Source organism: Quercus suber, unplaced genomic scaffold (assembly GCF_002906115.3).
Source record: "Quercus suber isolate HL8 unplaced genomic scaffold, Cork oak 2.0 scaffold_198, whole genome shotgun sequence".
In the NCBI taxonomy this organism is placed as follows: domain Eukaryota; kingdom Viridiplantae; phylum Streptophyta; class Magnoliopsida; order Fagales; family Fagaceae; genus Quercus; species Quercus suber.
The window spans coordinates 440,003-511,657 of NW_027069656.1; the positions used below are offsets into that span (position 1 = coordinate 440,003).

A 71,655-nucleotide genomic window follows, 5' to 3' on the forward strand; every position below is an offset into this window, starting at 1 on the left:
ATAGTGCTTCCTTAGCTACCACAACTCACAGAAAGACAGAAAGGGTGTCTAATGAGACGGACACTCGAGTAGTGGTTGGGACCATTGACAATTGGAGGGCCAAGATCACCAGGAAAGAGATATATAATGTGAGAGACCCCTGAAGGAAAGGGGATCGAAAAAATAGAGAAAGAACACTGTAGCGATCATAGTTGCATTTGTAATCAGTTCTATTGATTTATGCCAAGATTCACCTCCTTGGACAGAGAATTTATTCGGTCCTTTGTGCCTTGTTCTTGCTTGATCATTTTTTAAACCCATACTAGCCGTTGTTAAATTCATTAGAACCTAGTTCTTTAATCCACTCTCAAATTTATTGTACTAAACTCATTGGGCCAACATTCACACGTCTTGGGCTTGGGCCACAAATTGTGTCCTTACAGTATATATTTCTATACATTCACGTACACTATTTTTCAAGGAACATTCACAATTCTGAATATTCAACGTACATATTTTTTTTAAAATGTACACAATTCTATACATTTAACGAACACAATTTTTCATAAATGTACACAATCCTGTATTTTCAACATATACAATTTCAAATAATGTATACAATTGTGTACATTCGCCATATACATTTTTCAAAGAATATATAAAATTCAGTATATTCAATGTACACAATTCTATACATTCAACGTATATAATTTTTCTGATAATGTACACAATTCTATAATTCAAAATACATGTTTTTTAAAAAATTGCGCATAATTCTATATATTCAACTTGCACAAATTTTCAAAGAATGAATGCAATTTTGTACATTCAAAAAACCTATTTTTCAAACAATGTACAGAATTCCGAACATTGAATGTAAACATTATTTCAAATAATGTACATAATTTTCAATATTCAAGGTATCCATTTTTTAAAAAATGTACACAATTCTATACATTCAATGTATATATTTTTTTTTAAAATTGCATAGAATTGTGTATATTCAACATGCACATTTTCAAAGAATGTACATAATTTTATACATTCAACGCCAGACTATTACTATAAAAGTTAGCCCATTTTTTAGTGGTACTCTGGTTATGTAACATATTATAAGTCTGTTTAAAAAACTCTATATACTATTTTTGTGTTCATGTGTTTTAATAAGTATTACTGTTTCTTAAATAAAAAAAACGCATCACAATTAAATACATACACAATTTCACAAAATATACGTAATTCTGTATATTTAAAGCATGCATTTTTCAAATAATATGCACAATTTTATACATTCAATACACTGTAATTAAAGATATCATTTATGTATAATTTTAGTCTTTAAACTTTTTTAACAAGATTCTCCAAAAAAAAAAAAAAAACTTTTTTAACAAGTCATGGTTTATTTAACTGAACAACACATTCGTAAATATTTCCTAAAATGAATAAATTAAAAAATAGAAAAACCCTAGTTGCCGTGCATCGCAAGTGCCACGTCATTAGGCCCGCCGTTGCGTAAGTTGAAAGCTTCTTGGAGTTGAGGAAAGATGCGTGGGGCTGGCGAGAATCCAAAGCTTCTTTCTCGCTCACTCTATTCAGTTTCAACCTTCAACTTCAACTTTTTAGGTTTATTTAAGAAACCCTAAACCCCGTTTTCACTGTCATTTGAAAAACACAAGAGAGAGAGAGAGAGAAAAGAGATGTGGAACTGGTTCGGGAATTGGTTGAAGCAGCCACCACCGCCAATGGTGCTCGTCCCACCTCTCTTCGATTTCCCTCCTCTCGCTGCCCGTACCAGGTTCCTTTTCATATCAAACTGTTAACCCTAGGAATTTCAATTCTTCGAGAATTGGAATTGGCCCTTTTGATTTTTCATTATTTAATATAAAAAAAAAAAAAGCGATAAAACATAACTCTTGGTCCAAACTCTTGGTGTGTTTGGATATTGGATACTGCTTATTTTGTTAAAATTGAAAAATTATTGACGAAAATATCGGTAGATAGTAAAAGTTAGTTGAAATGAATAATGAAATAATTTTAATTTTTAATCTTTACCCAAACACTCAGTGTGAGTTTGGATGTTGCTGAAAACTGAACGTTTAGTGTGTTTGGCCTTTTTCTGTTGGTTTCGTGTACTATTCACTGTTCACGAAATTCAGCAGCACATTTGAAGTTAAAATTAAGTTTCACGTTTTCAGTAACAAGTGGTATCCAAATAGAGTCTTATACAATCTTAGAAAAAGATGTGACATAACTTTTTTTTTTTGAGTTGAAGATGTGACATAACTTTGATACCATTAATTTTTGTGGTTCGGCTTTTGAGGCTTACATCGTAGCATAAAGCTCTTGATGGCTACATTTTTATAATGAATGCATTAGTATTTAATTGTAATAGGTTAAATCTTGGAGTAATCATAATACTAATCGAGGTTTACAATGCTTACAATACAAGTAGGATTGAGATTTTATTGCTTGGACTACAAGTATGATTAGGTGTAATGGACTACAGACTTTGCTTTGACTAGGGTTTAACATTAATATTTGTGACCGTTTGGTTTTGAAGAGGTAACTCTTAACTTAAAAGTACTCTATTTGATACATACATGTTTGAGTGTGTGTACATATGTAATAATTGCATTTTGTCCTCCTTTAATAACAGGATGGAGGGCGAGATCATCAGTTCAAAACCCACTGAGTGTGTGCATCATAACTGAATGTATATGTCTATGACGTGATGCAGGATGTTGGAGTCATCGTACAGCTTGTTATTTGGGAAGCTTGCTTTGAAATGCCTTTTTGAGGACTATTTCGAAGAAGCAAGGCATTTCAGCTCAAGAATTATGCTAAAGCCAATTGATGACCCTCATGTGGATTTGGTAGCTACTGTATCCGTTAAAATCTTTCTTCTTTGTTTTTACTAATATATCTAGTTCTTGTATGAGATTGATTTTTTTTTTTGGGATACTTTTTGTTGAAAATATGAGCCTTGAGGAATAGAGGAAGTAGATTTTTTTCCCTTAGCCTAGTTAGGTTTCAGGTCCACTTGATAATCAGCCTGACAAGAACATTGTAGGAAATGCACTGTTTCGCTGGCAAAGGTATTGTAGAATTAGTTTATTGATTGTCATGTCTTCTTTTTTCGTAATACAGCATATGCTAATTGAGTTATTAAACACTGTTTTTATGATTCGTTTTTGTGAACAGTGATGTTGGTGATCCTAATACATTCGTTGACCTTTATGTATCGAGCTCTGACCCGTAAGAAACTTTTACTTCAAGTAAATAATTTCACTTTCTGACAAAAGGCCTCTCCTCCCTCTAGGCTTGTTTTCCCCTTCTCTAGCCATAATTCCTTGAATGTTACTATGTTTGTGCTGTTGCTTCAGGATTTTGCAAATGAGGTCATCTGCTTACTACCCTAAATATGGATTTGGAGCATTTGGTATTTTTCCTTTGTTACTGAAGAGAAGGTTAGTTTGAATCATTAATTCCGTCTTTGCAGCTTCTTTAGCTTGTTGGTACATTCAAAATTCAGAATTTCAGATGCACTTTGTTGATGTATTTACCTATTTCTGCAGAGTATCTTCTGAAGATTATGGTGTTTTTGGATTGAGATATGGCTCAGGAAATTTGTCACTTGGAGCCACGTTTATGCCTTTATCCTGTATGTGATCTGAGTTTTAGGACAAGTTCCCTCCCTGTGAACACATGATATATGAGGCACTGTTCACTAATTTTAGATCTGCTGTGATCACTATTTTCTGGCCTGTGAGAATTTTTCCTAAAGAGAGTACTATTATCAATTTCTTTTGTTTTTTTATCGCAATCAATTTCTATACTGTAACACCTGATATTATATTTCCCCCCTCTTTGTTTTGAATTTTTTTGTTCATTATTTTTAAGCTTAAACAATAGTAGCTAAAATATTGTTTCTGTAAAGTTTGCATGATTTTTTTTTTTTTTTTTTTTTTTTTGTCCCTAAACTTAAAAAGTTTGTTTTTCGGCCCTAAAATTTTTAAAGAACTTTTTTCAACATAAATAGGGATGAAAAAAATATTTTTCAAAGTTGAAGGACAGAATGCATAACATTTACAATAGTTTAAGGATGAAAAACAAACATTTTAAAGTTTATGACTGGAAAACCAAATTCATGCAAACTTTAAGGATGAAAAGAATATTTTAGTCAACTATACTTAAGAGTTGTTGGTTCTAAAGACTTAGGGGGAGGGTCAAGGAAATGGAGAAGACATAGCAAGCTGCTTACTACATCATTTTAGATGGCCCATCTTTTTTTGTAAGGGATGCCTTCTGAGGTGATACTCTTTTTTTTTTTTTGAGAAACAAACATACACACACACACAAGGAAGAGAGAAAGGGGTTTTAATACAAAGGCACACCACAACTCCACTCAAAAGCCACGCTAATTTTTAAGGGAGAGTGGAGCAAGTTATATTACACACAACATACTTTCTTAAGCAATGTGGGACAATTTCCAAGGTGATACTTGGCCACAGAAACTGTTCAAATTTATTGCAAGATCCTCACTGATAATATGTGCTAGAACCTTGTTCATCAAAAAAAAAAAAAAAGTGCTAGAACCTTGCTAAGAATATAATTTATCAGTTTGCTCCCCAACCCCCCACCCCTCTTTCCATCCCTTTCCCCAAATAAAAAGAAAATTATTGTTCAACCATTCTGAGACTGTAGATGAAAATTGAGATAGTAACTCTCTTCTTATCCCCATTTGATTTTTAGTTTTTCGTGTTGCAACCTTGGAAATATTACGTGTACACTCACAAAACTAACATATGCAATATGTGATGAAAACCTTTGAGTTATATACTCATCATACTTTCCAGGGAAAGATGAATTCGCAAAAAGTGTATGGTTGGTAAGCAAGGTGGGAAGGCTAACTGCTGGAGTGCAATATGAGCCACAGTGTAAGTTTTACTCGCCAAATTTCTTAGATTAAACATTTTATGCCAATTTGTTAAACAATTAGTTGAATTTGTGAATCGGCTCTCTGGCCTATGCTGAAATTGCTATTCTCACATGTTTCTGTTTACCCCTGGCTTTCTATTAATGTTTAATTCAGTGTCAAACTCAAGTTTTTTTCTTTAAAAGTCATGGAAAAAGATGCATTTTGTCTCTAAGAATGCTTTGCATGAATGTGTCATTTTGCTCAGTGGGTGTCATTGTTATTTTCCAATATTCTTTCAAGTAGGTCATGTTGCATGTGTGTAATATGAGCACTATATTATGTGACACTGGAATTTGAGCAAGATCTAAATTGACTTTAATTGTTTAACTTTTTGATGCTGCTTTTATTAGATGGAAGCAATGATCGTGTAAATTATAAAAATTTAAATGATTGGAGTTGTGCAATTGGCTATGGAGCAGGATCAGGCAGCCCCCTGAGTCCATCCTTCAATTTTGGTATTGAACTTGCTAAAAGTTCTGAGGTTTGTTCCAGATAGTTTCAATTATATACCCATTTGAATATGTGCCTGACAGTTTCTCTCTCTCTACCCCGAATGATTGCTTCATTTGTATCAGAATAGATTCAATATTATTGCTAGAAATTAGAATGTTAAAGCTGTAATATAAAACAGAGAAGAAGAAGAGATACTTGGGATTGTTTGATCACTGTGATTTTGCTTTAATCCCCCTTGAAATGAGAATAAAGAAAGAAGCTAATTTCTTGGTCTTTGTGAGCTACATATTTCATGCTATTTCACAACTTCTTATACTTGCAAATAGCAATAGATTTCCTCATTCTTGGACTCCTTCGCATTGTTTTCTGTGAGATGTTATTTTAATGTAATTATGCTGCAATTGTGCCTATGTTATCCTCATGCCTAACATTGAAAATTTTGACTTGGGAAAGAAAGGCAACATAGAATTAGCCTTTTGTTTCTTGCTTTTAATATGATTGTTTAATGAATCTTGTTTTCAAACTAATATTTGATGTGTGTTTGATAAATTTCTAATCAATTTGCACAGGTGGATGTACAATTCCACAAATCAGATTTTTTTTTTTTTCATCATAGATCCTTCTATATATTCTGAAGGCAAAGCTGTCCACACACTAGATGCATAGGCAAACATAACTCTTTGCCTGTATGGAGTCTTTTACAAAATGGCTCTGGAAAGAAACTGATGAAAATCTGGTAAAAGATTGGGGCAAGGTTTGGGAATTCAGCATGATCTAAATACTTGCGAAAAATTTCCATAAAAAAAATGCTTACAAACAATTATTTGTCATGTTTTCTCCACTAATCTATTTCATGTGATTTTATAAAAAAACAATAAATCACCCGTTAACTTTAATTGGAATGATGATATGGATCTCTCACCCTAATTCAAGCTACACATGAAAGGAACTTTATGCTTTTAACTGTTAAGCCAATTATATTCATACAACATTGTGACTTCTCAGAGAAGATATCTATCATGGTATGATCTTGGTGGCGAGAATAAGATTTTTAGTCTTGGGTTAATGTGTCAAATGATGGATCACCTTTAATATTTTCCACACTGAAATCAGTGTTGATCTTGGATCAACATGTTGCTAAGTAAATTTCTTCAAATTTTTGGGTAAAAAAAATCTCCAAATTTTGTTAATTTCTCCCACTCATTATCCCTAGCTTGCATGCTATGCATGACTCCATTTGCAATATGTAACTTAATTTTTTGACTTGTTTTGCTGAAATGTCTTTTGCTGATATAACCTGCAGCTCATTGCCTCATTCTATCAACATGTGGTTGTCCAAAGACGGGTATGTATCTTCTTCTTTTTCCTTCCTTGTCCTTGTCTCCTACATGGCCTTTTATTATTCAAATGCTTGTTGTTATTGATCCTCTGTTAGGCTTCTAACAGAGCACAGGACACTGACTATAAATATATTGTTTCTAGGTTGTGCAGCATTTTTTGAGCTATATTTTTTGTTGTGTACTTCTCTTCAGGATTAATGGATGGGTATCTACTTGCATGTTTTTAAATCACCATAGGACCCTGTTTTAGTCAGGCCAACAATGGTTATGGGTGGCTAATTGAGCCCCTTGCTTGGTTGGTTGATTTGGAATAAGATGTGTAGAATCTTGACTAAGTATGTACATTGTGCAAGTTATATATGGATGCATGTCATTTACTACAAAACCCAATTTCCAGTATTATGCCCCCTAAACATCCATCCAGAAATAACTGTAATTATCATTCTTTTTTCTTGTTATATGTTTTTGTGATGAAGTTTCTTTCTTTTATTAGTTCAAAATTTTTCTGATGAAGTCTTTGAACTGCCTCAACTAAACAGATCCAGAACCCCTTGAAGAAGATGAAGTAGTTGGAATTACAAATTATATTGACTTTGGCTTTGAGTTGCACTCAAGGTATTACAGATAAGTGAATAACAGAACTGATTATAACCGTTGTGGCGATATCTAATTTTGTTATGATTTTGTTTTAAAGGGTCGAAGATGCCAATGCATCAAACAAGATCCCTGAGTCCACTTTTCAAGTGGCTGCATCCTGGCAAGCCAATAAAAACTTCTTGCTGAAGGTAGTGCTTCTGGTGCAACCATGTGCTTTATAACTACTGATTGTATCAGGTTTGAAAAGTATCAATACCCATCTTTGCAGGGAAAAGTGGGGCCTCAGAGTTCATCTGCGTCCTTGGCATTCAAGTCATGGTGGAAACCTGCTTTCACTTTCAACATTTCAGGTGCCTGTAGTTGGTTGATTGTATCATGGTTGACCAAAATATTTTTATAGTTACAATTAGATTTAATACTTTCTACTTAATTAGACACTTAGGTATATATCTGGTTGCAATTTTTCTCATGAATCCTTTGTGTATTAGTTGGTGAGGCTGTGCCACTATGGTATGTGCCCGACATGGCGGACTGGAAGATGCACAAATGGTTCAGTGCATTTTATTAGAAGCCTATACTAATGTCTGAAGAGTATTCAGACCTATAATTGCAATGGAACTGTTCCATGTTGACATAGTGTGTGCTATATCAATGCAGTATTCAGGATGTAAATGCTAATAATAATAGGTTAATTACTTGTGAAGATGGTGCATTCTTTAGATAGTATATATAGCATTGTGGAATTATGTAGATTCCATTTGATGTCCCACTAACAATAGAACCTTAGTCTCAAAATTTTAGGATCAGCTATGGATCCTCAACATATATTAGTTAAGGTTGGCCACATGTATTATTTTTCCTTCACTCTATTCTATCTAAAGTCATATTCTCTATTAGTTCTTAATTGACATGTCATTTTTTATTACTATTACTAATCTGATTTTTAGTCTCCCTCTACTTTTTTTCGTTCGCTCAACTTGGATCAACACACTCTTTCTTAACGGTGCATTAGTTGTTCTCCTCTAAACAATTGATTTCTTGACAAACAATTATTTTGTCTGATATTGATGATGTTTGAAACATATCTAAACTTGTGCTCTTAGATCTGCTTTGAGTTGAACCTGAGCAGCAAAGAAATATAGAATTGTTTTTATCATCCATAGGGCTAGTTTTCCTACAATAGAAGATGCACCATTCAATTATTTATGGGTTTCTACTACCAACTCAGTAAATCCCACTATCTTGCAGCTACTAGAGATCGTGTTATTGGAAAGACAGCCTATGGATTTGGCATTCGTGTCGAGAATCTGAGAGAAGCCAGGTTTCTTTTTTTCTTTTTTTTTTTGCTTTTACTTTTTGCCCCTTTCTTCTTAAAATTATTGTTTCCAAATTATGTTTAGTTCTAATCATCATCAGCTTCTGCCCTGCAAGCTCAAATATTTTATGGATTTTCATATTAGTAAACAATAACTTTTACTCTATAAGTTATTGGATTTGACATGCTACACCAATTACATCTGTCAGTAATAGAGTTATCATCTTCCTATTTTGCAGTTATCAAAGAGCTGATCCAAATTATGTAATGCTTACACCAAACATGGAGCACCTAGCAGAGGGCATTGTTTGGGAAGGGAAGCGTCCTATGCTACAATCAGACGTCAATGCTGGAAATTTTGATGGCATACCAAGGGAATTGAGACCTTTTGATAAAATTTTGTAACTTTCTTTCTTTTCCGTAGGAGTGATTATTGTTGAGTAGTCATTCTACATCAATGAGTTAGAGCTCTTTTGTTTTAAATTAATTTATAAGAACTGTTGCAATATGGGATCTCTGATTCATCAATCTTTTGAAAATGATGCCTACGGTTCAGGGACCACCATTACCATACTGAGGTGAAGAAATCTCACTCGCTTAACTTTTTTCTTGATAGTGGGCTTCTTTTTTCAATGGATAGGATGTGAAAATGAAATTGTGAAGTGAAATGTGGTAAGCATAATAAGGTGAGAAGAAGGTACTCGTTAGATCACGTGTGTGCATTCGGCTATTGCCTAGATCTCTCTTTTCTAGTGTAGAACATTCCTACGTGACAGGATGACACTGGTAATAATGCAACGTAGGTCTTCGTGCTCATTCTATTTTGCAAGTAATTTGATTAAAGAAGGAAATTAATTTATCAAAGCTATTTTAAGATCATAAAAAGGCAAGTTTGTTTCCAACTTTACTTCCTACAATTTGCTATTTAACTTCATAAATTGGACACTTAACCACATGTAACTCATCTCAAGTATCAAAATTTTCTACTAACAATTATTTTAAACGATTAAGGCACTTTGAAATATCCGTAGAGGCTTGCAATTTGCATTGCAATTTTCTATTCCAAGTTCTCATGATTGATAAATAGCAAGAGAGAATACTTCGAGTGAGCTATAGGATGTTATGCATTTACTTATATATATATATATATATATAGACCATCCCACATTGGAGACCATTGCAATTTTTTTTTACAAGGCTACCATAAAATTTGAAATCTATTACACATGCTTAATAATTATTGCACTTTATTCTTGCATTGTCAAGAGCATTGTATCTTAATTTATTAGCACCCTGTTGTAACTATTGAATTATATATATATATATATATATGAATAATACTTATTGCACACAAATTATTTTACATAACTTAAAAAATAACTAAAATCGTGACTTAGTCACGATTTTCAACTTAAAAATTGCAATTTCAAGTCACAGTTTCAGTTATTTTTGGATTATGTAAAACTTTTTGTGTATAATAAACACCAAGTCAAAGTAAAAAAATAAAAAATAAAAAAAAGAATTGTGTGAAATTAAGCTAACCAAAACACATAACTACAGTCAAAAGTTTTATAACTCTTAACCAATTATCCATTCCTAATAATTTCAAAGAAGACATCAAATCCCCCCTTGCTACAAAATATAGAAAGAAGCAATGGAATTAGAGAAGTATGAAACGACGACGGTCGAGAAAGCACACATAGAAGCAAGTATTATAATATATATATACAGGTAGGTGATGATCTCATTCTCATACACGAGTCAATCCCTTAACAGCAGCTGTCCAGTCGGTCCAAAAAGAATGGCTACTTCTTCACTCCTCAACTCAACATTCTTCTACTCCTCTTCGCCGCCACCACCATCACCACACAACAGAAAACCCATTTCCTTTCCCTCCTCCTCTTCCAAATCCCTCTTTCCTCCTCGCTCCTCCGTTAATCCCCTTATCCTTTCCATCCACCAAAACTCTCTCACAACCCCAAACTGTAACCGTAGTAGTAACAACAATAACAACTACCTCTTCGCCAAACAAAACCGCTTCTTCTTCTTCTTCTCCTCAGCCGCCCTAGATTCTCTCCTCCTTCTCTGCGCTTCACTCGCCTTATCCATCTCTCTCTTCGTCGTCGATGTCGACTCCGCCTCCGCCTTCGTCACCACCACTCCCAGGAAATTGCAGACCGATGAGCTCGCCACCGTTCGCCTTTTCCAAGAGAACACTCCCTCCGTTGTTTACATCACCAATCTCGCTGTCAAGTACTACTCTCTACTTCACCATGTTCGGCTATTTGTGAATTCGTGTGCTTGCTTGGTTTTGATGCTCTCGATTTGTATTGTTTTTTTTTTTTAGGCAGGACGCGTTTACTCTGGACGTGTTAGAAGTACCGCAGGGTTCGGGTTCTGGGTTCGTGTGGGACAAACAGGGTCACGTTGTTACCAATTACCATGTCATTCGTGGCGCTTCTGATCTTAGGTTCGTTCGTTCGTTCGTTCATTTTGTTCTTTTCATTTACATGTTTATCAATCCTTTCTCCTTTTGGATGGTCTTCTGTAATAATGAAATGGATTTGTGTGATTGTGTTTTTTTTACTTCTATCTTGGGGCCATGCCATTTTGCCTTTTGGAATGGAGATGTACTTTTATGATAACCAATCAATTTAGATGACCAAAACTGTTGAGGGTGGGTTGGAGAATATTCGGTGTGAAGAAAATAGATTTTTCTGGAAGTTTTACTGATTTGTAACTTTATATGGAAACCAAAGATGAAAAACAGTACAATAATTGTTAGGCACATCCATAGTACATCATTCATACATGGGAAGTACACAGGTAGGTGAGTCAATAGTAAGCAAGGAAGAAAAATGGAAGAAAATTAATAAAAATGACAATTTATTTGATCTAAAAACTCCATTAGTCTAGGTGCCGAAGTCAAATCTTTTGCCTATCCCTACTCATATTGAGGCCGTAATAGTAGGATCTTCATCTTTGGTGTCTAGAGTGCCCGACCCTCAAATACATGTGCATTTCTTTCCTGCCAAATGATCCACGTCAAACATAATGGTTTTGCATACGGCTGCCACTGAATCAGGCGTAACCCATGTCACCCCAAACAAACAGGGAATAAGAGACCATAAATTGCAATCAGCGTCACAGTGAAAGAAGAGGTGATCCACTGACTCGCCATTGTGTTTGCACATACAATGCCAACTAGTGATTGTAATGGGTTTTAGCATGTTGTCCATTGTTAATATTTTAATTAAAGCTTCTGTCCTCCAAAAAAAGAAAAAAATGTTACTTGGGGAGGAACTTTAACACGCCATATATTGCGCCAAGGAAACCATCTGTCTGGAAGTTATGGACACTTATATACATCTTCAACTGTTAGGGAAGTTGTTACTGGCAATGAGCATGATTGTATACTCATACTGCTGCTTATAATGTGGCATCTCAGGAAACAGGGATTGTTAAGTTTTCACTTTTCAGTCCTTATCCATATTAGCTGCTGTGCCCGAACTACTTTTGTCAGCCTACGAAATTTTCTCACCTTTGTCTCTGGAGAGCATAGAGCTATTTGCATTAATGACTGACCAGTGTCTTCAATTGACGCTGGTTTTGATTATCATGAATTAATTCCTTCACTGAGTTCTTTGTTATCTATGACATTCGAGACCTTTGTAGTCAAACCTGTTGACTATAATATATGTTTCATGTAAGATTTTATTCTCAAAAAGTTTCAAAATGTCATATCAGGTTATCATTTTTAAATTTTAAGTTCCTTATTGTTCGCATTTAAATTGGTGCTAGTTCTGTACAGAGTCACTCTTGCTGATCAGACAACTTATGATGCAAAAGTTGTTGGATTCGACCAAGATAAGGATGTTGCTGTGTTGCGTGTTGATGCACCCAAAGACAAACTGAGACCCATACCTGTTGGAATCTCTGCGGACCTGCTTGTTGGTCAAAAAGTTTTTGCTATTGGGAACCCAGTGAGTATTAGTTTTAAATTGCTTGCAAAATATATGTCTTCATTGCACTATTGCTTGAAATGGTATTGTTTATCCATTATGTGAACATACTACTATTCTGAATTACGGAGAACAATCACTTTTGGCGGCCAAGGGAATAGTTCATTTCTTAATAATTTCAAAACGGCATAAATTTTTCTTTTAATATTTCTAATCAATATGCATAGTGCCCAGTTTGATATTAAGCGTGAGAAAATTCATTTGCTTTCATTTCATCTTCCCAAATAAGTGCCTGGAAAAACCTTTTTCCCCCTATATCAGGTTACGCCTAATATCAGAGAAAAGGCTTCCAAATGGTTTGTGGTTGGTGCATTTCATATTCATCAGAGCTGGTTACCTATGGTTGAATCCAACTCTGCATGTCGTCAATGATTGCCAAATCAAGACTTTGATCATCATATACCATTAATATTATTAATTCTTGATTCCAATCAATTAAACCTTTGTCTTAATTTCTTTTTTGCAGTTTGGACTTGACCATACTCTTACAACTGGTGTTATCAGGTACTAAACTCGTTAAAGTTTATTTGCTCAATGCTAGTATTTGTGATATATAATAGTGTTTTGACATTTTTATAAGTGTGCATGAACCTTGTTTAATATAGCCAAAGTTGCCAAAATGCTAGTGGCATTGGCTGTGATTTTTTTGTTGTTTCACATTTTGTGAAGGATAAAACTTAGCTACAAACTAGTTGTAGCCTAAGGCTACAAACTGTCCCAAGAAATTGACTAGTGTAAAAATGGCATGTGCACTGCACATGAATACTTAACTAAACTTAACCCAACAAACCCTAGTTAACCACACAACCTATTAAAAAAAAAAAAATACGAATTCAGATACTCTCTCTCTCTCTCTCTCTTTGACGTCTTTGTAACGCAGCTCCCACCGGTCACCCCAAACCCTCTTCTCCCTCCACTGGTCACCCCAAACTCTCCTCTATCTCCACCACCAGCCCACCCAGTCTCCGCCGCTCAAAGCCACCTCTTGTTCATCTATCTGCCACTCCACCGTTCAAGTTGCAATAATGCAAAGGATCTGAAATAGTTTCAAATTTGCTTTTGCAAATTCAGCAATAAGATATGAATCATAAATACATAGGAATCAATGATAAGAGTAAAGAACCTAGACTCAAACCAGCAGCATATGTTTTAACATAATAACAAGCAATGACACAACCAACTTCTTTTACTATTTTGACCAAAGATACATCATCGATTTCTTTACTTGTTGAGATAAATACAACCAAAATCCTATGGATTAGCTCTCCCTTTGTTTCAGGCAGATGAGTACTAATGGAGCTTGTATCATAAACATGGATTTCTTTTTGTTCTTCTGCTTCTTTTACTATTTCAACCAAAGAAACTTCCTCAATTTTTCCTTTCATTGTTGAGATAAATACAGCCTCTGCATATGAACACAAATCCATAAATTCTAGTAAATCAGAGAACAAATTGAAGGAATAAAAGTGAACAATGAATAAATAAACAAAAGGAAATTTAGTTTAATAAGGAAGACCAACCTCAAAAAATGCAGATCTTTTGTTTTTGTCTGCAAAAGGGTGGTAGTTTTGAGCAGCATAGCGGCAAACAAGAGGTGGCTTTGAGCGGCAAAGACTGGTTAGGTTGGTAGTGGAGACAGAGTAGAGTTTGGGGGTGACCGGTGGAGCTGGTTTACCGAGACGTCAGAGAGAGAGAGAGAGAGAGAGATAGAGAGAGATAGAGTATTCGTATTCATATATATATATATATATATTTTTTTTTTTTTAATTCGTGGTGGTTAACTACTTGGGTTTATGGGTTTTTTTTTTTTTTTTTTTTTTTTTTTTTTTTTTTTTTTTGAGGAAAGGGTTAAGTTTAGTTAAGTAATCACGTGCAGTGCACATGCCATTTTTATGCATGTCAATTTATTAGAGTTGTTTGTAGCCATAGGCTACAACTTTGTAACTAAACTTTGTCCTTTTGTGAATCCTTTTAGTATTTTGGAAACAACATACATTATATAATATTTCTATTTATTTACAGACTAATGGAGAAACAAAAATGTACATGAACAAGTTCAAATCTCTGTGTATGTACTTATCATTAAAAAAAAAAAAAAAAAAAAAAAAAACACTCTGTGTGTAATGTGTATATGTGTGTGTGTGTGTGTGTGTGTGTGAACTTTTCATATTTATCCTGTATTAATATCTCTTGCTGATTTTCTCAATATAAATGTGGCCTTTTCATGTTATTTATCAAGAAATAAGCATGCCTTGAGATTTATATGAAAATATGCGTTTACTAAAGTGATATTTCTATTCTTTTCTATAGTGGGCTTCGCAGAGAAATCAGTTCTGCAGCTACTGGCCGACCTATTCAGGATGTTATACAGACAGATGCTGCCATCAATCCTGGTAATAGTGGAGGGCCTCTATTAGATAGTTCTGGAAGTCTGATTGGGATAAACACGGCTATATATTCTCCATCTGGTGCATCCTCTGGTGTTGGATTTTCAATTCCTGTTGATACTGTGAGTTATTATGTAGAATTTTCCTTTTTATTTTGATAGGAGAACTTAGTTATAGGCATCATGTAGATCTAATTGAGATACAAAACTTCCTTATCTTTATGCTTTAGACTAAGTCGCTATCCTCTTTGTTTTTGGTGAGTGACTAAGTCACTATCCTAATTCTTACATATCCAGGTAGGTGGCATTGTTGATCAGTTGGTGAGATTTGGGAAGGTTACAAGACCAATTTTAGGAATTAAGTTTGCACCTGACCAGTCAGTGGAGCAGTTGGGTGTAAGTGGGGTGCTTGTCTTAGATGCTCCTGCAAGTGGGCCAGCTGGTAAAGCGGTATGTACGCTTTCTATCTTTGAGCTTTATCTTACATGGAAATGAAATTTCCTGCCAGGAAAGTGTTGTGCCCATTTTCCTTTAAGAGTTGTATATATTATTGAAATTAGTTTTGTGGTTATTAGGTGAGATGCTTTGTTTTTGATCTTCCTTCTTTTCTTGACATTAGCTTCTTTAGGTTTTATAGTTTTTTTCTTCCATTCAATGAGAGTTGATCAATCTCTATGCTGCAGGGCCTGCAATCAACCAAACGTGATGCCTATGGTAGACTCATTTTGGGTGACATAATAACATCTGTGAATGGTAAGAAGGTCACCAATGGCAGTGATTTGTACAGAATTCTTGACCAATGTAAAGTGGGTGAGAAGGTATCTCTCTCTCTCTCTCTCTCTCTCTCTCTCTCTCTCTCTGTGTGGGTGGGATGGTGTGAGGGGCAGAGATAGTTTTTTCAAAAAATGAGAAACTCTCTGATGACAATGTGCAATTGAATCAACGACTTCATATATTAATTTTTTTAGTGATGAAGTAAGATAAATATGGTTCAAGACTGCTTTCAATATTCAAACAAATAGTTATATTAATCCGTGATTACACTGGAATGTTTGGTAAAAATATTTATATATGATACACATGTATTTAATAAGTATTAATAAATAAAAAGTCGATTATAAATGTATAAAAGAACATACATAATTTAATTAGAATTCTGTTAGAGAAGATCAAACATACTTAAATGAAATTTGTTTCTTGATAATTGTTTTATCCAAAAAGAAGCCCAATACTAATACAAGTTACTTAGTATTGGGCTTCTTTATACTTACCAAAAAAAAGTATTGGGCTTCTTTATCCAAAGAGATGGACTAACATAGTTTAGAATTATTTTTAAATCTAAAAACCAAGTTAAAAAATATTTGTTTCTTATTAATTATTTTGGCATTCAGGTGACTGTGGAGGTGTTGCGTGGTGATCACAAGGAGAAGATTCCTGTAACCCTTGAACCGAAGGCTGATGAGTCATGATATGCCTAGCGGTCCTGCACGTATATTTTAGGTACATGTATATTTAAGCCCAGTACATATAGGATGAAATGTCATTATATTTGTGTATTAATTGTTTCTTGCTAAGGGGTCCTGATGTACGTATGTTTTGCAAATGCTGTAACAAAGTTTTCATATTCTTGAGGTAAAACTGTGCAACTGTAATCTCCTTTAATGGGTATCAATTGAAAGCAAAAAAGAATTAAAGAACTAAAGTTGGATGTAAGAGCCATAACTAGTGGCTCAATACACTTTACTGCACTGCCTAATCTTGTAGCATGCTTGCAAGCAGCCAACCGAGCTCCCTAATTATGCTAGCCAGTCATCATTATGGCTTCATTGTCAGTGTTAGAATTTCAGTGACTTTGGCCCTTTTAGTCTGCTGTAGTGAAGTCCTATTGATTCTAAAATTAAGAAATCGTCACATTTGTCATGGCATGGAGTCCAGACATTCAGGCATGTAGAGAACACAGTGTCTAGTAATGAAGGGAAAAGGATGGAGTCCATTTATTTGGTTGATTCTGTAAGTGATGATCAAGGCAGTGCATGTACCTTGCAAAGTAGCAATTCATGGTGAATGGTGTACAGGTGGTACAGTACCATTAACGGATGATAATTTTATCTGGAAATCTCAATACGAATGGTAGGTTTGTCTCTTTCACCTCAATGAATCTGATAGGGGATGAATTGGGCCATTCTACAAATACAGTAATAATCAACGTCTCTTTCTTTCTTTTTTTTGCGAGTGGCAAGTTGCAGGAGACTCCTGCCAATCACAATTTTTTCATATTCCTTTTTTATTTATTTATTTTTTTAATAAGTCTAAAATGAGGAAGGAAAAAACAATGCTACTGGAACATAAAGTGGAACTCTAAAAATGAGATAAATCGTTTTTATTCTTTGTTATCATGGTGCATGCCAGCTTCAAATAAGAATTTATATTTTGTGTAACGATGATATATAACATTCTTTTCAATATAAGCGTCAACTGCCAGCTTCAAATAAGAATTTATATTTTGTGTAACGATGATATATAACATTCTTTTCAATATAAGCGTCAACTCCACAAGTGTGACACCCATTTTCATGTGAAATGAATGTTACATGTAACGGTTAAACATAATACCACTTTGATAGACATGTTGAAGGAGGGAAAGGGAAATTCTTGGAACTCCCGCATTCTTTAAGGTCTAGGTCTTAATTCTTTCTGCAATTAGCTTGATAGTAGCTTGGTTATGTTAAATGCGTTCCAATGCTCAATTCTGGTTAAGAGTTACACATTCAAGAAAAGATCTGATGTGTGTTCTTTCACAGTCAGTCCACTCTGGCGAGAGAGGACAGACTACGTACTGAACAATAATTTTGTGCCGACTTAAATAATCAATAAATGCTTGAAACAGAGGAGGACGGTGCAAGGATTAATGATTCTCTTTATTAGTCCTACCGTATAGGACAAAGTGTCTAAATATGGATAGAATTGAATTGGCCATTGTCAAAAGCCTACTACTCCTTTTAAACATAGATCAAGTAGGCTTTCCCAAATTGGAAATAGTTTATTTGCATAATGTTGGTGCAATAATGAAGATGAACTTTTCACTTTTGACTATTGATTCTTGCTCCTAGTGAAATAAGAATAATTATTGTGCCATACCAATAGGTACAACATTGGCCACAACTTGCCCATATGGCAAGTTGTGGTTGGTGGAAGGGTGTCCCCACATGGACTCACCATCACCCTCTCTACCAACCACAACTCACCACATGGGCGAGTTGTGGCCAATGTTATGCTTTTTGGTGTGACACAATAATTTTTCAGTGAAATAAACAACCCTAAGGTGCTCTCAAAAAATAAAGGTATTCTGACATCAAGGTTTAATTGTTTTGAGAGCGACTGAGCGAGCTTGCATCGTGGAAAAGAATTGGAGAGTAACTCTCATGGCACATCAAGGAACAATCTAGATTGTCAAGAACCTTATTGTACACTGGTATTATTCAATCTCTAATAGAAGAGCACTTGGATTTCGGTTCAAATCCCCTTCCCCACTTGTTTGTAAGTGCCAAAAATTAAAATTTAAATTAAATAAAAAGGAATAGTGTAGATCTAATTGTTGGTCATGTATAATTATAAACCAGCAACTTAAGAAAAGTAAATGCAGTTGTGGGAATGCTAACACTAATTTTTTAGTGAGTCTATAAGGCTCTCTTTTGTTGTATTTATGTAACAAGATTTGTACATAAACTTGTAAATGAGCATTATCTCTTCTCTTAATAATCCTTTAATAATAAGATGGAGGGTAAGATCATAAGTTCTAAGGTTTAAATCCGGAGTGTGTTACTTAACAATTAAAGGAAAACAAAAAACAAAACACTTGTACATTGACTTACACACCAAAACATATTCTTCAATTGCGGATCTTGTATTGAAAATGAGATCATGCTTGAGGGGGAGCTCATCAATACAAATAGCCTTTTGCTTTTGCCAGTATCATAAAGTTTGACAACGAACCTAATTAATGCAGTGTCAAGATGTGTGCCACTCTGCATTGTAAATCATCCAAAGTCACCCTCTCTTGTTTGGAATTTTAATCCCTATAGTCCTAGCACAGTCAGATATTGTGTAAGTCTCCATCATTATCTCATTATAAAGTTCGGATAATAGTTACACTTACACACACACGAGGGGTCCCCCATTACAGCTCTTCACAACCACATCAACTAGTCAAGAAAGTAGGAAAATTATCCAGTATTTCTCTTCCTCCACTTTCTCAATTGGCAAGAATAAACAACAATGACAAAGAAAATGATGGAGGAAGGGAACACGTATAAGAAGGGTTTATGGACTAAGGAAGAAGACAAGATACTAACGGATTACATTAAGGTGCATGGAGAAGGAAAGTGGAATCTTGCTGCTAAGAAGACAGGTTGAAATGTTTCTTTATTGATTTACTTGTTTGTTGGTGGTATAAATATATACTTCTTTTGCATTGCTTTTTAATAGAGAAAAAGGATTCTAATTATCTATTTTCTAATGTGATGCAGATTTGAAGAGATGTGGGAAGAGTTGTAGGTTAAGGTGGATGAATTACCTTAGTCCTAATGTGAAGCAAGGCAGTTTTACTGAGGAAGAAGAAGACCTCATTATCAGACTTCATAATCTCCTTGGAAACAGGTAATTCCTTTTGGCAATATTACAATAATATTACCTATTACCTCTCCCAAACCAGTAAAAAGTGTAAGTTTTGTGCACTGGTTTTGACCTTTATATATATTTTTGCCTTAATTCTGTATTTCAGCTGCACTTGAATGCTTCTCATTTAGCCAGGCTGTGATTTTATTTTGTGTTTTTTAAGGCCTTGAAACTGCCTAAATTCTCTATAAAGATGATTATGGTCCCATAAAGAAGAAAATCCTATTTTTTGAGCTTGATTCCATGAAACTTGGGATTGGAGGAATTATTGAAAAGCAACCATGATAGTTTGTCCTTCTGAATACGCAGTTAGGAATGGACTCTAATTGCAATTACACGAACTATTATTTGCAGTAAATCGCAAAAGGATTTATACTAGGTAGATTGGTCAATGGTAATTAAATTGTTGTAGCAGTAGTGCTTACAACTTCTGAATATGCTACTTGCCCTGTTTTTTCTTTCTGAAATTAATAAAAGGTCATACAGAGTACACAAAATCTCTCAATATTGCGGGGTCTTTCTAAAACTAAATTCTTTTGTTTAGGTGGTCTTTGATTGCTAAACTGGTGCCTGGACGAACTGACAATCAAGTGAAAAACTACTGGAACTCTCATCTGAGCAAAAAGCTGGGCCTCAAGAAGCAAAATAGTCATCTTGGTGTTACTGGCCTCAATAACTCCAGGACAGTGATAGTCTCTGAGACTGCCAGAACTGTAAGTCCTTGCTGTAATACCAGCAAAGCTATTGAAGATGAGGCAAGTATAGGCACTCAGAATTTTGGGAAGGCCTTAGACTCGAAAGAATCAGAAATCAGCAAGAGTTATATTAACTCTTTTTGGGAGTACTCTGAGAGCGACTTAGATTTAAGCAACCCTGATGGACTTCTGGGATGGGACTTTTTTAATTTTGCTTGACATTGATTTTCATTCCTCTATGAGGACCAACAAAATTTCTGAACTAGTAAGTAGTGTAGACTGCTATTTAGAACTTCCTTTTCTTTGGTCACTAAGAGGTATGCTTCAGAAGTTCGTTTATTATAATAGAACACATTTGAAAAATATGCTACACATGCAAATTTCTTAGCAAATGCTAACTTATGAAGGAGAAAAATAATAAGTAAATAAAAAAAGAGGAAGATGAAGAACAAAGAAAGAAGGAAAGAAAGGTGCAGGCGAGATTAGTTTTTAAGATGGACCTAACTTCTATGTGTAACAAAGAGTATCCAAACCAGCCATGATGTTTTACAAGTCAACTAAGTGAACTAACTTTGTGAGACAACTAGCCAAGAAAGCTTCTATGACTCAAAAAATGAATGGAAAAGCTGGATGACTCGAACAACCTCTATGGGTTGGCTCAGTGTACTAGAGATCTTTCTAGCTTTTTTTGTGAGACCTGTTTTAATAATACAATTCGGACACTCTCTCACTATTGTTATGGAAAACAAGGAGGAAGGGTTAATACTGGGAGTAGTTGCATAAGATATGAAAATTATGGTTTTATCAGTGCTTAGAAATTGAAATATTCATGGGATTTAGGATCAAGTACTTACTACTCTAGAATTAAGTGTCTTATGAATGTGCTTACAGTTATCAGTTTGTGGGGGCCAATGTTGGACGTTTAGCGTGTTACTCTTTTGTTTGTGATGAATCATTTTGGCCATTACGATATATCATTAAAGAAATTTCTCTCTTTCCCCCCAATTTAATTGTTATATTGGAAGATTATGAATAATTCCCTAATTTGTTATAGGAACACATGATGAACTTAAACCATGGCTTTCCAAAGATTGAATCCTATTTTTTAGTGGTGATAAAGTATATTTTGGCTTTTCCTCGTAAATTAATCTTCTGTATATATGTTTCTACATCTTATAATATTTTCAATTACTTTGTAACACTTGAAATTATCAAGTATATAATTGGATGAGGCCGGATACTTAAGAAGTTAGGCATATGTCAAGGAAGTTGAGATGAGCAATGAAATTCAGTCTCAGGAGACTAAATAAAAGAGGCTTGTCTACATAAACCAGCTCAATTTATCATATACATATGAAGAAGAGCCTCATCTTTGCAGGAATGAATGGCCTCTAAGCGTGTCCTAGAGCTTCCAATGCAGTATCGTGGCCACGTCTTTTACCTAAAACAGAGACAAAGAAGAAAAAGATTGCAGTAGTGAAAAAGAAAAAAAAAACACTAGGACATGTTTCTTATTTATCAAAGAAAAGAACTTTATTTGCACACTCGTAATAAAAAGGAGCCACAGCCCACAGGTGATCTCCATTTCATATTATAAACTACTAACTCATCAAACCAACTGTAGAGTACATTGTACTTAGAAAAAGTAATTAGGGAACCAAGATTAGGTCACTGATAATGGTTGATGTTCATACGGAGAAAGAAGGATTCAGTCCAAACTCAAGCCCCCAAAGCTCAAAGGTTCCTTTAACAAAGTCATAATAACCACCCTTCAATCCTAGGGTCTTGTTCACCAAGCCTTCTCTTACAAATGGATAGGACAACAGGTTTCCCAGTGACACATTCACTGCCTCCTGTATCACAAATCAATCAAATTTGTTTAGAAACATAAACTGATAGAGATTAAAAAAAATGATATTGTAGTATTCAGATAATTCTTCCTAAGTATTATTAGTAACACCCTCTGAAGCTTTATGCATGATTGTTAACATGTTGGGCTTAAATTATTGTCACATGTTTAGCGTGTGTATAGGTTTAGCTGGGACAAGCTTTTTTGTTTTTTTGTCTCCCCTTTCTATTAGTTCTAATTAGCTAAGTACTAGCAATTTTAAAGGAAATAATCATGGCAAAGAATTTGAGGAAGCAAAGGCTTACCTTTTCACAATGTCCACATAGTTCTGGGACAGAAGCACCAGCGAATTCTGATTTCACCTTGTTCTTGGCAGGCAAAGCAATTTTGACCCAGTCTTCAATAAAGTCACTGCATATCCCAATCAATAGAGAAAGCCACAGTGTGTGAGTCAAGGTTTAGTCACTTCTTAATCCAATCAAAATGTTGTTAACTTCTTGATATTAAGGCGTTTAGGCATTTAATAAGCTTGACCAAGACACTATTGAGAGATAGAACTTTTCCTAAGCTTGAGAACTGTATTGGACTAAAATTACATGGAAGACCCATTTCCCTGATTCAAATTTCAAATTTGGATTGGGCCTAAAATTAGATGCAGGACTTTCGCAAATTCCTGTTCCACATATAATATATACTGCTCTGTGGCAATTGGATCTTTTAAGGAGGAAAATGATAGTAATATTCTGGCTTCCTTCTATTGGGTATTAGCAAATAAGCATGGTGACTAAAGCAAAGGGCCTTACGTAGTGCTGGTTCCATCGAAGGGAAAGGAAAGAAGCCCCTTAATTCCACCACAAGCACTGTGTCCAATCACCACAATGTATTCCACCTGTGAAATTTATTGAAAATAAAAAGAAACCAAAATAAACAAACACAACAATATACAATATTTTTCTCATTTCATAGATTCGTGTCTCTACAATCTACACGTTTAAAAATTTTCTAGAATTGTTAGGAACTTAGGCTAACTCAACTATGAAGTTCCTAAATTCTATTTATTTATTTTGAAACATGTGTATCAGATTTTGTCACGTCATTAATATTTAAACAAATAGAGGTTAAAAACCTACTATAATTGTAAATGTTTTCACCAAAAGTAGCAAGTTATAGATTCAAGTCAAAGATCGGTATCAATTTAAATTATTGATGACATGGTAAAAATCTAATCCATTTTTTTTTAAAAATTGAATGGATAAGATTTTAAAAACTCCATAATCCTACTAAAGTTATCATAAGAACTCTATTGAATCTTAATAAGTTTTACACATAATTTCGTTCTCAAAATAGTCCTTACCTTGAGATGCAAAACTGCGTATTCAACTGCAGAACCAACTCCAGCATATTTAGTCTGTTGAGCAAAGAAAAGACCAAAAATAATTGCTTATAGCAAGATACTTTTTAATTTTTAAATTTTTTTTTTTTTTTTTTTTTGAGAAACATCTTTATTGCTTATTATAGCAAGACAAGGAAATATAGATAAGAAAAGACTTGTAATGGGGACCTTATCATATGGTGGAACCAAATTAGCAACATTTCGGACCACAAAAGCCTCTCCTGGTTGGAAATCAAGCACATGTGATGGACAAACTCGGGAGTCCGAGCATGCAAACACCATAAACTACAACATTATATAAAATTCATATTAATTATATTTATCAATGTTCCAAATACAATAGAATAAAACACCCACCATATATAGGAACCAAAAATATGCAAGAAAAAAAAAATTGCCACTACCCACAAGTTGATTACAAAATGGAAACAAGTTAATTGCATGGCATTTATTGAAAAATATGTAAGAAAGAAAGAAGATCATGTACCTTGGGGCTTTGGCCTTTGGCCAGTTCACCATACAAAGCAGGGTTCTTGCTGCAATTGAATTAAAAAAAATGTAAAGTAAATAGAAAGATTAATTAAGATAGTCTATTAATGGTAACAATTTACAAGCAAATATACGTGAGCTTCTTTAGTAACTATATATATATATATATAATATGGCAAATAATATGAAAAAATAGGTTAGATTACTGACTCGTATTTCTCTTTCTTGAAGTGAACGAAACCAGTTTTGATCCTCTCAACTGGGTTAAACGTGCCATCAGAACTTGGTGTTTGTAACTCTGCTGTTATCTGCTCCACTTTTGCAGCTGCAGCAGCTTTCAACTCTCCTTTCTCACTGCAACCAAGTCAAACATATATATACATGTACTAATCTCATTTCTCTATTCCATTAGAGTACCAAAATATATAATTGTATAGAATTGAACAAAAAAGACTTGGTGATAGAGTTACACCTGAGAAGTTTCTTGAGACCATCAATAGCTTCCTCGTACGAGTCCTTCCCCATGTCTTCTCTCTGCAAATTAAGGAAAAGAATACCATGTAAATTGTAAATTATTAAAAAAAAAAAAAAAAAAAAAGGTGTACTATATAAATAGTAACCTCATAATAAAAGTTTACCTCCAATATGTTGTAGTGGCAAATTAATACTATTAGGCTACTATAGCTTAAACACAATCACTAAAAAAAAAAAGGTTTTGACAACATATATGCATGCAAGATATGCTAATTTAGAGTTCCTATTTTTCAGCTCTTATTATCAAACTCTTCAAGTTTGAGAAAAATCGAATTAGAAATGTTTAGATGAACTTAGAGAAAGCATGTAGATATATATATAATGGGTTTTGTGTGTACTCAAACGAGGAAACGAAATTAAAGGGAAACTGAGGGAATAGTCGCAATGAAACGGAGAGGAATGATAACCAAGTTTTTGTTTTTGGTGCGGTATTATTGCACTTGAATGGACCTTTTCTTTAAGAATCTATGCTTCAAATTATATCTTCGGCTTAGAATTCGCCAACAATGTTTTCTTTCAACTCCCACATTTATTTCATATTTTCTCAAAATCCGAAAAAAATGAAGCCCTTTATGGCTTTATCTAATCTGAATTCTCAGTACCATACATTTGTCAAAGTGACAAAATATGTGTATGAAAACCAAGGCAAGCCCATGTGAAGTGGGCAACATTGAGACCGTGTCCTTCTCAGCGTTCCCTACGCTTCATAAATACGGTAATGTTTTTGAATAATTCATCTTTGTGGCATTCATATGTATGGACCCTCGATCTACACCTAATCAATTAGTAATTAATTTAAGCTCTATCGTATTTAGTCGATAGCGACATATAACTTCCTAAAACACTACGTATATATATACATGGCTCGAGTGTATGTAATATTGCCACGTACAAAAAAAGAAGAAGAAGCATGCATGGATATATAGTGAGCCAATGAGTAGCCACCACACTGGCAAAGGATGATAAAAAGGTAGTCAATTGTGAAAGAGTAGAATCTTTATAGTAAAATGTAGTATATACTATATAAACATAGTATGTATATATCCACCCATTATTCACATCCACTTATAATTAATGTTCACCAATATGGATAGCTCCCCCATGAAACGTAGTTGGTCTCATGGTCCACATTATTTAAGTTCAAAAAATGTATGATCTTAATAGTTATCTTTTTATAAGCATTAAACTTGCACATGAATTGTTTTACAAACTCTCCCATGGTAGCTTAATTTAATACAAACAGTTTGTATGTAATAAACACTAATTTATTTTAATAAAATACACGCTCCCTAGTGAAAACACATGCATAATTAATGGTAAAAAACACACACAGAGTTAAGATTGAGAGAGAAGTGTACCCAAGTAGGGGTGATGATGGGAGCAGGGGCAGCGAAAACAGGCTTGTTTTGGATGAGGGAAGGAGGAGAGGGAGAAGAGTTAAGCGTAGCAAAGACAGATGGACGTAATGTAGTTTTCTTGATAAGAGAAGATTGGGAAGCAGGAGAGATAGATGAAATGCACCACCCGTTGATTGAAGCAGTCGACATTGTGCACTACGCCCTCGTGTTCGTTAACTTTATAGTACCCTAAATTAATAGGGTCTATCTTCCACTTCCGATAATGAAAGCGAAAGCCTAATGAACGAGAGCTTCTACTCTTGTAGATGAGGTTTGGACGTTGGAGATGGTAGGAAGAAAACCAAATTGATGCCATGTCATGTACCTTTATTTTGTGTAACCGTTAGGAATACAGCATTTTGACATCGTTGTTACTCTTCGTTGTGATCGAAGCAACGTCGCTTTCATCCTGAACCATTACTTTTTATGTTAATAGCTGTTAAAAAATGCTGTGTGTCAAAATTTATAATTTCATTTTTATGCATATAATATAAGTTAAAACATGCATGCAATGACTGTTAGCGACGTGAATATTGCTCCTCTGAGATTAGTTAGGAACAAAGTCATTCCCATTACCCACTTGCAAGTCCCCAAGCTGAGCTATCCATTCCAAAATATAATGCACATGCATTACAGAACTGAGTTAAATACGTTCCGTTCCTTATTATGCATTAGAATTGAGTTAGATACATTCACTTGCTACATATCCTAAGTCCCAAGATATTTCGTATAAGTATGAAACCAAAAAATAAAAAACATTTCTATTTGTTGGACCCATGTATTTATATATTTCCAAAAAACCCTAGCACTTTGAGAAGGACGAGATCATTTTTTTTTTTTTTCATTATGGGATCTCAGTAAATTTAAACATTGACCTAGATTATGCAGAGTTTGTTCTTCAAACTAATTTTCAAAGGTAGAACACAATTTCACAAGCAATAATGCATTGGGGTCTTATGGTGACTAAAAATTAGGGTAAGAGTTTGGATATTGCTTATCAAAAGTGATATAAATGTTTGCTACAGGACAAACTTCTGGCCTTCGCTATCCTTAGGTGAAATTGATGAATGGCTTATATGGGACAGACTCAATGAGTGATGGATTATAGAGATAAGGCCCTATCCTTACGGCATGGTTTTGTGGTAGCTATAGTGTGGATCTAATTGGATCCAATGGAGGATTCCTCTATGTGTGGACTATGGTATAAAAAAAATTTGCGAATAGACTTTTGTGACAATGAATTTGATTTTATGGGCTTTCCCAAGAAAATTTGCATGATAATTTCAAGTCACAATTGCAGACTTGCAGTTCCCTTATCTACTTTTTAAGTCACTATTTAACAATTTCTTTAATAATTTTTTTTAAGCTATTTCTCAAACCAAACTTTTGTGTTCACAAACAAGCTTGTGGATCAATATATGGGTAGTTTAATCTCATCATATCACATACATTCATAGTCACATCTTCTTGTGGACCACATGCAATTTGTAGAACAAGATATCTATCATTGATGTATCACAACTCAGTAATATTTGCAAAATGAATGGAATTCTGAGAATTACCCGTGTAGCACTTCCAATGAATCCGCTAGTCAGGGGGAATGAATGAGAACCAATTTAATTTGATGTAATCACCCTCCAAGAAAAAAAGAAGAGGCAGAAGAGAGAACTCGAGGGAGAAAAATGAGAAAAGATATGTCGTGTTTTTCAAAGATGAAATGCTATGGATTGCAAATTTTTTTATACAATATACTTATGAGACTTATTCACAGAAATAACTAAGAACTAACTAACAACTTGTAACTAATTTAGTTCCACTTCTCTACCTTTCTTGTAATGTAAACTAATTTGACTCTACTTTTATCAATTTTACTACTGACTAATCTTGTAACCTACTAATGAACTAACTTGACTCCTTTTATTCTTCACAATATATATATATATATATATATATTTGATTACAAGAACTACCCTATATGTGTATTGAATAGATTCAGGTTAGAACTTCTCAAAGATTAAACTAGACAACTAAAGTGCATATATACTAGCATCCCCTCATTTACAACGTGTTTTACAATGTGTGGATATAGATGAAACTAGAACTTATTAACGGGCTAACTCAACTGCAATCAGTTAAAAACGTATCTATAGCCATTCCCTATTTTAGGCTTAGTAGCATATTAAAGGCTGCACAAACTCTATAGTACTACTACAGCTCATTTGCCAATAAACCATTATGCCTCCTTTTAACCCGCCAAGAGCACTGTTTGTTACACACGTGTTTTATAACTAAAAAACATGGATTCAATTAATTTGAAATCGGAGGTTGAACTTATGTTTTTAGTTATAAAATATACATGTGTGATAAGTTTTAGCCCTCAACTTAATATTATAGTGTGGATGGAGGAATATTCTTTCATTCCTTTCTTCTATTTTAGAAGTTTATAGACATTATTTGTAATTAAATCATTTTTCTTAATAAAATTGTCAGTCAATTTATTAAAAAATTAAAAAGAAACTGAAGTACATACTAGGAGTTTGTGCAGTTTTTGCGGCACAAGATTTGTAGAATGTGTATCCTTTTGAGTTTGTGCAGCCTTTAATTAATATGCTACTAATTCTAGTTTCATTTAGATGCACACACTGTAAAATGGAATAAAATATAGATGCATGAGATAATTTTTCATAACTTAAAAGAGCCTATCACAGCTGAGCAAGATTCACAAATTACAACCAACATAATCAAATAAATGAGCACCTGTACGTTGGGTAGGCATGTGCGTCGAGATAGAGAGAGAAGTTGATGCAAACTGGTACAACCTCAAGAAAGGAAGCACTGAAATCGCATAAAACATTTTCCAATGCAAATATGCTTTTTCGTTATCTTTTTCTCGAGAAAAATTTTAGCTTCACGGACTCACAAGAATACCCCAGAGAGGGAGGAAGATGGAGTATTTGACTATTTTTCTTTTTGAAACTTTAAGATTTCTAAGCTTGGCCTAGCAATAATGTCAACATTTTGCAAGAAGAATGTCAACATCCTGTTGTCATTGTATATTTTACCCAACATTTTTGTGCAGTGAAGACCCATGAAGGAGACATTATTGATCATGTAAGAAAAAAACTTGAAGGTTACAGTCACATTTATGTGCTTTAGGATCTAACGTACATACTATTTTTGAAATTTAATCGTTACATTCATGGCCACATTTGTGAGCATTTTATGTTAATTTGATACACTGTATAAATCTATATCTATATATTACTAAAAGCTGAAGCGTAGCGTTTAATATGACTACTCTCACATTGCGCCACATTAGCTACTACATCATTTTACTTAAAAAATATATATAATTTTTCCTTCAATTTTAAAATGGTTTTTACAATTTTCAGCCTTATAAATGTAGCATACTACTTATTTATTTACTTCCACTATCACTCTATAATAAATTTGTATAATTAATCCAGTCTACCTCTTATTTATTTAGTTCCACTATTAAGCCCAACCCAAAGCCATTTCAATTCAGCTTAAAGGAAAAAAAAAAAAAAGGGGTGACCAAATAGAAACGTGTAAGCCTTTTTTGTGCGAGCATTTTCAACTTAAAGGAAGAAAGAAAAAAAAAAGGCGGAAGCCTTCAGGGTTTTGTGTGACCAAATAGAAACATGAGGAGACAGAGAGTTTGAAGATTGTAATGTGGAGGGAAGCTTAAAGGGAGGAAAAAAAAAAAAAAAAACAACAACGTTGAAGCCTTCTTGCGTGAGAAAACAGAGAGTTTGAAAGCTACCCACCTTCCTGCTCTACCCTCCCACCTTTTTGCTTTACCGTTTTGCAATAACGACTGCCTATCTGATTTCCTTCCTTCCTTTATTCCTTTCCACATGGTGTATAAATATTGACAGAAGCTGCCTGCTTTGGTTGAGGTATCTCTACATCTCAAATTTTTTTTTTTGGTGCAAAACTTTTATGCTTTGTTTATATTAATATGAGACCCTTTTTTTTTTTTTTTTTTTTTTTTTTTTTTTTTTTTTTTTTTTTGTGTTTGTGTATATTAGACGAGCATCCTTGGCATGCCATTGATGTGTTTGTGAGATTGCATGAATGTTGTTTCAATAGTGCTATAATTTTACAGCCAAAAAAACTATTTTATTTTACCTTGGTTTATTTGGAAATATCTCAAGTCTCATTTTTTTAATGTGTTGTGGCTTATTGGAAGAATGTAAGACTCTAAAGTGGTGAAGCATAAAATGTTGGTGGCACGTCTCAAATCACCTTCCAATGTATTTCAACATGTAAGACTCCATTTCTTGAATTGATCATATTGTACTTCTCATTAATGCTAGTTTTAGAATCAAAGCAAATTGTTTTTGGTATTTCAATTTTTGCGGTAAGATTTCTGCATAATTCTGCATAATCCTTGGCAGCCAGAAAAACTATTTTATTTTACCATTGTATACTACATCATTTAGATTGATATCCACTTCCCACAATTGATATTAGATCGTACTTCAATTTCATGATTGTATAACATGGATTGGGTTTTAGAATCAAAGCAAATTGTTTTTGGTGTTTCAATTTTTGTGGAAAGTTTTCTACATAATTCCACATAATTTTACTGCATAATCCTGGCATGCCATCAATGTGTTTGTGAGATTGTTTGAGTGTCGTTTCAAAAATAGAAGAAGCTGTTTATGTTGCTTATAATTGCTACCAAAGGCCAATCTTCAAAACATGATTATATACATAATACTTTTTGAAGGTTGATAGGAAATCTTTTTATTATTAGTTTTTTTAAAAGATGATTACAGAGTAATCTAATGTTTAATTTTATTTATTTATTTCCTTATGAATGATAAATAGGAAGTTACTAAGTTGTGTAACATAAAAAATAAACAAATAAATGAATGCAGTTGCATCATGTGTCCGGTTGAGAAGATAGAGCCCGGTCCCAAATCATATGTTTTAATTCCACATCCTCCTTTTATGTATTAAAGTTGAGGTTTTTATATGTTTTTCAGGTTTAATTTTTGTTTCGCTTTTAAATATATTAGTGGACATATTGGAGAGTGGATTATGGTTTGGGGTTGTACACAATGAGGACCAGTTCTACTTGCCAATGAAAGCAAGAAAGAATTAGAGTCATCAACAAAAAATCATAACGTGTTTATTCTAAGCGGGTTTGATGTCCTTAATTTTGTCATCATTGTCAATGTTTTTGGTGACTATTTTGGTGGTTTGTGGTGAAAAAAAAAATGTTTTCATATAATTTGGTTTTTGTTTTATTTTTTGATGTCCTTAATCCAACAGTTTTTATTTTATTTTTTATTATATATTTTTTTATATGGATGACCAAATTTATGATTTTTAGAGACTTTTCTAGGTTTTGCATGTTGGATTATCTTCTCACAATTTTAATTGAGCATCTATTTGGGTGTTGAGGAAAAAAAAAAAGTGAAGCAAAAGTAAATGGAAGCACAATCAATTGTGAAGGTGCTTTTTAGATACCTTTGTGAATTATGAAATTTGCTTTGTTAATTTGCCAACTGTGGATTACTTTGTATGTTTTGGTAGGTATTCTTTTTAGAGAGATTTAACAAAGCAATGAACTATAGCTTTGTTTTGGTTTTTTTTTTTTTTTTTTTTTTTTTTCTCTAATAAACGATATTTTTATGTTATTTCTACTAAGATATTTCTATGGTATTCTATTCTATTTCACTTGTGTTGGTTATTTCAATCTAACATATTTGGGAACTCTCATACCATCATTCATATGGGAAGAAAACCGTAATAACTTCTTTCATTGCAGATGCTTTCATTTTTTTTTTCCATGTTTGTAGTTGTACATCATTAAGCAAGGATTACAAATGATTCTTTATTCATTGTTTTTTTTTTCCCTTATTTTTTTGTTGCTAGTAAGCTTAATTTAATTGCTGCATTTGAAGTTTTTTTTCTCCTTTGTCCTTTCTTATGTTTTTTTTTTTTTTTTTTTTGAATGTACTACTATATATGTAGTATGTTAGTTGGAGAAGTTCAGTATTATGTTATGCTTGGTAAAATGAGATTTTTACTTTTTTTTTTTTGGTTTCAATTTTTATAATTTTTAGCTGTAAGTTCCTCAAGGCTCAAGTTTCTTAGGGATTTGTGCACGATAAATCTCTCTCTTCCCTTAAATTTGCTTATTTTATAGAGTTTACCCAAAAAGTCTTTTTTTTTTTTTTTTAAGTGAAAGAATTTTGATTTTGTTAATTTTTAAATTTTGAGCAAGTTATTGGGGTTTTAGTACATAAATTTTGTAGTTAGAATATTGTTTCAAATTCGGAGAATTTTGGGGAATGTAATAGTGTGAAAATTTTATAAACTTTTATTGTCTAGGAAGCCAATATGAACAAGAAAGCCATGAACAACTTAAGTCCAACATGAAGGCCATGAACATCCAGGTAGTCTGTTGGCATGTTTTAGTTTCAATTCTTTTCCTTCCCTTGATATAGCTTTGTCGTTTGATTTGTTAGTTAAAATTAAAAAAACAAAATTTTCTTATTCTAGATGAAATTGTTTATGGGTTTTTATTCTATGTATAGTTTTCAATGTAACTAACATCAATTCAATACACAAACATGAAGGTGGAAATGAGAGTTCTTGATGCTCTTTTTTAAAGCTCTCTTTGATCTATTAATTTCCATTGCTTACTTTTTCAATGTTAAGGATTCAGTGACAAACTTATTTTGTATTTGTACTATTGTTTTACTTGTGGGGAAATTTTGATGAGTTTCTATGTTTGTGATTTGTAGTTAGTATTGATTTGTTGGATGTGAATGGTGATGTGGGGGGACTTAGACGAAGATGATGAGCTACTTGTCTTCTATCTCAAGGTTTATGTTTTTCCTTTATAATAAGCTGTAAATGCATAGTAGTTTCTTTGAAATCTTATCTAGATTATATTTATAGTCATAGGTTCAACATAATATATTCAAAGAAACTCCTATTAATTATTTTTTTTCCTAAGTTATTGAATCAAACATGCATCCAAAATCTGTTTTAAATGGAAATAATTCAACTGATGATTATTTACCCTTTTTTTTTCTAGACTAGAGACGAATGTTTACATTGAATCGTGTACTTGATGGTGCACTCCCACACATAGATAGCATGGAAGAAAACCATAAATTGGAGTTCTATGGAGTTCTCGAGAACTTGCCTCAAGTTATGATTAGGAATTCTATGATGATTGTATGGAACTTATTATAGAACATGGTGGAAAAATTGAATCTAAAGGAAAGAGGAAACATATTGGTTGAGAGCAAGCGTCACAAATGTCTCAAAGGCTATTAGCGCATGTGGACAAGTTGGGTTTGATGGTGCCATAGAAGTTTCAGTGGAAGTCTTCTCTCAGTTGCTAAGCTGTCATGTATGTAAATTAGGCTACTTATTGAAAAAGAAAATTGTAAAGTAGGCCAGATATTGAAAGTTCTTGCTGAATGCTATAGTTACTAAAAGTTATATTTAGCTACTAAACTATTTGAGATGTTCCTTAAAAATTTGGGATATAAGTTAATAGAAACGTCTTTTATATTATGCTTTCAGATACAATTTTTATTCAACTTTGATGTTGGTTTTATTCCTTTTAGATTTATAGAGAAGTAGAACACATATATTGTATTTTAATTTGGTGTATGCATATCCACACTCCTGCACACAATATATACACTATCAACTTTATAGTTGCATGGCTAGATAGTTTAGCAAATACCTAGTTAGTCTTAAATGGGTTTTGCATTTTATAAAATCTAATGAATTCAAAGTGGAATTTGTTAAATAGCACCGATTGTGTTTTCAACCAATTAAATTTTCAAGAAACATTTGACATTTTTTTAATGAATTAGTTATATAACATGCCTCATTAAATAGATCAATCACCAAATATTTCAAAACAAATTATAAGTAGCATGTAACTTTGCAATAGGAACTAAGGATTAGACTTGCATATCTCTTTTCCAACTACAAAATGTACCAATAATGAGAAACACTATTTGAAAGGAGATTTAATTGGAAAATAATTGTGCTTGCCAAAGGAGGAGTAAAGATTCATAAATTTACTTTTGTAAGTCTGGAATGGAGAGGTTATGATATGGACACCTTTTTATAAAATTTCCTCATCCGATTTATAATACTAATCTCTATCTTTAAACGAATAGATTTCTTTTTTTATTATTAATATTTATTTAAAAAGACTTGCAATAACTTGATTACAATCCTCTAAAGTTTTCACCTAGCATGACGCTAACTTCAAATTTATAAAATCATTTCTATCTAATTTTAAGTTAATTAAATTTTACTAACTTGGGAAGATGGTTGATCAGCTCCGGACTGACTACAAGGCCAAGTATAGTTGTATCCTTTCCACATCTAATTCCAAGACAATACCTTCTATCATCATGAATCCTACAATATATTGTTTATAAAAATATAATGCAGCTTAAGTAATAAAAGATCATTTGAAATAACCGGTAGATAACATAAACACCCTACCAATAATATGAGAACTATTTTAGCAAAACATTTCATTTTACTATAAAAATTACCACGCGCAACGCATGGGTCCACAACTAGTATATAGTAAAATTGATACCAATTTAGGCATTTTCTTCCTGGTAAATAAGGCAAACCCAAGGTTCCCTTCAATTAATTGGTTTTCAAATCAATACCCACCTTAGGCCAAAACCACCTTATGTTTGATGTGTGTCACATCACACGGCTGGTGAACTGATGGATCAGCATCATTTTTAATTAAAATCATCCTATATAACAGAGTACTTTTTTAATATTTCAGTTATTGCAATTTTATTTGATAAGAAAATATAACAAGTTCATTGAAATTAATTGATCACATGTACTTAATATTGTCCCAACTACCAAGCTTGTACAATCTGAATTTCGTTGGCCAGGAGACTGGCTGCATTGCATGTCTAACAGTACTTTAATTTGAAGATTTCATAAGGAATTGCAAAACATTTCTAATCCCCTTGTTATAGTTATAGACCGTACCATTTTTCTTTCTTTCATTTTTTTTTTTCCTGTTCTGAATAAGTAAAGTTACCAATGACATGGACATTGATTGTGTTTAACATTTACATATCTCAATAATTCTATTAAGTGTTAATACATGTAAGGATACGGTTTGAATCCTTGGCCCAAAAGTTAAAAGGACTTAGGCCCAAAAAGTCTAATATAATGAATTTATAGAGAATGAGCTGAAAAATTAAGCTATAATGAGTTAGGTAGCAATTGTAATAGATCCAAATAACAATAAGGTAGAGATAATCTGGTTTTTACTGAAGCAAAATAGTCCTTGGTACAGTCCGATGAGATCAGTTCTTGTATATACTTCTTGAATTTGATTACAAGCACAGTTCCTTAGTGCTACAGTATTCTTTTCTTTAATTTTCGATCCCTTTCCCTCATGGCCTTCTTCCTATTTTATACTATCCCTTTGCCTTCATCTTTGCCCTCCACATGTAGGTTAGATTGTTGGTGTTGATCCTTGTCACATCAGCACCTTCTTGGAATCTCTGGAGAGTAGCTGTATGGCTGAAAACTACTGTTCAGGTATCACTTTCTCATTAATTAATGCGGCCAGAGGGTTAGCTATAGAGCATTCATGCGGTGGTCGCAGCTTTCCCTTAGATATTTCCCACCTCTTAGTTGTCCTGTACGTTCATAACGTATATCTTTATCAGTAAAATGTCCCGGGATGTCACCTTGGATGAAGGACACTCTTTTTGACCTATACTTTGCTTAGTCGAGGAGATACTCCTCCTCGGCTTACCTTCCCCAGTATTCTCACTTGTAGCTTGCTTATAGAGTCTTGAGTCTTACATACTCATTGCTGTTTATATGTCCTTGGACCACAAAGTGTCTTCGGATAAGGCCCAAGACCCAACATATGCTCTTGGGCCCCATATCCCTACAATATGAATTTCTAAATTGTTTTTACAATTGTTAAGGTGACATATTTTGATTGGTGTATAATAAAAATAAGGGATAATTACAATTTGCCCACCTGTGGTTTGACCCGATTTCTATGTGCCTACCCGTGGTTTAAATTTTGACACTTTACCCACCTGTGATTTCCTCCGTTAAGGCTCTGTTACCCACCTCTGTTAAAAAGAAGGCTAAATATGTATTTTTGCACAATTTTTATGTCTCTCTCCTCCACCTTATTTTTTTGTTGCTAGTAAGCTTAATTTAATTGCTGCATTTGAAGTTTTTTTTCTCCTTTGTCCTTTCTTATGTTTTTTTTTTTTTTTTGCTCCGAAAGAATGTACTACTATATATGTAGTATGTTAGTTGGAGAAGTTCAGTATTATGTTATGCTTGGTAAAATGAGATTTTTACTTTTTCTTTTTTTGGTTTCAATTTTTATAATTTTTAGCTGTAAGTTCCTCAAGGCTCAAGTTTCTTAGGGATTTTGTGCACGATAAATCTCTCTCTTCCCCTTAAATTTGCTTATTTTATAGAGTTTACCCAAAAAGTCTTTTTTTTTTTTTTTTAAGTGAAAGAATTTTGATTTTGTTAATTTTTAAATTTTGAGCAAGTTATTGGGGTTTTAGTACATAAATTTTGTAGTTAGAATATTGTTTCAAATTCGGAGAATTTTGGGGAATGTAATAGTGTGAAAATTTTATAAACTTTTATTGTCTAGGAAGCCAATATGAACAAGAAAGCCATGAACAACTTAAGTCCAACATGAAGGCCATGAACATCCAGGTAGTCTGTTGGCATGTTTTAGTTTCAATTCTTTTCCTTCCCTTGATATAGCTTTGTCGTTTGATTTGTTAGTTAAAATTAAAAAAACAAAATTTTCTTATTCTAGATGAAATTGTTTATGGGTTTTTATTCTATGTATAGTTTTCAATGTAACTAACATCAATTCAATACACAAACATGAAGGTGGAAATGAGAGTTCTTGATGCTCTTTTTTAAAGCTCTCTTTGATCTATTAATTTCCATTGCTTACTTTTTCAATGTTAAGGATTCAGTGACAAACTTATTTTGTATTTGTACTATTGTTTTACTTGTGGGGAAATTTTGATGAGTTTCTATGTTTGTGATTTGTAGTTAGTATTGATTTGTTGGATGTGAATGGTGATGTGGGGGGACTTAGACGAAGATGATGAGCTACTTGTCTTCTATCTCAAGGTTTATGTTTTTCCTTTATAATAAGCTGTAAATGCATAGTAGTTTCTTTGAAATCTTATCTAGATTATATTTATAGTCATAGGTTCAACATAATATATTCAAAGAAACTCCTATTAATTATTTTTTTTCCTAAGTTATTGAATCAAACATGCATCCAAAATCTGTTTTAAATGGAAATAATTCAACTGATGATTATTTACCCTTTTTTTTTCTAGACTAGAGACGAATGTTTACATTGAATTGTGTACCTGATGGTGCACTCCCACACATAGATAGCATGGAAGAAAACCATAAATTGGAGTTCTATGGAGTTCTTGAGAACTTGCCTCAAGTTATGATTAGGAGTTCTATGATGATTGTATGGAACTTATTATAGAACATGGTGGAAAAATTGAATCTAAAGGAAAGAGGAAACATATTGGTTGAGAGCAAGCGTCACAAATGTCTCAAAGGCTACTAGCGCGTGTGGATAAGTTTGGGGTTTGATGGTGCCATAGAAGTTTTAGTGGAAGTCTTCTCTCAGTTGCTAAGCTATCATGTATGTAAATTAGGCTACTTATTGAAAAAGAAAATTGTAAAGTAGGCCAGATATTGAAAGTTCTTGCTGAATGCTATAGTTACTAAAAGTTATATTTAGCTACTAAACTATTTGAGATGTTCCTTAAAATTTTGGGATATAAGTTAATAAGAAACGTCTTTTATATTATGCTATTAGATACAATTTTTATTCAACTTTGATGTTGGTTTTTATTCCCTTTTGGATTTTATAGAGAAGTAGGAACACATCATTTGTATTTTAATTTTGTGTATGCATATCCACACTCCCGCACACAATATATACACTATCAACTTTTATAGTTGCATGGCTAGATAGTTTAGCAAATACCTGTTAGTCTTAAATGGGGTTTTGCATTTTAATAAAATCTAATGAATTCAAAGTGGAAATTTGTTAAATAGCACCGATTGTGTTTTCAACCAATTAAATTTTCAAGAAACATTTGACATTTTTTTAATGAATTAGTTTATAAAACATGCCTCATTAAATAGATCAATCACCAAATATTTCAAAACAAATTATAAGTAGCATGTAACTTTGCAATAGGAACTAAGGATTAGACTTGCATATCTCTTTTCCAACTACAAAATGTACCAATAATGAGAAACACTATTTGAAAGGAGATTTAATTGGAAAATAATTGTGCTTGCCAAAGGAGGAGTAAAGATTCATAAATTTACTTTTGTAAGTCTGGAATGGAGAGGTTATGATATGGACACCTTTTTATAAAATTTCCTCATCTGATTTATAATACTAATCTCTATCTTTAAACGAATAGATCTCTTTTTTATTATTAATATTTATTTAAAAAGACTTGCAATAACTTGATTACAGTCCTCTAAAGTTTTCACCTAGCATGACGCTAACTTCAAATTTATAAAATCATTTCTATCTAATTTTAAGTTAATTAAATTTTACTAACTTGGGAAGATGGTTGATCAGCTCTGGACTGACTACAAGGCCAAGTATAGTTGTATCCTTTCCACATCTAATTCCAAGACAATACCTTCTATCATCATGAATCCTACAATATATTGTTTATAAAAATATAATGCAGCTTAAGTAATAAAAGATCATTTGAAATAACCGGTAGATAACATAAACACCCTACCAATAATATGAGAACTATTTTAGCAAAACATTTCATTTTACTATAAAAATTACCACGCGCAATGCATGGGTCCGCAACTAGTATATAATAAAATTGATACCAATTTAGGCATTTTCTTCCTGGTAAATAAGGCAAACCCAAGGTTCCTTCAATTAATTGGTTTTCAAATCAATACCCACCTTAGGCCAAAACCACCTTATGTTTGATCTGTGTCACATCACACGGCTGGTGAACTGATGGATCAGCATCATTTTTAATTAAAATCATCCTATATAACAGAGTACTTTTTTAATATTTCAGTTATTGCAATTTTATTTGATAAGAAAATATAACAAGTTCATTGAAATTAATTGATCACATGTACTTAATATTGTCCCAACTACCAAGCTTGTACAATCTGAATTTCGTTGGCCAGGAGACTGGCTGCATTGCATGTCTAACAGTACTTTAATTCGAAGATTTCATAAGGAATTGCAAAACATTTCTAATCCCCTTGTTATAGTTATAGACCGTACCATTTTTCTTTCTTTCATTTTTTTTTCCTGTTCTGAATAAGTAAAGTTACCAATGACATGGATATTGATTGTGTTTAACATTTACATATCTCAATAATTCTATTAAGTGTTAATACATGTAAGGATACGGTTTGAATCCTTGGCCCAAAAGTTAAAAGGACTTAGGCCCAAAAAGTTTAATATAATGAATTTATAGAGAGTGAGTTGAAAAATTAAGCTATAATGAGTTAGGTAGCAATTGTAATAGATCCAAATAACAATAAGGTAGAGATAATCTAGTTTTTACTGAAGCAAAATAGTTCTTGGTACAGTCTAATGAGATCAGTTCTTGTATATACTTCTTGAATTTGATTACAAGTACAGTTCCTTAGTGCTAAAGTATTCTTTTCTTTAATTTTCGATCCCTTTCCCTCATGGCCTTCTTCCTATTTTATACTCTTCCTATTTTATACTATCCATTTGCCTTCATCTCTGCCCTCCACATGTATGTTAGATTGTTGGTGTTGATCCCTGTCACATCAGCACCTTCTTGGAATCTCTGGAGAGTAGTTGTAAGATTGAAAACTACTGTTCAGGTATCACTTTCTCATTAACTAATGCGGCCAGAGGGTTAGCTATAGAGCATTCATGCGGTGGTAGCAGCTTTCCCTTAGATATTTCCCACCTCTTAGTTGTCCTATACGTTCATAACGTATATCTTTATCAGTAAAATGTCCCGGGATGTCACCCTGGATGAAAGGACACTCTTTTTGACCTATACTTTGCTTAGTCGAGGAGATACTCCTCCTCGGCTTACCTTCCCCAGTATTCTCACTCATAGCTTGCTTATAGAGTCTTGAGTCTTACATATTCATTACTGTTTATATGTCCTTGGACCACAAAGTGTCCTCGGATAAGGCCCAAGACCCAACATATGCTCTTGGGCCCTTATCTCTACAATATGAATTTCTAAATTGTTTTTACAATTGTTAAGGTGACATATTTTGATTGGTGTATAATAAAAATAATGTCAAATGTATTTTCACAATTATTAAGGTGGCATATTTTAATTAATATATATATATATATATCTAAAAGCTGAAGCATAACATTTATTATTGCTACACTCTTGTTGAGACATCTCATCCTCCACGTTATTGCCACATCATTATTGTTTTTCATTTTTTTTTTACCTTTAATTTTTTTTTTGACAATATTAAATATATAAATACATTAGCTTTACAAATTCACCATAGACAGTTTTAACTTTACATATTTACCTACTTTAATTTTGATGTTATAACTAAGTATTGTCTATACATATTCCTCTTAGACAGTTTTAACTTTACATAAAATTTTGTCTCTTTATCTTCCTTTATTTTGACTTTTCTTATTCTCATATTCTTACTATAAATTTGTCACTCTCTCTCATTTTATGCATATTTTTCCCACACAAAAAGGTTATTTCTCTCTCTCTCTCTCTCTCTCTCTCTCTCTCTCTCTCTCTCATATTTTTTGTTGGATTTTTTATGAGGTTTGTACTCCCATTGTCTTATTATTGACTAATTTATATGTGTTACTTGATGCAAGTATTTTTTTAATCATTTTATTTACAACACAAAATAGTTTTAATTTGTTGATCAGATATAGGGAAAAATCATATTATAATATGTCCATATTTTGTGTTGTTGATAAGTTTTAGTTTATTTGGAAAATAGCTGGATATTTTGGACAATTGATGAAGAACAATTAATGCAGTTGAAGAAGATGGTATTTGTGCAGTTTCCTTTCATTATTTGTAAATATTTTGTTTAACAAATTAGCAACAAATTTTTATGTCTTTATTATATGATATTTTTAGATGCTTGAGTAATTGTTTTAAACATTTATGAATATTTTGAATTGTTCATATTCCTTATCTCATTTGTGTATTCTTTGAGATTTTTCAGGAAAAAAAAAAAATCAATTTTGTGTTTAAAATTATTTATTTATCTACTCATTTTTCATATGTTGGATAAGGTGTTGGATTAGATTATGATAGTATTAACACAATACTTCTTATTTTTACAAAAAAAAAAATTCTCTAAATTTTTTCTTTGTACTCTGGTTACAATCATTATATATAAAGTTATAACCAACACTTTTTTTCTTGGGAATAATGACATATTTCTATTGCGTCACTTCAAAATCTTATTAAAAATTTTGGATATGATTATGCATTGGATATTTGGCTTGATCACATCACGCTTGAAATGTTTTACATATTCGAAAGAAGAAGTTTGACTTTGATGTGATTTTTATTTTTCCTTTTTTTTTTTTTTTTGAATTGTAATGTTTGTTGATTTTTTTAATAAGTTTTTTGGTGTTTTTGATTGTACCGTAGATACAATTGGATTTGAAAAGTTTTTTTTTTAACTAAAAATAATAATTTTCAAAATTTATATACAAGAATTCTCTTTCTTTATCATCAATCGAGGGGGGGGGGGGGAAGAAAAGACCTCCTCGGCCACAGGCCGAGGAGCATTCCCTCATTTGTAAGAAAATACTTAGCCATTTTTAAAGACAAGTTTGGGCTTGGTGATCAACGGCCAGCACCTAAACCTGTCAGCCCACTCTCTATAAATGTATTGTTTGGGCTTGTTGGGCGGAAAACCCAACATTCAATTCAAATTGAGTCCTTACATATATATATATATATTACATTTGTGATTGTTTCTATAATAAATAAAAATATGATTATGAAATACATTATTATGTATTAAATTAGTTTAAAATGTAAAAAATAAATTTACTAAAATCATCCTAAAAATATTATCATATGCAACACACGGGTCTGCGACTAGTGTATAATAAAAACAATGTCAATAATACAAAAAAGTGATGCACTAATAGAATCCTCAGCATGTTATGAAAAGGATCTTAAAAAAATTTTTATCTCAACATTTCTCTTTATATCCGAGCAAAACTCAAGTTAAAAGGACCACGAATAGAAATTTTCACATGTTCAGAAGAATTGTGGTCATCTCATTGTCATTTTTATGGAATGGCCCAAGGACAAAAAACCCACCAACGATATAGGTTTAATAAGGCTTAATGCACTTCGAGAACAGCGTCGCTGCTTCTTTTTTTCATTTTTGGTCCAGTTAACTAGATATTGTTTACAATCTAACTAGCCCAGAACAAGTCCATAGCAACATGGTTTTTATGCTTAACTTCTCAGATACAACTATAGTCTCCTAATATGGTCCAATCATCTATAGGGAACGCATTGTTCATGGTGTTGCAATAACTAAATGAATTTTGAGGACTTTATGGGACAATTCATGCTTCATCATCCAAAAGTTTTATCACTTTTATATGTTCATTTGAGGATGTGAAGTTGTGAAATGCCATGGAGTGACAACCACATTTCATTTAATCACACTCGCATAGCCATGTCTAAAATATGATTTTTGGCATCATGAATTATGAATGATTCACCCATAGTAGTCGTTTTTTTTTGGGGAGTAAAATCTTTCATTTTCCCTTAATATGATTTGAGATAGAATAAAATGAAGGAAAATAATACATATAACCAACCATAACTAATTTGTTAAGGTTTCTCAAAAAAAAAAAAAAAACTAATTTGTTGAGAATCCATAACTGGCCCTAAGATTTTGAAACTAAGGCTTCGTTGTTTTACTGTTTTAGCATCTTTCATTTTCCCTGGTAGAACAGAATTGATTACCTATTACGCCAAAGACAGTATAAAAATCTGAAACCTTGAGTAATATATATGTGTATGGTCTAAAATCCAAACGATTCAACATCAAACAGAATAAAAGGTTCTTTTGGGTAATATGCAAGCTGTTCCTTGGGGAGCCATCAACAACAACAGAAATAATCATAGAATCGGGCTGACATTGTATAAATACACTCTAGTTATATTCCGTGGATATGGTATGACTTCATTTTCTCTCGGTAGGAGCGAAAGACACCAGAAAGTTGGCCTCACTAATTACAACAGGTTCGACATTTATGAATATGCATCTTTTTTTGGCCCACAACTTCATAAAGTAACTGCGCGATAATTTCAAGTCTGAAAGAGAATACCTTGAGAACTCAGCCAAAAAGAGGATGACTAGAGAATGTAGAACCAATAAATGATAATCAATGTCCCAAAAAGGGCTGGTAGTAACGCCACAGTATCAGAGAATTTAACAGCCATACCGCCGCCTAGGGTACTGTATGCCCAACTACTTGGGAGCTAGTCTGATTGGACAAATGGAGAATGCAACACACCGAGCTGCTTTTGCCAGCATAAACCGTTCATTTTCTGTCAGAGGCCTCTCAATCACCCTCACAACATTCACATCCTAAAACATCAGAGGAAAGCCATCATTAGAACAAAGATACAACCCCAGAAGTAAGAGCATTAATAATTTGATAATGATGTGGCAAAAGCAAAGATAATACAACTTTCCCCAAAATAAATAAGTTATCATTTATTGTTTTTTGAAATATGAATAATCCTTTTAAGGGCAATGCCACCACCGTTAAACGGGAACAAGTTAAGCCAAGCAGCGAAGCACGTGACACAACAAACAAGTTTTTAACAAAAACATAGCAGTTTTATGTACATAAACTTTGATTTCTTTTCTGCTGAATGCATAAACTTTGATTTTCAGTAAAATACAAGGTGAAACAAAAGGAAAGAACACAATTATACTGTAAACTGAGTCTTTATGCATAATGCTTCTTCATCACAGCTACATTGCAACCCTACAGAGTATTGAACATGAGAGGTTACCACAACAAATGATGAATCTCTGGTATTTGAATGTGCAGCAAACGAAAGAGATGACAGACATTTCAAGTTCATACATGCAAAATGTCACAAGACTAAGCGTGCAAACCTTCTTTTGTTGTTGAACAGAAGGCCTGACACTCGCAATATCACCAATCACAATTACATTGTTAAGATTGCCACTTCCATCCCTTTCTGCAGGTGAAGAAGTTGAATGTCTCCATTGCCCATTAATGATAAACTTGTAGTAGTACCTTCAGTGTGTGGAATACAAGTTAAATCACAATAGACAGAAAGCACAATTATATTTACCAAGAATATATATATTCCTCCAGGTGTGGAATACAAGTTAAATTATTGCATGGTGTTCTAAAAGGTTAGAACGTCCACAAATGAATCACAACTGTGCTAATAGATTGTGACATAGATTTCTAACTTGCAGAATTTTACATTTTACTATCATATAAATCTTATATGAGACCACATTTTTAACAAAGATAAGGGGAGAAATATCTAAAGAATTATGCATCGAAGAAAGTGGCCAGAAGCCAAGCTCCCATTTAAGCTAGATTTTTTTTTTTTTTTTTCCTCTCTTTTTTGGATAGTTGGGGGAGGGGGGATATGAATCCTAGACTTCTCCGTTGGAAAAATTAAGAAGTGACAATTGAGTTGCAAGGCTCTTGGCATTATTTCTTATTATTATGTTTAACAACATACAATTTGAGCATTTAGTTACTTTATACTACTGAACTGTAACTTTTTCTCTCTTTCAGGATTTGAAAATTGTTTAGTCCCAGTCAATTATATACAATACAGGTTCTCTTTTTTAGGTAACTACAGCAGTTCCAAGATATAGGAACTACAATGCATAAACTTTTCTTGAGACGCAACATCAGCAAAGATGCAATATGGCACAGATTGATTAGAAATCTTGTATTCTAAATACTCTCAAATAATTAAGAGAAAGAACAGGAAGCTTCACTTCTTCTTAGATAACTATAGAAGTTCCAATATATAGGAACTAAAATGCATAAACTTCTTGAGCCACAACATCAGCAAAGATGCAATATGGCAGATTGATTGGAAATCTTGTATTCTAAATCCTCACAAATAATTAAGAGAAAGAACAGGAAGCTTGACACTTACTTTCCTTGTGAGAGTCTAACTTCAACTTCATATCTAGATCCACCCTTGTGGATTGCTTTAATTGGTTCTTTCCAATTTCCAGTAAAATCACCTACCAAATTTACATCCTCTCCCTGTAATGAAGAGACAAAGTGGACACACAACAAGCAACCATCAAAACCCTGTGTGTCATAACTGAATCTATTTACAGCTCATATAATGGTTCAAAAACTAAAATGGTTTAAACTTCTTTCACAGAATCACTCTTTATATATACTAGTCGCTAACCCGTGCGATGCACGGGAAAATTACTAAAAATGAAATCTAATGAATGCAAAGCAGTTATGCAGAATACTATTTAAATTAAAAGACAAATATTAGTAAATGTCATTATCCTTAGCTGTTTGTGTTGTATCTAGAGTTTCATATCTAAGTTACTACAATACTACTTGCAGCCACTAAAGCTCACAATATAAGTATATTATATAATTAAGGTCAAAATTTATATTATCTTCAAGCTCCCCTTAGCCTTACAGAGTCCCTAACAAAATTTCTTTTGTATTGAATTTGATTTTAGAGGACTGATTCAAAATTATTTGAATTAAACCTCACAAATTAGAAGAAAAAAAATTAAAAAACATTACAACATTGTAGTTGATTAATATACAAATAAACTACCAATTTAACATGATAAATTACTATTAGTAATTTAGAAAGCAAAAATTAACAAAATTAAAGTTGTTACCCACTTAACCTAAAACTTTTCATATTCTAAAGTTCTCAAACAACTATTGATATAAAATACCGCAAGTTGTTCATGCTGTAAAAAATTTGAGAGAACAACATAGCAAGCATCTTAAACTCTTTCTGGCTTGGATCCTACAAAACAATATATATATATATATATATATCGATGGAGACAGAAAATGCCTTTAAAGAGACAACCAATTACGATAATGTTGGAGGCAAAGTAAAAGATTAAAAAAAAAATGAAGAAGCAAGTGGTTTGGCTAGCATACCAGCTAGTTAATTTATATCAAAAGACATAAAAATCTTACAATCAAGTAGAATCCAAAAGTAAATAAATACATGTGGTACAATAAGATAAATAAAAGGTTTGTCAAGATGATCAAGTTTGGCAATGAAGAAGACACAACAGCTATTGATGAGGGTAATCTCTATCTTAAACTTGTGATAATGATGAAGATGCAACATAGAACAAAAATAACGATAATTACCATAAAAAGATTATATAAAAAAAACGGTCTTTTATGATATAGCCAAGAGTACAATCAAAGCTAATAGAAGGAATTTTAAATCGATTTCAATGATGAAGGAGGGATTCACTTAAATGAGGAGACCAAGAAAAATGGAGAAGTATCGTGTTCTGAGTATGGTATTGAATTTTAAACTCTATAATTCAATTTGCTAAGGTATTTTAGTAGTTAGCAAATTGAATTTCTTTAGGCATGGATTACATCATTTAATTGAATTTCTGCAAGCACAATAGCACTAAAACTCTATCATTCAATTTTCTAACTACTAAAACTCTATCACACGAATACTACAAAAACTCTATCACATGGATTGCACAATATAAACCAATAATGTTACTGTCTCAAACATTATAAAAATAAAAAAATAAAAAATAAAAATCAATTTTAAACATAGAAACAAACAATCATCTATCAATACAAATACCCAACCTAAATACATATAAACTCATATCTGACCTACAACACAAAAGAGGTAGTAACAAAATTAAAAAAGAAAAAAAAAATCTAAAAAAGAAAAAACACTATTAATCTAATCCTTATATTGAACTATTATGAAGGCAACTACAAGAATAGAGGTCAAGAGCAACTAAGATTTAGAGATACCTAAACTGAATCATCTAACTTTTCAGTATTAATATAGTGTGAGGAGAGGAAGAGATGAAGGAGTTAGAAAGCCAAAGTCTAGTGTTAGGAAGCTGAAGGGTTGCCGTTTGAGATTATAACTGTTGAACACAAAGGGTTGCTATTTAAAATTGTAACCGTGGAAGACAAAGGGTTGTCATCTAGAATTTTAACCGTAGAAGACAAAGGGTTGGGAATTATTTTCTTTTTATTAGTATTTTTAAATTTAAGAAAACTTATTTTAAATTGTAGGACAAATTCAAGAAAAAGAATTGTAATGACATGGCAGCTGATGTGGCTCAACCTGAGCGTAGCAACATTAAATGCTACGCTTCAGCTTTTAGTAATATATAGATAAGTAAAATAATTTCATTCATAAGAGGAAATAATCAAATACATTATGAGTATTGGCCTATTCCTAAAGAACAAAGTTTCAAGAAAGAGAAAATGTGAAACTTTTTCTTCATTTTAGGTGATAAAAAATCAAAAGAAAAGTACAGTGAAGATGAAACTGAAATTGTCACTCACCTCTTGCCCATTCCATATGAAAGTCACAGCATGGGTTCCAGGACCATCATGTTCACCTTTTTCTACCATAGCTATAAGATCCCATGTTGCCCAAGCAATTGCTGGTCTGCAAAAATATCTGCTTTAGATGCTTTGTCAAGCTAAAGAAAATGATAATTTAAAGCAGCAGTAGAGCATGAATGACACACCATAGATTAAAGACATGCTTCATACATATACGAAGTAGATGCTCACTCTGACTTATGGTTCCTCAGGTTTCGGATCCTAGACTTCACTTTAACATTGAGTCACAGCATGGGTTCCAGGACCATCATGTTCACCTTTTTCTACCATAGCTATAAGATCCCATGTTGCCCAAGCAATTGCTGGTCTGCAAAAATATCTGCTTTAGATGCTTTGTCAAGCTAAAGAAAAAGATAATTTAAAGCAGCAGTAGAGCATGAATGACACACCATAGATTAAAGACATGCTTCATACATATACGAAGTAGATGCTCACTCTGACTTATGGTTCCTCAGGTTTCGGATCCTAGACTTCACTTTAACATTGATTTTATACAAGTACTAGATGTGCGTAAATTGAAGCTATGAAAAAAATTTCATTGTTGCTATGGCAGTTAGTATTTACAATTGGAAGATTAAACAATGCTTGCCAAAGTTATTCAAGCATCTCTCTCTCTCTCTAAAATACCTTACCACTTGCCACCTTCCTTTCTTATATATTTATTGGCATGCATTTTCTCATTTGAAGAAACTGTCTAAAATATTGATCAAATCATCAAATCTAAATGGATAATTTGTCGTAATACTAATTATGCAATCTTTGTTCTTTTTTTTTTTTTGTTTTCCATTCCATTTTGGGTGGAAGAAATATACCAATACTTTGGTTATAGTTAACATAAGAAGTCTAACTAAAAACAGGCTACAGTGTGCATACATACATACACATACATATATATATGAGTTTTTAGAAATAATATATATAAAATTAATGACAGACGACTAAGAACCTTAGCTAACAGTCAATCCTGTCCAATAAGAGTTTTTAAGTCATAGCTAAGCAGCTAACACAAGGATTATGGCTAAAATACTTGAGATTGTTATTCATAAATCATAACTTAGGATCTTTAAAGTTGAGATGCATATCTTGATCAAATGCTCCTTAGCATCACCAACAATAAAGTACCAAAATAAAGGAGGGTCAGTGAGGAACCTGTCAGGCCTGCAAATATGTAACCCAGTGACAAAATTATAAGCTGCATGAAGGGAAGTATCTGTCATCCAATGCAGGTATGCAATCACACAAGCTGGAGATCGATCAAAACCAGTAGTACAAGTAACAAAAACACGATGGTTCTTTTTCAACAAGCGTAGTAGAAGTCCCACGCAAAATGGTAACTTCTTCCTCATATCAAAAGAGTCTCCTTCCCTGCAAAAGAAAACCAAGGAAAAATGATTCCATAATTAGAATATATATCGAAGCATCAAATGTCTGGCATCATTTACATATAAGAACAAAATGTCCAGAGAACAAGCCAAATATAGAATATTCTCAAGTCTCAACAATTTTTTTTTAAGTAAATATTCTCAACAACTCAATCAACAAATCCAAAATATCTAGCCAATTAAGATTCAGCAAAATCACTACAGAAAACACTTTACCACAAGTACACACACAGCATCATAAGACTGATAACAGACGCATTACTTCATTAATATAAGAAACTTCTATTATTCAAGATAGGATATGCCATAGAACCTTTTGCTTACCTTATAGGATAGTTGATCATGAGAATATTAGATCTTTGGCATGATTCGTTGATTGAATTGGAATTGATTCCCCAATTTTCTGCTTCAACTCTACTTTGGAAATTTAGAACAGCAGTCACTCCCTGAAGCAGAAATTCAAAAGCTGTTATAGTAACAAGAGAGACATGGAATGGGAATAGGCAAAGACCCCTTTCAAAGAGCATTCATGAACACGATAATCATCCACAAATGCAAATTAATTGCAGGAAGTAGACCCAATGAACACTATCTCCTTCCAATACAGCTAAAACAGGTGGCACTCACAGCAACATTTGACAAAGTCTCCACCTCAGCTTCTGTTTGAATACATGAACCCACATATATCTGCTCTGTAATCTAACAAAATGAACAACAACAAAAAAGTTAACAACATAGTATAAGTGCTGTACTAAATTATCTTTCAAAGCATAACATTGAAGCAATATGAATGAATTAATAGCATAAACTGTATACAGTTCTTAAATATAATAGGAGCATAGAGTTTTAAAATTGTTGAACATCACACCTTACTATAGCGCATGCCAAGGGAGTGATTATAGTATAGCTCCCCTTTAGAACGATCCAGTGCCTTAACATATTCCTCAAGTGGGAAGTTCCCATGAGCCCATTCTCCATCTCCAGACTCTTCCTCAGAAAAAATACAAACAAGTTCACTCATGGGTTGTGCAAGTCCATTTTGATCATTCAAAAGTTTCCATCCTTGGGATGTTAGAAACTTAGAGGAAAACATGGCAAACCCAGAATTCCCAGTACTTTCAGAAGATGTTTGAAAATTTGATGCCAATATACTCTTATTCCAGCTGGCAACAGAAACCCGACCTCTATTAAATAGTACATCAAGATCACCCATAAGATGCAGTTGGTGGATTGGAAATGGAGAGAAGGGCCTCTCAAGGACCAGGCTAAAAGGTCCTGATAACTCTTTCAGCATCTTCCTGAGGAAACCAAAGACTGGAAAAAATAAAAACAAAAACACTTATGAACAGAACACATCTTTGACAATTACTTCATAAAGTAACTTTGCAATGTATAAAGGTAACTTCGACACTAAAATACTGCACAGTTATTGAAGGAAAGAAAATATATGCATTAGCCAGAAAACAGATCTAGTACAAAGCAGTTATTCAGTATGCCACCCACAATAACTTTGCCTCAGATATTGAACTTATCACATGCAACAATGGCATGCCACCCTGTAACAAAGGCTTTGTTAAGTGGTGTTTTGCTCATTCAATGATCAAATGTGTTGTGCGTGTGTATATATATTTTATGTCGTAAAAGAACTTCACTCAGATTAATAACACATTGCAGAGCACTGTACAACAATCCTCACTGACGAGGTAAGCAATTTATCCTCAAATGCGGTATATATTATATGTGTACTACACCCTCTTCTCACGTAAGAGCGGGTTCCAATTGTGGGTTTTGCACAAAGGACTAACCTTTATGAATGAGAAAGGCATAGTACACTGGGTGTACGGAACAATTTCTCATCGTCAATCTGAGCAATAAAAATTAAAAACATACACGAGAGCTACAATTTGCGCATTTAAATAAACTGCAATCGCAAAAATCAGAATTATGATAATTGATCAACTATAACTCTAATATAAAGCCAATTTATATGATAGATGACTAAAAACAGAGCATACCGTGTATCAGTGAAGTCCTTGATCTCAATAAGCCTGCCCCCAGATGAATCCCCTGCCTTTTTCAAAGTATCACCCACCATGATTATCCTTGACTTCTCTGCATTACTCTATCCACAACCCCAAATTCAAAAAATCATTATCATAAATCGAATACTACTTAAATCTTAATTTATTCAATCTTTCACATAATCAATCATGACATGAATTCCTACTATAAGGAGGAGCAAGTACTGAATATAAGAAAAAGACGGAAATACCCCTTTCTTGAGAGCATGAACGAAGACTTTGCCGTGGACGGAGAGAGCGAATCGGATACCGAGTGGCTTCTCTAGAGTGACCATGTATTCGTTGAGGTTCATCTTGAACGAAGGAGGAGGGGAGGCGTTGGACATTGCGAAAACCCTAAAGGTTCCGCCATAGGAGCAAAGAAGGTTCTCCTTTTTCTTCTTCTTCCTGTTGTTGTGTTTAGCAGGAGCAGCAGCATCGAGGTTGAGAGCTACTCCTCCTCCAGTGTTGTAGGAGCAGAGATCACTGCCCCAAAACGAAGACACTGGAAGACGATGGAGATGGAGAGCTCTGAAAGTAGGGGATTGAAGTTGCAGGGAAGAGGGCATTTTGGGGATTAAAGATTTGCTGGAAGCTACGGAGTACAGAATGGAAGAGAATGGAGAATTTTGGAAAGCCAAAAAGAAAAGATAGAAAGAAAGCCACAGACACAGACACAGAGTTGGGGTAAGAAATTGAAGGTACACGTGGCTCTTTGTTGGAGACGCCACTTGCCCCCCCACCCGACACGGGTTTGTTAGCTTGCTCTTCCTATCAATCTCACGCACTTTTACACCTCGAACCAAAAGAAGCAAAGGCAATATTTCTTTTTTTTTTTTTTTTTTTTTAAGAATTAAGCAAAGCTTATTGTGATGTGGCAACCGCTGATTGGTGGTGATTAAAACCAAAACATAAAGGAACAATGGCCTAATTTCCGGTAGAAATTATTCAATTATCAGATGAACAAAGTTTCTCTCAAAACTGGTTAGAGAGAAACTCTTTAAACTTCTCATATATTTTCTCTTTGTGTATGAATTTTGAAAATCTAACCATTAAATTTTATGTTTCTTATGTTCTTAACATGTATATCAAATTATGTTCAAATCGGATATTATTTACTATTTGATCAATTAATTTATTTTTTATATACAACTTTAAATTACAAAAACTTGAAATTATAACATTTATTTGATGACATAGCAATTGATCTTTAATTTTCTTGAAATTTTGTAAGCATTAAGGATGTAATAAGAACATACAATCTATCGGTTAGATTTTCAAAATTCACACTCAATATAAATATATATAATGAATTTGTAAGGTTTCTCTCCAAACTAATTTGGAGAGAAACTTTGTTCTCACCGGATTATCTTATCTCACCCACGTGTTAAATGTAGTTATTTTAACCGAGTGACATTGTTTCTTAGGATTAGAGTATCATGTCAGTTAATCATCAGGGTATTACACAATATTGAATAATTTCTTATTCTTTTTTCCCCCATTTGACAATTCTTAAACAAAAGCAATAAGTATTTACATATGGGATTTCAACTACAGTTGAGGCCTTTTAATTTAAGGTGATTTGCTTGGCAACTTTGCAACGAGGAATGATTGATTGACTTCATTTTGAGTCATTTAACCTCTTTTGTTGCCTTGATCTATTGTTGAATAAGTCATTGGAATTCATGAGATTACATTGTATTGAACTTAAAACCTAACATTTGAAAGAGAAAAAATGCAAAAACTTGAGTCTTGGAGTGAAGTATTTGAGCACAAGACAAAATCCCTGAATCAACACTTAATTTCTAAATTAGAGTGCCCATTGGCATAACTAAGAAATTATGTGTGCGTTTGACTTCAAATTAAAAAAGTCAGTATATTTTACTATTTAGCTTATTTTTGTTACTATTCATGAACCCCACTGCACTTTTTGGTACTATTTATGGGTTCAACTTTACTATTTCAACTAACTTTTATTTTTAACTACAATACTTTTAATAAAAAGTTTTCAATTTCAGCAAAATAAGCAGATTCCAAACAGACCTATATCTAAATTTTGTTCTAACTAAAAGACCCCCAAATGCAACTCAAATCCCTTGTGTTGAATACCTATTCCTTTAGTATAGGAATTGTCAAATGAAAAAAAAAAAAAATAGAGAAATTGTTAAATCCTTTATAATACCCTATTAAGGGTCCATTTGAAATCCGCTTATTTTACTGAAACTAAAATCTTTTTGCTAAAAGTTGTCAAAGGCGGTTTTTTGCGCATAGCCACGTGTCTTCCGCTAGAGGTGTGACTTTGCTAGACTTGGATTTGTTTTAGGGAGTCCAATCCGAAACTCGACATTGGGTCGCATAGACCAATGACTTTCGGTGCATTTTTAAGCCTACAAAATAGATAAAGCCCAAAGTCTTAGAATCATGATAATAGTTGAAATAAATAAATAATATATTTAATTGAATAACTTTGATTAAATAATTAGTTAAACATCATTATTATGTTTATTGAGTGATGTCCAATATTAGAAAGTAATTAATTAGGTATCATATGTCCAGCAATGGGATAAGTCCAATAGTCCATATCCAACTGTGGTATAGTTCATGTCCAATATAATAAGGTATGTCCAGCAATGGTCTATGTCCAAATAAGGTATATCCAACAATGTTTTATGTCCAAATAACATATGTCCATCGGTGGTATATGTCCAAATAATATATGTCGAGCAGTGGTTTATATCCGAATAATATATGTCTAGCGGTGGTTCATGTCCAAATAATATATGTTTAGCAGTGAAATGGATTTAATTTATTAATATATGTGTTTATTAATGGAGCATTAGTGAATCCATGTTTATTAAATAGTGAGAAAATATTGAAGTAACTTGCATCTAGCAGTACAATAATAATGAGTTAACATATACTTAATAATGTAATTTCAAAGATGGAGAAAACATTAACTTATCCTTTATGTTTCTGAATCCAGCCGTATAGCGCCACTTCGTTCTTTATATGATTCATGGATCTAGTCGTATAGCATAAGTAAGCTGATAACATTCAAGTGGCATAATAATAAGAGTACATCAGTACAATGATAATAAAATAAAATATATTCAATAATGTAAATATAGAAATAAAGATATAGTGACTTATCTTTCTAATTTGTGGCTCTAGCCTTATAACATCAGTGGACATATAATATTTCAGCAGCATGATAAAATGAGTCCAACCGTACAGTATGATATTATGAGTCATTTCATGGTGACTTCATAATTGAAGAAGAAAAATGAGTGTGACTGGAGGGAGAGAGAATATGTCCAGCCGTGTGCATAGGTCGGTTAAGTTTATCCCTTTTATCATACACTTAAATAATTTTCCCCATGTAATACTCTTTTAGTTATTAGTCAAATATGAATGATATTATCTTCCATGAGAAAGGCTTTTGTAATATGTTCTTGAAAGAGTGTTTGGTATCTTTTAAGATGTATGAAGATGGTAAAAAATATATATGTTTTGTGAGATATGGTGTTTATAATACGTATACGAATTATGTGTAGATACTTTGTTGAATATGGATCTTATATATAATTATTTTATGAGACATGAAGTTCAAAGATATATGAGAAGTATGTATGGATATTTTGTAACACCCCAACCCAACTTTATAATTAAACTATGTGTTTGAACGATTAATTATTATTTTAAGCCACTTTCTTTCTATAATTAATAAAAAAGTATTTAATAAACATATTATTTTATAATGCTATTGAATAAGAATTGTAAATATTATAAGTAATTGAATGGCTAATTGTATTATAAATATATACTAAACATGTGCAAAATTATATTAAGTGGTTAAGTTATTAGATATATAGTTGTTGGTGTTTTATTAAGTATTTAAGATAAGGTTTTATATGCCAAGTTATTTTATAGTTTGGGTCTTTATAGAATATAAGCTTATAAGAGGGTGGGGTGGTAAGTAATTTTTAAAATTTACAAGGGTGAGTCATCAGCCCTTTTTCCTTTATGCATACACGTGCCCACCCAAAACTTTCTCCCTTATCTTTTCTTGGCTACACCAGAAGGTTCAACCCTTATTCTTCTTTCCCTATTCCTTTTTTTTTTTTTTTTTTGTTCTTATCTCTTTCTTCTTCCTTTGTTCTTACACGACAACACCTCATCTCTTCTTTGACTTTCTCAAAGCAACTAGAAGACTCAAGAAACTCTCTTCCTCTTTCATACCCATGGGTCCAACTGTTAGGATTAATGCCCTTAAATCTTATTATATGATATTATGTATGACATTATGTGTGACTTAATATTTTGATTAATAAAGTTGTTTTATTATTATCTAAAATAATGGTAAAATGAATATTCGGATATTATCATTTAGTCCATGAGATGCATAGTATGTGATTTAGTCACAAAAGATATAAGTCACAAGTTCTTTATAAACTCAGAATTTTAGTTCGTAGTCGATGATGAAATTAGGCATTTCATCTGCGAAGACTATAACATATCAACTAAAATGATTTGTCTTGATCATGGAAGTATAGACTTCTAGTTGATATGTTGATATGTTTTAAGAATTAAGACATATTGAACTAGACCGCTGTGAGATTTATTATTCTCCTAACGACTGTCAATTGAATAATAAATTTCATGACTTATATTTACATAAACTCTTAATTCTGAGAGAATAATAGACTTGATCATGAAGTGTATGTTGCTTTGATATATCAGGAGTGAGATCTAAAATAACGGTCAAAACCTCAGTATATTGGGCAACCACATTTAGTGTTGATGGAACATATATTCTCAAAATGGAATTCATAGTCTCTTAACGAAGATATAAAATATTCACTTAAGATAAGTTTAATGGGTTCAGTTATTCAGAAAGTTAGGCCTAACCACTTTGGTAAGAAATTACTAAAGTATATATTTATGAAATTGGATTTTATAAATATATAATGAATAACTGAAAATGATTAAACCGGGTACTCAATAATTAAGATGTAGTAAATTACAAAATGATAGTCTTCATTTATGACTTTGTATTACTACGAATATTTAATGAAGGGGTTGCATGTACAATAAAGTTTTAAGATATAATTTATTAATAAGGCCTAGAGTGCAATTATATTTATATAGTGGTATTAAATATAATTAATGTTAACTTTGGACTTGTTAAGAGTTGATAGAAAAGCCCAAGACCCATTGGAGCTAGTATCTTATTTGTTCTCTTTTGGTCCCACTCCAAGCCACATACTAGAACCCAATTGGAAATGCCCAAAATGCAAACCCAATTAAATAATCAGTTATTAAGAAAGAAACATACAAAATTTTGTAATACATAACAAGTTTATGAAATGGTATGTATGTGAGTGTTGGACACTCTCTCATTCTCTTTAGAACATACACATATAACTGATTGAGAAACCACACATCTTGGGCGTTAGTGGAATTGGAGTAAAGATTAAAAGTGTTCTTGAGAACTTCTGATCTTTAGTTTTGAAATTCACTGCACCGAGATACACTCTCTTGTTCTATATTCTGAAACTTACACAGTGCATGTTATCAATTGCGAATGAAGTAGATTCGTTAATTTTTCACTGTGTACATGCATATTACCAACAATTAGTATAACCAACACCAAAAGAAAGAAAAGCTCTCAACTCTTCTCTCCCTCTCACACCTACGGGTCCAGCAATAAGGAAAAATGTTTCTTTTAATTCTTATCAAACTTTTGTTCTCAATTTAAAGTTAGAGTGATTCTCACTCTATTACTCCAAAAACCGTGCTTTGGGTAAGAGAAAATATAATTCTTTTAGTCTATTGTCAATTTTAAACTTAAGTGATGGTTATATGAATTTGTTTGTATATGGGTGTGTTGGCTTTTATAAATTGTTGATTTTCTTGAATATGAATTGAATCATTGTTATGCTTGCATGTGCTCTTAGATGATAGACTAAGATAAAATCAGTTATGGGTAAGTGTTAAAAGGAGTAAAATAGCTAGATAAACTTTATGAAATTGCTATTTGATGTGCTGAATGTATGGTTGATTTAGTAATTGAAGCTTGTTGAGAGTTGCACGCATTAACTAACCTGTTTGGTCATTATAAATCTTATATTTTTCTAGGACAACTATGGGTAAAAGGTTTATTGGAGATTATTATATGATATGTCTAGTAGGTTTGTATTAAATTTCATATGAAAATACTATCGTTTGATAATTGTTTGTGAATTTACAAGAAAATGTTACAAAACTGTTACTGTGATAGATTTTGTGTTTATGCATGATAAATTATGTATTAAATTGTATACAGTGAATTTGGATGCTAGGGATATTTTCAATGAAATATAAGACACATATGGTTATAATGGAAATGGTATCACATTATTTGGATTAATATAAAAATAATAGTTTAATTTTTAAGTTACATGAAATTCTGTCAGAACAGATTTGAGCATGTTGTCTTTTATGATTTTTAATAAATTACGACTTTATGCTTTGACTTTGAAATTGATATGGTATTTACTAGACATTTAGAGGAGTTGCTCTATAAAATTGCATGAAAATTGGATGTGTTTAGGTAGCCCATTTGTATTTTACAAATGAGGTATATGCTGCTGAAGTGAGCAGTATACAATAAATGATAACTCAAACTTTGAGGATTTATTTCTAAAGTTATGGTGAATGTTTTGAGTTATAATTTAATATGATTATCTTTTGGTATGTCTAGATCATAGATAAATTTTGCATAACTTGGTTCAAGGTTTAGTACTCAAGAGAGGGGTTCTAAACCATTCAACTGTTATTTTTATGAAGCTGTTTTGTTCATGTTGAATGTTGTCTTGTGTAAGTTTATGCATGCACCCTTGCTTCCAATCTCAAAACACCTTTGAAATGAAGTTGGCTCCTCTAAAGATATGATATAAATATGAGAATGTTGGTTTTTCTAGGATTTAGTACATCATGTTGTTTGATGAATGTATTTTGTGTTTATGGGAACCTCGTTGAGATGGGATTAGGATTTTTTTTTATTATAAGAAATAGGTTTTGAGATAAATGTGTAAGTTTATGATAAGGAATAATTGAAGGTAATAAACTTTGACATTTGATTTAGGTGTTACCAGTTTCCAAGTCTAAGCTCCATCGATTGTAGGCTTTCGGTTCCTCTGCTTTTAGGTAAGGGATAAGTTATATGAATATTTGGTAAGTCATGAGATTATTTTAAAATATATTATGCATTAAAATGTTTTTTATTAAAGATATGACATATAACCATGTTATAGACAAAGGTATGTTTGTGAGTTGTCGAAACTCTATGTACATGATTTAAACATATTGATGCTATTACTAATTCCACGAACATGATATTTAAAGAAAATAATAGAAATGCTTTTATTGTGAAATGTTATGCAAACTATAAATTTCAGTATGATGTATAAGTATGAAATGTTTTTAGGTTATGTTCTCTAGTAATCTGAACTCGGCCAATAGGGATTAAATTACTGACTTTTCATGAAAAATGTTATATGTTTGGCTATTTAAAGTAGAGGAAATGGGGCTGCCCATAACTCTAAACAGGACCTTCTCTCTAATGTGTACAGACGACGGGGAGGAACAAAACCTTGAGGGGATGTGCCATCAGGCCTCCCAAAGAGGACAAAATCATACACACGAGGGCACCCAAATGTGATGAGGCATTCTCTGTTGTGCACATGCACCGAGTACAGACTTATCAAATATGGACTAACCAATATGTTATGAACAGCTATATTATGTTATTGATCATGAGATAATGATTTTGTTTAAATGCATTATGAAAAATTAAAAGCTCTCATGAAAAGAAGTTTCTGAGGAAAAGAAAAGCTATTCCTTAAAGATAAAAGTTTCTGAAGTTCTGTTGTACTTTAAAGATAAAGAATCTGATGAAAAGGTCTTAGTGTTCTGTAAAGATAAAGTTTTTTATGAAAGTACAAGTTTATGTTAAAAAGTTATCAGATATTTGTTCTTTACGAAACGTTAAGTACTATGAAAGTTATAATATTTTACGAGAAAAAGTTTATAAAGAAAAGTTTCTTATTCGTTAAGATGTTTCTAGTTTAAGATAAAGTTACCAATTATCTGATTTAAATTAAAATGGTTATTTTGTAATGAGAATATATATATATATATATGTTGGTTTGTATCTATGTATATGATATTAAACAATTAATATTATATTTGGTGACTTTGTAAGAAATGAAAGAAATTTAACTCGAAAGGTTTTGGTAATGTTATTCTGATAAGAAAAAGGAGAACAATTATATTCCTACGAAGAGTGTATAAGTTATTATTATAAATAGTATAAAATACTATGCATGAAAAGATGTTCTCCTATCTGAATATTTATAAAATGAAATTATTTGATTTACATGCATTCTTATTAAATTCTTATGTGTCTTACCCTTACTGAGTTGTGTAGCTCACCCCTTCCACTCTTTTAGTTAACAGGTTCTATTTTAGAGTAGAGGGAACCTTAGTCGAGTTTTAGAAAGAGTTAGTTTTAGTTTTAAAAGTATAGATCCCAAATTAGCAATTTGATGTTTAGCTTTGTCGTATTGTGTATTTTAAGATCTAATGAAAGTTGTGTACCTTAAAGCAATAAGAGATGTATTATGTGGAATTTAGAATTTGAGTAACTGGTGGATTATGTTATTTTTTGAGTACATTGTAGATACTCTGAATGTCAAGTGAAAAGTTATATCATTTAAATAAAAAAACAAAGGTTTAAAGAAAGAGGTAAGCTTTTGTAAAAGTTTTTGTGAAGAGTTTAGTTGATTCTTGTTAATACCAAGTTTAGGCTTGATATTAACATGCCGATCATGCTCTAAATTATGAAGCACAAGTCTGGGTCGTGACCTATTTTGTGAGAGATGTATTTGTAAAATATAGGGAAGTATGAGAGATATTGAGATTAAATATAGTAAATACATGAGATTATAGTTGCTGCTGGAGTGGTTTTTGTGTTATGCCATGGGTTACGTTGCTTTCTAAGAGGGAGATTTTGTATAAGAAATAAAGAAGGAGATGGAGATGTGTTTTTGTTCAGCAAAATGATGAAGTTTCAGAATATTAAAGTGTGTGAGAGATGGGTAGCAGTATGTATAATAGGTGTTATCTAAGAAGAGGGATTTTGTAAGAGAGATGAATAAAAATATGGAGATATTTAGAGATATGGCAACAAAATGAATGGAGTTTTAGAATATTGAGAATGAGAAAGGGATGGATGGTGTCTTAGTGTGTGGCTTGGTCCTCTTTATATAGAGTCAAACATATAACTAGATTATAATTAGTTGAAGAGAAATTTAGCAGATAAGGAAAAGTGTTTGACAAAGTAAGTGGTTTTATTAGTGAGTCTTTGTTTTTTAGTCAAAAGAAAAAAGTTTGAGCGTTTCTACTAGAGCTGCTGTTAGAGCTATCAGCTCTACAACAGTAGTTGCTAGATGATGTCATCTAAATGACATTTTCTGCTGGAGAAAAATATTTAGCATTAAATTTATGGTTTAGCTAAAAATGGTAGGATTTCTTTTATAGGATTCTTACTTCTTTTGGAATAGCATGTAGTTGCTGGGATTGACGATTAATGGGCAAGTAATGTCATTTTAGGACATGTGTCAATTACCTAAGTTGGAGCTATTGCAGTTGTTGCTAGAGGTACTGTAGCTTCTACTGAAACCATTGTTGGTATTTTTGGCTAAATTTCCTCTTTTAGAAAATTATATGTTTAGTCCATATATAATTTTGGTAAGTAATAGACTAGTTGGTTGATATTTGATGAAGTTTTAGAGATGTAATTGTGGTCTCTTTGTATTTTAACCAAATCTTGGAGAGTAAAGAGGGCATTTAATGCTAGATATGAGATATTAATATATATTTAGTCATGTGCTTGGAATTGATTTGAATGAAAATAATAATATAACTTATATAAAATACTATAATTACATTTTTAAACTTATATTATATGATGAACATTAATTTTTATGTAAAGAGCATGTTGAGTTTTATCATTTTAAGTGTTATGTGATATGAGCAACTTACCAAATGTTACCTATTGTACACTGACCCGTCAGAGTTTAGGGAATTGGGGAAGACATGCCAAGCAACATGTTTTCCTTTATCAACTTTGATCTATTGGAGCTTTACTGAACATATTTTTTGGCCCTCCAAACCACGACTCCTAAAATTCTCCCAATGAGACTCATGAGCTTGGATCATGAGCCGAAAATGAAATGATGTGTCATGAGCTTGAACCATGGGCTTTGATGAGATAATATCGCCATGGGTTTTGGACCGTGGGCTTGGCATCATTTTGTGTAAATATGGGTTCTTTTGGGCTTTAAAATAGATTTTCTCAAATTCGTGATAATGTTGGTGTCGTGTGAGTTGCCAATGAAATAAAGCCATATGGCGTGAAAATTTTTGTCCTCAACATTCAGCCTCCCGAGTGCATGGGCTTGCTTTGTAAGGGCTTGTCTTGCAAGGGCTTGCTTTGCAAGGGCATGCACGAGTGAAGACGTTACTTGAAGACTTTGTAAATGAGCAAATCAAAGGTTTTTGGTCACTGAAGATGATGTATTAGATTTGATAGGAACATGCTGATAGTACTGCTGGAGTAATAAAATAGGTGCTGCTGGACATATGGGCTGCATTGGCTGTCTTATAGGGTACAGCGGTAGGAAACTGATGTAGCTGAAACTTCCATAGATGGAGCAGTAGCTTTGTTGATCAATACCCAATTGTAGCCTTCAGAAATGGAACCTTTGGATTAATGAATCAAGCCCCCAAGTGTGTAGAGGCGTTGGATGAACATAGATTTGGATGAAAGGCATCGTCATTTTCTTGTAGCAAAGAGGTGAGTTGAAATCTTCCAATGATGACAATGAATAAGATGTTGGATATTGGAATCAATAATCTAAATATCTCCTCCAGCTAGTGAATAGACGTTGTGACTGGCTGGAGCTTGTTCTGTCTGTTAGGCACGCCGCGGGATGTGTTCATTTACTGCTAGAATAATCTTTTCTTGATTTGAATAAATGGTTCCTCATTCTCAGTGGCTTTTTGACTTGCTGAATGTAATGCGTGTTGAGTAAATGATAATAATTGAGAGCATCGGATCTCCATCTCTTTGTTGGAAGCTTCTAGAAAAGTATGGTTGATATGAGTTCCAGCAGTAAAATAGTATGAGCCAGATTTGCTGCAAGTATCACTACTGAACCGCTGGCTATTTCTTCTTAACTGCATAAATTTTGTTAAATAATTTGCCATGGGCTTGAACCATGGACCTTGATTTTGGGATTGAATTCCATTGATATAATAACTTTGCCATGTACTTGAATCATGAGCTTTTAAAATATTGCCAAGTAGTATTGGGCTTTTGATAAGATATTGCCAAGCATTATTGGGCTTGGGCTTTGATAAATAATTTGCCATGGGATTGAACCATGGGCTTTGATCATGGGATTGAATTCCATTGATAAAATGGTTTTGCCATGGACTTGAATCATGGGCTTTTATTATTTAGTGTAATTGTAAAATAGATAATCGTTTTGGTAATATAGTTTTTCAAGGGCTTTTAATAAATGTGTGCCATGGATTTGTAAAATAAATGTAATTTCCATAGGTCTCAAATATGACTTATATGACTTTTAAATGTTAGTAGTAACATGAGTTCATATTTCTCCATGGGCTTGATTTATGTTTGCCATGGTTTTTGAAAAGATGAATAGTGTTACATAAGATAAATAGTTACTATTTTTTTTTTTCACATTATGGTCTTAGGTGTTAGTAACACGTATTCATAATTCTCCATGGGCTTGATATATGTTTGTCATGGGTTTTGGAAAGATGAATAGTGTTACATAAAATAAATAATTAAATATAATTCTCATAGGTTTTAAATATAATTTCCATGGGCTTAAATATTAGTAACACAAATTCATACTTCTCCATGGGCTTGATGTATGTTTGTCATAGGTTTTGGAAAAATGAATAGTGTTACGTAACATAAATAGTTATCATGAGTTTTATAAAATAGATTCAATAGGTATGAATTATAGCTATGAGTTTAAGAGCTTAGTAATATAATTAAAAAAAATTGTTCACTATTGGGTTTCAAATATTTATAATATAGTATTTTCCAAGTATTATTAACATTGGGCTTTTGATAAGATATTGCCAAGTATTATTAGTCTTGGGCTTTAAATGTTAGTAATATAAGATAAATAATTATCATGATGAAATAGTATAATTTTATTTGAGTCTTTTATGTGATCTTGTGAAATAGCAAGGTAAATAATAATTGCCATGGGGTTTAAGATAATTACCATGGGCTTGTGATTATTATAAATTTATAATCATTGAATAAGTAATTACTTTGATAATATAATTTTCCATGGATTTTATAAATATTTTCCTTGGGTTTGCAAAATAAATAAAATTGCCATAGGTTTTGAATATAATTTCTATGAGCTTAATTATTAGTGATACACACTCATGTTTCTCCATGGGCTTGATATATGTTTGCCATTGGTTTTGGAAAAATGAATGGTGTTATTACATAAGATAGATAATATAATATAAATATTTGCCATGATTCATTAGCTTATATACTTGTTTAGGAAATTTAATTTGCCAAAGGTTACTAGCTTTGGGCTTCAAGTATAATACGTTTGTTAAAAAAAATCTATTTTGCCAAAGATTATTAACTTTGGGCTTTGAGCAAGATATAATATTTTTGTAAAGTGATTTTGGATTTTTTGAAATGATGGTTTGCCAAAAATAGTACTTGGGCTCTTAGTAAAATATTTATAGTAAAATATTTGCCAAGTATTAATAACCTTAGGCTTTCGATAAAATAGTGCTAAGTAGTTAGTTTAGGGTTTTGATAAAATAATGCCAAGTAGTTAGCTTAGGGTTTTGATGTTATCAATAAAAATTGGGCTTTTTGATGTTGCAAGTGAGAATTGGGCTTTGGATATTGTCAGCAAGAACTAGGCTTTTGATGTTGCCATTTAGAATTGGGTTTTTGATGTTGCCAACGAGAACTGGGCTTTGATGGTGTCATTTAGTAATGGGCTTTGACGTTGCCAAGTAGTTAGCTTGGACTTTTGATAAATAATTTGCCATGGGTTTGAACCATGGGCTTTGGATATGGTATTTGAATTCCATTAATGAAATAATTTTGCCATGTGTTTAAATCATGGGCTTTAATTATGGATTTAAATTCTATTAATAAAATAAATTTGTCACGGGTTTAAACCATGGGTTTTGATTATGGGGTTGGATTCCATTAATATAATAACCTTGCCATGGACTTGAATCATGGGCTATTAAAATATTGCCAAGTATATGTTGTCTTGGGCTTTGAAGGGATGAGATTTGTGCATTGGGCTTATAGGACCAATTTTGGGCTTTGCCAAGTGTTGAAGAAAATATATGGCAAGATATGTGGTTTTGGGCTTTTATGGTAATGGTTTATATCATGACCCAATTTAGTAATGAGATAATAAATATTTGTGAACTAATTCGGTGATCGGATGAGAAATATTTATGGGGGGCTATTTGAGTATTTTGGTGAGTGGATAAATAGGATCAAATAGGCATATGTAGGATCTTAGCTTAAAATTGTAGGATTTCTTTTATGGGATCCTTACTTCTTTTGGAATAGCATGTAGTTGCTGGGATTGACCATTAATGGGCAAGTGATGTTATTTTAGGACATGTATCAACTACCTAAGTTGCCGCTGGAGCTGGAGGTACTGCAGCTTCTGTTGGAGCTGTTGCAGCTTTTGCTGGAACTATTGTTGGTATTTTTGGCTAAATTTTCTCTTTTGGAAAATTATATGTTTAGTTCATATATAATTTTGGTAAATAATAGACTAGTTGGTTGATATTTGATGAAGTTTTAGAAATGTAATTATGGTCTCTTTGTATTTTAACCAAATCTTGGAGAGTAAGGAGAGCATTTAATGCTAGATATGAGATATTAATATATATTTAGCCATGTGCTTGGAATGGATTTAAATGAAAATAATAATATAATTTATATGAAATACTATAATTACATTTTTAAACTTATATTATATGATGAATATTAATTTTTATGTAAAGAGCATGAAGAGTTTTATCATTTTAAGTGTTTTGTGATATGAGAGACTTACAAAATATTACCTATTGTACACTGACCCGTCAGAGTTCAGGGGATTGGGGAAGACATGCCAAGCAACATGTTTTCCTTTATCAACTTTAAACCACTAAAGCTTTACTCAACATATTTCTTGGCCCTCCAAACCACAATTCCCAAAATTTCCCCAATGAGACTCATGAGCTTGGATCATGAGCCGAAAATGAAATTATGTGTCATGAGCTTGAACCATGGGCTTTGATGAGATAATATCGCCATGGGTTTTGGACTGTGGGCTTTGGCATCATTTTGTGTAAATACCTCTTTTGGGCTTTAAAGTTGATTTTTCCAAAATCAATGATAATGTTGATGGGGTGCAGGTTGCCATTGAAATAAAGTCATATGGTGTGAAAATTTTTGTCCTCAACAAAAGTATTATAGATAAAGGTAAAAGTTAGCTGAAATAGTACAGTAGAACTCATAAATAATATCAAAAAATGTAGTGGGGCCATAAATAGTAGCAAAAATAAGCTTAATAGTAAAATAAGTTAGCAAAAATAATTTTTGCTAAATGGACACTAAGTAATTAACGTGATTCTCCCATTTAGTGTGCATTTGGCATTAGCAGATAAACCATTTTTTTTACTATTTTACTAATTTTTGCTATTATGTATTGGTCCTATTGTACTTTTTTGGTACTATTCATGGGTTTTACTGTACTATTTCAGTTACTTTTAGCTTTATCTACAGTACTTTCAGTAAAAGTTTTCAGTTTCAGCTAAATAAGCTATTTCTAAATATATACTTGGGTCTGTTTAGAATCCGCTTATTTTGCTAAAATTGAAAACTTTTTACTGAAAGTATTGTAGATAAAAGAAAAAGTTAACTGAAATAGTATGAGACCTATAAATAGTACCAAAAAGTGCAGTGGAACCTATAAATAGTAATAAAAATAAGCTAAATAGTAAAATAAGTTGGCAAAATTAATCATGCTAAACGAACACTTAATGAAACAATGTCATTATGTCAAATAAATAGATCAGATTTAGGTTATCCAAATGACTGAGATGACGTAATCTTATCATTTAGTTGAATAATTTCACCCGACTATCATGCTATTGACCCTTTGTGCTATCCACTCAATCTAGGTTTGTGATCTACTTGACGTCCATAGTTTTAGTTGAACCTCTAAAAAAAAACTATGGGATATCTCATGTGTCCATTATATAAATCAAATGTCTCACAACACGTGAATTCTACGCATATCTTAGATAATTCTTCCACGCTAACAAAAAAGTGTGGCATGGGGGCGTGAGACGTTTGTGTAGCTGCACATTAAATTATTTTGTACTATTTTTTATTACAATTTTTTGTACTATAACTACTATGATTTTGGACGACTAGAACAAACTGATTTGTCAGCTCCTCAGAAAAAATTATGCTCTGCTTGGTTTAGAAGTAATTAATCAAATTAATACGAACCTTATATTTTGTTCCATGTAGGACTGCAAGGAAAAGAATACGACCTTCTATCTTAATAAATGAGGGTATTCCATAACTCTTTATAGCACCTAACTATTGTTTTTGAACATAATGAAAATTGCTAAAACTTCTTTATAATAAAATAAAATAATAATTTAAAGAGCATGATCCTCACTTCTCGAATGAAAAACAGTCATCTGTCATGTGCTGGCGATGTGTTTATTTTATGTGTGAGTGAGGCGATCTTAGATACAACGAAAGGGAGATTGATTTACAAAAGCATTAATTATGGCAACGCATTTCGTTCTAGATCACATGGTCAGCAAGAAATTAATAGGTATGTACTGGGGATCCAAACGTGATGCATACCTTCTTCTTTTTTTGCTGAATAACGTGATGCATACCTTTTGTACAAAACAAGTGATTGTTAAGATGTTAAAATAATGACAAATAGTCTCACTTGTTATGCAAGTCAAATTTCCAACCTTATGAACTTAATGCAGCTTCCCAAGTGAGATTTGGCCACTTATAGATGTGCGGATAGTCTAGCGACACACATCAAGATAGTGATTATATTTTGTATGAAATTCCGCATTAAGATAGTGATTATATTTTGTATGAAAATCTGCTTGTGGAGTTATTAGAATAGTCTCACTTGTTATGCAAGTCAACTTTCCAACCTTATGAAGTCTTAATGCAGCTTCCCAAGTGAGATATGGCCACTGCTGACATGAAGCGAATAGATGTGCGAATAGTCTAGTGACACGCATCAAGATAGTGATTATATTTTGTATGAAAATCTGCCTATGGAGTTATTATATATTAGGAATTTGGATATGAGTGGTTTGTATTTTAAGTTTTTAACAAGTTTTAGTCTTTGAGACTTTGCTCTTTAGTTTCGTAAAGTGTAATCAAGCTCAATGCCCTTTCAGCATCTTTTAAACTTGAGATTGATATTGATGACCATTAGTTACCATTGTCATTTTACACTGCATTTCCCATATGAGCAAGAGTAAGGTCTCAACCCAAATTAGTTGAAATGGATAACATCTATTAAAAAAAAACAAAAACAAAAACCAGAGCATCTATTTAGAGTAGTAATCTGTTAGAATTTAGACTACTTCCATTAGCAATAAGGCTAGAGACACAATTATTCTCACAAATTAGTAGCACCTTTAAAGCAAACATTTCATGTGGGAAAGGATGAGATTCTCCCATATGTTGCATTTCCCTAGAATTGTAGTTTTAAGTCATGATTTCAATTGCTTTTTTGGGTGTGTAAAATTATGTAAAAAAGTTTGTGTGCAATAAGTTTAACCCAAATTAGATACCTACCTTATTAATTAGTGGGTCCCACACTCCCTCTTCAAAATTTCACTAAAATAAAGAAAATAAAATAATTGAAATTATGAAGAAAAAAAAATATCCTTTTCTCAAAATATCATTAAAATTAAAATAAAGAAAATAAAATAATCAATTCATGGTTAGTAATAATCAAATTAAGAGACTAGCCTAAGTACATAAAGTTTAGAGAATTACTACGTTCACAATATTTTTACAACACATTTTAGGTGGCAAGTTATTACTAGTTCTAATTTAAATTCACAATTGAAATTATTTTTTTATCAATTAATAACAATCTACCACATAGTATTTGCTATGAAAATATTGTAAAATATTGTAGACATAGCATTTCTCTAAAGTTTAAGCATATAATTTGATTTTTCAAAATAAATCAAAGTAAAGTGTTAAGATATAGGGTTTGACTTATTTCTAGTACTTTTTTAACTGAAATCTCCTTTTGTTTTAATGAGAAACTGCTACATTATCCACTAACTAAATAAAAGGTGGAGATTAAAACTGACAATCACTTATCATTGATATTTAAAACAAAAGAACATGTCCAGTTAAGAAAATAATGGAGATAAGTCACACTCAAGAATATAATAGTATATCTATAAAATTTACGTGCCTAAATGTCTTGAATACTTTTGAAAGCTTTCTTTCATAATTCAATGGTTATAATGGGGGTATTTGGACGTTAGACATCTCCATTGAAGCAACAAAAGCCATCCTATACCTATAGTCAAGAAAATAATTAACTTAAAACACCATAATATACATCAATAATTTGTGATGGATAAAAAATGCTTTTATTATTATTTAAAGGAATTTGATAACAATGTCCTTAAGGACATTTGTTAATAAACCATTTTAGAAAAGTTTTGTTCTTGTACCCTTCAATCACTCCACACTTTAAGTGAATAATTATAATGGGAATGTGTCTCTCATTTTTTATTTTTCTTTTTTGTGATGAATTCATTAGCTCAAATCATTTCTAATTTCTTTAACAATTTTGCTATATTGTTTTTTTTAATGAAAATTATTTTATATCATTCAATATTGTATCCCCCTAATTTCGTATTTTTAAATTAAAATAAACATCATTATGTTACTGCAAAACTAATTCGAACTGCACATAGGTTCTAGTTAACTCAACTATTAAAGTATCTAATGGTTGGATAAGAGATATGAAGTTCAATCTCCGCTTACACCAAAAATCGATTGGTATCTTGATCTGATAATAAAGAACTATCATAAAGAGCAGGTACCGTAGGTTAAAACTCTCTCTTAAAAAAAAAAAAAAGTTTTTGAACGGCACATTAACATCAAATACCAACAACATTCGCCTATGCCAATATGAAAATACCGAAGTACTACAATAACATAGAATTAGGTTCACACTACAACTTGTAACATTTAAGTATTTAACCATGGTATGCGCGGGACCTCTATTAGTATTATTAAAATGGCAGTTTTCAACGTGACAACACCAATAACATCCCCTCCCCCCCCCCCCCCCCCCCCCCCAAAAAAAAAAATGAAACACCAATCACCCTTACAACAACCTTGAAAGAGTGACTTATAATTAATTTTTAAGAGAGAGGGAGAGAGAGAGTTCATGGTACCAAAGAATCAAACTCTTGGAATTCCATGTATTAAACTAATAAAATATTAAACTCCAGTCTGGAATTCCATCGATTTAACCATTCAAAATTCTTTCATGCTCCTATTCCTATAGCAAAATAGTTCTTCTCAAAAAAAAAAAAAAAAAAGTTCTTGGTCTTATTAGAAAGTCAATTAATCTCAAAACTAATAAACAAAAATTCCAAAACTCAAAAAAAAAAAAATATATATATATATATATATATATCATGCAAGGGTTTGACTTACTTCTAGTACTTTTTAAAAAGGAATCTCCTTTTATTTTAATAAGAAACTGTTACATCAATCACTAACTAAATAAAAGGTGGAGATTAAAACTCACTACCACTTGTTATTGTGTATTTAAAACAAATAGACATGTCTAATTAAAAATATATTGGAAGTAAGTCAAACCCTACATAAATCCAAATATCAAATCTCCATCATTCTAATTTTACCAAGAGTCGCCATTTTACCCAAATGCCTAGTGTAAAAACGACCATTTTTTTTTTCGTTCTTGTATAGAAGAGTAAAAAAATTAAAACTTCTCAAAGCTTGCAAAGAAAACAGATATGATTTGCTACATAGTTACTTTTACAGTGAACCTCACCTTTCTAGATATATAAATGGTCTTTGATTCAGAAGCGAATGAAGTATATTTCTTTGGAAGGGATACTTGTTTGTATCTCAATGTATATAGTGCAGTGATGTACTAAACACAATCTCAAAACCCTTTTGAACAATCCATATGCTCTAAAAGCAGAAAAAGAAGGGCAAAATCAATTGTTTTCATTCTAAACTAGCAAAATGTTATCTATTTGCTACAAATGGGGAAATATTATTATTCTATCAAATCAATCATATGTAATAATACTGATTTCCTCTTTGCACTAAGTAGCTTAGCATATCACTTAAATTCTTGCTTTTTTTTTTCTTTTTTTTTTTAAGATTAGTTACTTAAATAATGTCAAATCCTTTGCTTCCCACCATCCAGAAAGAGACAAGATTAATAAATAGAATCTAATTTAAGCATTTCACAACTGCCTAGATTAACACCCTGTGATGGAATTGATGAATGGTTTCATGAAATGACAATGTTATTGGAGAAGTTGTCAATTTGATGCTCAAATTGGTCGGCGGAGATAAGATCGGACGAACCCTATTGGACCCACCATTTTCCTTTTAACTTTCTTATGTTTCTTTAGAAATTAGAACTGGGTTGACACTAACTAGCAAATTGCTGTATTCAGGGAAAGCCCAACCATCTTCACCCAATTTAAACCGGTCATTTTGTATATGAGTTGACCTGGTCAATGAAAACTACATAATTTCTTACCTGCAAATTGCTCAAATACAATTTCACCGTGACTTCCTTTTCCACAAAGGAATTTCACAGTAAGTAACTAGTAAGTAGTAACTACTATGAGCAAAGAGGGGTTCACACTTCACACCATGCTACTTCATGGTATTTCTATTAGGTTTAATTCCCCTTGTTCTATTATAATTTATAAGTTTATAACTATATATTGAATTCATTTTTTGTAATTATTAAAATTACCATTTTCTAACCGTTTAGGATTTTAGAAAGAAAAAAAAAAACTTTTTTTAAGAAGAATACTGCAAATATTATTAAGATAAGGCACCCAAATCGGCTGAGATTACAATATTTTGGTGAGGAGGAACATATTTCATCCACACTAATAAACCATAACATGTCTAGT

At 32.5% G+C, this 71,655-nt stretch overlaps 5 protein-coding genes across 8 annotated transcripts; 3 read left to right on the forward strand and 2 right to left on the reverse strand.

Annotated features, from left to right (window-relative positions):
* The first annotated feature begins 1,454 nt into the window (after positions 1-1,454).
* On the forward strand, positions 1,455-9,233 carry LOC112022448 (uncharacterized). 3 transcript variants are annotated; one of them, XM_065779079.1, is made up of 14 exons: positions 1,455-1,774; positions 2,717-2,861; positions 3,007-3,074; positions 3,181-3,234; positions 3,363-3,446; positions 3,555-3,640; positions 4,836-4,916; positions 5,308-5,438; positions 6,714-6,759; positions 7,290-7,365; positions 7,445-7,535; positions 7,616-7,697; positions 8,596-8,668; positions 8,902-9,233. In XM_065779079.1, exons 1-14 carry the CDS (start codon positions 1,677-1,679, stop codon positions 9,065-9,067), a joined length of 1,281 nt encoding a protein of 426 aa, XP_065635151.1. In that variant the 5' UTR covers positions 1,455-1,676; the 3' UTR covers positions 9,068-9,233. The 3 variants fall into 3 exon arrangements, with proteins under 3 accessions (XP_065635151.1, XP_065635149.1, XP_065635150.1); XM_065779077.1 differs by having other exon boundaries at positions 5,308-5,412; positions 6,714-6,755; XM_065779078.1 differs by having other exon boundaries at positions 1,660-1,774; positions 2,636-2,861; positions 5,308-5,412; positions 6,714-6,755.
* Positions 9,234-10,381: 1,148 nt separating this feature from the next.
* Positions 10,382-16,772, forward strand: LOC112022398 (protease Do-like 1, chloroplastic). Its single transcript, XM_024054992.2, has 8 exons — positions 10,382-10,915; positions 11,010-11,132; positions 12,474-12,645; positions 13,151-13,188; positions 14,995-15,193; positions 15,368-15,520; positions 15,754-15,888; positions 16,462-16,772. Exons 1-8 carry the CDS (start codon positions 10,401-10,403, stop codon positions 16,537-16,539), a joined length of 1,413 nt encoding a protein of 470 aa, XP_023910760.1. The 5' UTR covers positions 10,382-10,400; the 3' UTR covers positions 16,540-16,772.
* Positions 16,773-18,983: 2,211 nt separating this feature from the next.
* Positions 18,984-21,368, forward strand: LOC112022460 (transcription factor WER). Its single transcript, XM_024055063.2, has 3 exons — positions 18,984-19,478; positions 19,597-19,726; positions 20,289-21,368. Exons 1-3 carry the CDS (start codon positions 19,346-19,348, stop codon positions 20,656-20,658), a joined length of 633 nt encoding a protein of 210 aa, XP_023910831.1. The 5' UTR covers positions 18,984-19,345; the 3' UTR covers positions 20,659-21,368.
* Positions 21,369-21,714: 346 nt separating this feature from the next.
* LOC112022036 (beta carbonic anhydrase 1, chloroplastic) lies at positions 21,715-26,272 on the reverse strand. Of its 2 annotated transcripts, none has more exons than XM_024054605.2 (10): positions 26,063-26,272; positions 24,643-24,704; positions 24,381-24,524; positions 24,169-24,217; positions 23,850-23,966; positions 23,643-23,696; positions 23,092-23,177; positions 22,594-22,699; positions 22,134-22,292; positions 21,715-21,880 (listed from the first exon to the last, which is right to left on the reverse strand). In XM_024054605.2, the coding sequence occupies exons 1-10, from the start codon at positions 26,249-26,251 to the stop codon at positions 21,842-21,844; spliced, it is 1,005 nt and encodes a 334-aa protein (XP_023910373.1). In that variant the 5' UTR covers positions 26,252-26,272; the 3' UTR covers positions 21,715-21,841. The 2 variants fall into 2 exon arrangements, with proteins under 2 accessions (XP_023910373.1, XP_023910380.1); XM_024054612.2 differs by lacking the exon at positions 26,063-26,272 and adding an exon at positions 24,809-24,986.
* A 16,927-nt stretch (positions 26,273-43,199) lies between these two features.
* Positions 43,200-52,005, reverse strand: LOC112040644 (phosphoglucan phosphatase LSF1, chloroplastic). Its single transcript, XM_065779080.1, has 10 exons — positions 51,510-52,005; positions 51,253-51,359; positions 50,106-50,535; positions 49,865-49,936; positions 49,562-49,683; positions 49,005-49,220; positions 47,793-47,898; positions 45,388-45,500; positions 44,351-44,495; positions 43,200-43,810 (listed from the first exon to the last, which is right to left on the reverse strand). Exons 1-10 carry the CDS (start codon positions 51,864-51,866, stop codon positions 43,691-43,693), a joined length of 1,788 nt encoding a protein of 595 aa, XP_065635152.1. The 5' UTR covers positions 51,867-52,005; the 3' UTR covers positions 43,200-43,690.
* Between the last annotated feature and the right edge of the window lie 19,650 nt (positions 52,006-71,655).

What these genes read in the sequence shown, in the direction of transcription:
- LOC112022448 (XM_065779079.1), top strand. Translation starts at nt 1,677, where the DNA reads ATGTGGAACTGGTTCGGGAATTGGTTGAAGCAGCCACCACCGCCAATG. An exon ending in AACTTGCTAAAAGTTCTGAG is followed by an intron (nt 5,439 to 6,713) that starts GTTTGTTCCAGA and finishes TATAACCTGCAG; the next exon opens with CTCATTGCCTCATTCTATCA. An exon ending in GAGAATCTGAGAGAAGCCAG is followed by an intron (nt 8,669 to 8,901) that starts GTTTCTTTTTTT and finishes CCTATTTTGCAG; the next exon opens with TTATCAAAGAGCTGATCCAA.
- LOC112022036 (XM_024054605.2), bottom strand. Translation starts at nt 26,251, where the DNA reads ATGTCGACTGCTTCAATCAACGGGTGGTGCATTTCATCTATCTCTCCT. An exon ending in TGGTTCCACCATATGATAAG is followed by an intron (nt 23,697 to 23,849) that starts GTCCCCATTACA and finishes TTTGCTCAACAG; the next exon opens with ACTAAATATGCTGGAGTTGG. An exon ending in ACGCAGTTTTGCATCTCAAG is followed by an intron (nt 23,178 to 23,642) that starts GTAAGGACTATT and finishes TAAATTTCACAG; the next exon opens with GTGGAATACATTGTGGTGAT.
- LOC112022398 (XM_024054992.2), top strand. Translation starts at nt 10,401, where the DNA reads ATGATCTCATTCTCATACACGAGTCAATCCCTTAACAGCAGCTGTCCA. An exon ending in TTTCAATTCCTGTTGATACT is followed by an intron (nt 15,194 to 15,367) that starts GTGAGTTATTAT and finishes TTACATATCCAG; the next exon opens with GTAGGTGGCATTGTTGATCA. An exon ending in GTGGGCCAGCTGGTAAAGCG is followed by an intron (nt 15,521 to 15,753) that starts GTATGTACGCTT and finishes TCTATGCTGCAG; the next exon opens with GGCCTGCAATCAACCAAACG.
- LOC112022460 (XM_024055063.2), top strand. Translation starts at nt 19,346, where the DNA reads ATGACAAAGAAAATGATGGAGGAAGGGAACACGTATAAGAAGGGTTTA. An exon ending in TCTTGCTGCTAAGAAGACAG is followed by an intron (nt 19,479 to 19,596) that starts GTTGAAATGTTT and finishes AATGTGATGCAG; the next exon opens with ATTTGAAGAGATGTGGGAAG. An exon ending in CATAATCTCCTTGGAAACAG is followed by an intron (nt 19,727 to 20,288) that starts GTAATTCCTTTT and finishes TCTTTTGTTTAG; the next exon opens with GTGGTCTTTGATTGCTAAAC.
- LOC112040644 (XM_065779080.1), bottom strand. Translation starts at nt 51,866, where the DNA reads ATGCCCTCTTCCCTGCAACTTCAATCCCCTACTTTCAGAGCTCTCCAT. An exon ending in ATGATCAACTATCCTATAAG is followed by an intron (nt 49,221 to 49,561) that starts GTAAGCAAAAGG and finishes TTTCTTTTGCAG; the next exon opens with GGAAGGAGACTCTTTTGATA. An exon ending in TCATATGGAATGGGCAAGAG is followed by an intron (nt 45,501 to 47,792) that starts GTGAGTGACAAT and finishes TCTTCATTACAG; the next exon opens with GGAGAGGATGTAAATTTGGT.